This window comes from Chenopodium album, chromosome 8, assembly GCF_948465745.1.
Source record: "Chenopodium album chromosome 8, dcCheAlbu1.1, whole genome shotgun sequence".
Taxonomy (NCBI): domain Eukaryota; kingdom Viridiplantae; phylum Streptophyta; class Magnoliopsida; order Caryophyllales; family Amaranthaceae; genus Chenopodium; species Chenopodium album.
Window position 1 is genome coordinate 11975116 of NC_137841.1, and position 66680 is coordinate 12041795.

At 37.8% G+C, this 66680-nt stretch overlaps 1 protein-coding gene and 1 non-coding gene across 2 annotated transcripts; one reads left to right on the forward strand and one right to left on the reverse strand.

Annotated features, from left to right (window-relative positions):
- Nucleotides 1-47475: 47475 nt before the first annotated feature.
- Nucleotides 47476-50577, reverse strand: LOC145642737 (uncharacterized). Its single transcript, XM_081693912.1, has 4 exons — nucleotides 48872-50577; nucleotides 48335-48685; nucleotides 48010-48220; nucleotides 47476-47931 (listed from the first exon to the last, which is right to left on the reverse strand). Exons 1-4 carry the CDS (start codon nucleotides 50575-50577, stop codon nucleotides 47476-47478), a joined length of 2724 nt encoding a protein of 907 aa, XP_081550038.1.
- A 694-nt stretch (nucleotides 50578-51271) lies between these two features.
- On the forward strand, nucleotides 51272-51377 carry LOC145557005 (small nucleolar RNA R71). The gene has a single exon (XR_014092088.1). It is a non-coding gene; the product is annotated as a small nucleolar RNA R71 (small nucleolar RNA).
- Nucleotides 51378-66680: the final 15303 nt, after the last annotated feature.

Consider the following 66680-nt stretch of genomic DNA (forward strand, 5'->3'; position numbering starts at 1 on the left):
AAGGAGGTCTCCTCTAGGCCCCGTTTGAAGAGATTTTTGGTGAAGGTTCTGGGAAGTTCTCCACCCTGCAACTTAAAAGTACTAGATGAGCAATTGATCGCGCTTGATAAAAATTTAGGCTAAGGAAAAAGTATTTACCTCTATCCTCAGCTTGGCAGCCCTAGCCTCCGCCAGGTCTCTCTTGATTTGTGTAGAGGACTGTTTGGAGGTCTTTTCCTCAGCCACCATATTCAAAGCATCTTCTGCAAAAATAACACATGCATTAAAAACAAAATCATGATTAAATAAGCAGAAATACAAGCAGCATTAAACTAGCTGTAAGCTAGACTTACGTTTTGGAATCAGGGTGCTAAGCCCGCAGGCGGACAAGAACATCTCATCTTTGAACCATGCGCACATGGAAATCCAGTTATTAGGGACTTAGATCACGTCCCTGGTTGAGAGAGTCTCCGGATGGAGCTTAAAAAACTTGGTTTCCATGAGCGCATCTTAGTCATCTCCCGGTATTTTGGAAAGGGCACATTTGCAACCTAGAAGGTTGGGTTTCTTATTATACCGGCGCAGCTCCCGGTTCTCTCGATGGGTTGGGACAGACCGCAAGTCAAAATACGTCTTCCATCCGTCATATTTGACACCTTGTCCAATGTCATCTGATATGTAGGAAGGGTGGTCAGAGTGTACCACGCCCTCCAACCGCCTGGGTTGCGACTTAAATAGTGCATGTGAGAGAAGGCCTGCCAACTTGGGTTCAAGTTTAGCATCTCGTAGGCGGCAACATACCCATGAATGTTGGCCCATGAGTTTTGGGAGAGCTTCCATACTCCTAGGCCATAAGCCCCAAGTATGGCCCTCACCGCATGGTGAAGCGGGAAGCGGAGGCCTACCAGGAATGCCGCCTTGTAGCATCCAAAGTAAGCATCAGCTTTCGCCTGGTCATCCTTCCAGGAGATTGTGCATAGCTCAGGCGGCACCCGGATGGCATAATTCTTTCCTAGGGGTCGTTTCTTTACAAAGCCCTCAACACTACTTAGCATTATCTCCCTGTATTTAGCGAAGACATGAATTCTACAGGGATTGTCTTTATCTTCCAACTTATTTCTCTCCTCAACCCCGCTATCCTCAAGCGGGGAGAGGGGGGTGTCACTATCGTCCTCAGAGCTAGACCCTGAGGTGGAGTCCTTGCCGTCTTCCTTGTCACCGGCTGACTCCGAGGTGGACTCTTCCCCATCTCTGTGTGCAGGGTCAGCTTGATCAATTTCCATTTGGGAGACGGCCCCCTCACCGTCCTTACCCGCATATTAGATTGTATCGCTGGGGGTTTAGGGATCCAAGATGGGGAATACTCCCTAGAGCTTTCATTGCCCTCAGACCCCTCAACCGTGGTTACCTCACTAGACTACACTTTCAAAGTATCGTCTCTCCGACACCGTCTGGTGTTTGTCTGTTTGGTTCTAGCCATCGTTTCTTGCACAAACACATAGGTGGTTGGTTGAGGAGTATAAAAATGCTCCATGCAACTAGAGCCGACACTCCCAGTCCTAGACTCAGTCGTCCTAGGTGACCGGCTGACTACTAAACTAGGACGTGCCGTGTGTGTTGTTGATGAGTCCATTTATTGAATGAATTGAAACAAATGAAATGATTTAAAAGGGGTAAAGGGGTTACCTTACGTTTGTCTCTAAACGGGGGCAAACGGCGATCTCTGACTGAGGTTTGTTACTAAAGTTGACTTTGCTTGCTTGGGGCAAAGGCGGTTGCGAACCGGCTGATGCAGGCAGGAAAATGCTAAATGTGTTCACACACAGACGGAAGGCAAACTCTCTATCTCTCTCTAGATTTTTTACTTTATCTCTCTATAATGTTTTGGAAACGTCCAAAACTAGAGGGGTAAAGTTAGTATTTATAGAGGGGTAAATTTGAGGATAATTCTGTAATTTTCCCAAAATATGAAAAGTTAAAATTTTCACAGTAAAAAAAAAGAAAAAAAACTTTATTTACCACCTATCGTGGAGTGACATGTGTCACAGATGCCACGTGGCGCGCCACGTCACATCTGTGAGGGGCAAATGTTTTGGGTAATTTTACCCATGCCACGGGGTCCAATTAGCACTCGACAAGTGTCATACCCTGGTAGGTCCGAATTGGACCAATCTCTAATTAACACGTGTCCTTCCTAGAACTTGGAAGAAAAACGTGGCCATAAATGGCCCAAATCAAGAGAAAGTCGTAATTCGGCGCAGCCTAGAATAATTAGGTCATAGTGACTTAATCAGGGGCGCATTTTCCAATGACCCCTATAAACAGGAAGATTTCCCTCATTTTTAGGGCATCTACAATTATTACAACATACCCTATATTCTCTTACATCAGAGAATCACCTGATCTCGGAATCTGAGAATATCTCATTATTTTTCTGCACTTTCTCCCGTTCATATTCAAGTACTAACTTGGTTGTCGGAGGCGGAGCTCCCACCACCCGGAGTCTATGTTGTTTTGTAGGTACAGGCCGCGCGCAATTAGTCTTTGAGCTGTAACTCTCCCGAGGGACAAAAACACCCAAAACAGAACCCATTTTCAAGTGCTTTTTGGGACTGCCACTCTTAGTGTTCATCATCATCATATTGCGTGTTTGCTCAAAGACCTTAGCGAACGCACGAAGCCGCGAGAAGAATCGAAGAAACCTAGAGGAGCACGGGCGCGCGGAACGGTTTCTATGTTTGAGTGTTTTTTATTGCTTGAGTCTAGGTCTTTGTTTATACTTTTCTTTTATTTTATTTTTATTTTCTTTGTATAAAAATGGCATGTCTATCTTTTCCTCAATTTGACAATGAGCCTTTTTGTGAATATTTCCATAGACTTGAGGGATTTCTTGACTATAATCATTGTAGTTTTTGGGAGGCTTTTGAGATTTGTTATTTTGGTTTGAATGAGCAAACTAGGGACATAGTTGAAGGAATGCATAATGGTAGATTTAGAGCATTTTCTATTGATGATGCTTAGGAATTCTATGTTTGGTTTGCTTGGGAAGTTCATAATGGGGGTAATCATGCTTCTAATTTTGATGTGTAATGTGTTCATTCTTCTAATGCTAGCATGATTTCCCTTGATATGTCACATGATCCCATAGTTGAACCTAGAACAAATGCTTTCGATTCTATTTCCCCTTTTGTTCATGATAATGATGTGCATTCTCAAGTTAACAAATCTCATATGTTTGATTGTCCCCCCGCCCCCCCAATGTGATGTATATGCTCATGATTTTAATGTTGATTCTTCCAATCTTGGCTGTAGTTATTCTACTTTTGTTGAGCCTCAATCTCATACACCTTTTGAATCTCTTAATGTTAATTGGGAAGCTCTAATGGAGTAGAGAAGAAGGATTGTTGAAGAGATAGAATGCCAAATATCACTTTTGACGCTTACTTGTAAAAAAACCAAATCCAATGTGTGTGTTGAGAATGATGATAATGATATTCACGAGCAACCAAGAGTGTGTGAGGATCCTATTGTTGAGCATAGGAGTGAAGGAAAAGAAGTTGAGAGTGATGATGATTTTGATGATATTTTGAATCTAGACTTCTCTTCCTTTGTTGATTGTGATGAATCTCAAGTGTATGTATGTGACTCTTCTATCCATGAGTTTTTATATTGTCCATGACTCTTCTAATGGGGGTAATCATGCTAGCATTCTCACACCCTTTTTTCAAGAAGATTCAACCATATCCCTTACACTCCTATTTCCTTCCCTTCTTTTGTCAATAAGCCTATTGGGGACCCTCATGTCTATGATGATTTTAATGTCCCTCATTTGTCTATTATTGAGGAAAAGGGTGATGTTGCCACCAAAAAATATTTTGAGGAGAGTTTTCCATCTTTTTCTTCTTCTTCTTCTTCTTCTTCTTCTTCTTCTTCTTCTTCTTTTTTTTTTCTTCATATTTTGTTGAATTTTCTTTTTATTCTTCTTCTTCCTTTATTGGCATCTTTTTCCTCATAGGTGTGCACTAAGCTTGTTTCATGCCTCTTTTTGTCATTTGCACGCTTAATTTCCTATGAAATGTGTAGTAGTGCATTTGACAAGCTCTTGCGATCGTTGCAATACTATTTTACTAGAGCGGTCAAGCTTGGACCTTAAGCAAGCCTTTCTCAGGAAGTAACCCGTGTTTTATTGCTTTCATTTTCTTTTCTTTTTAGAATAGATTTTCTCTCATAGAAATGTTTGTGTGCCTTTTGCTAGGTACATGACTTGATGTAATTTGGTGCTTCGATTTGGATCAATAATCAAGGAAGTTTGATTCTTATTTTTGCTCGCATATGTAAGGCAAGGTTCGATTCTTTAGGAAATTAGCTTTGAAAGATTTAATTGGGTCATTTGCGGGTATTTACACCTATTTTGGGTATTTTTGTCCCTCGGGAGAGTTACGTCACAATGATTAGTCCGGCTTGAGCTGCAGCTGCAAAACAATGGAGACTCCGGTTGTTGGAGCTCCGCCTCCGACGATCAAGTTAGTAACTTGAAAGAGAATAAAGAGTGCGGAAATTTAGGTGGGTATCCGCTTGGATTCCAAGCTCATGTGTTTCTCTGATGAGAGAGAAAGTAGGTGTAATAAATGATTGATTGTGTCCCCAAAATAGGGAAATATCTCCCTATTTATAGGGTCGTTGGTAGGTGTGCCCCAATCTAGGTCACTTGACCTAGATTTTAGTGGGCTGCGCCAAAATACGACGCTTCTTTGAGTTTGGGTCCTTGAAGGCTGCAATTTAAGAAGTTATTTGAAGGGGACACGTGTCAGGTGGCTATTGGGCCACTTAGTCCAGCCTGAGCTTGACACGTGGCCTTCTCTTATTGGTCCACATGTCTAGGGTATTTTTACCCTAAACATTTGCCCCTCACAGGGGTCACGTGGCTGTCACGTGACGCCTGTGACACGTGTCCACCTATGAAAGGTGAACAGTAAAAACCGCTAGTAAATTTAGGGTGCTACGGGGATGCCCCCGCCCCCGTTTCACTCCTCTATAAATAGAAGTTTACCCCCCCTTCTCTTCTATCACTATTTCATTTTCTTTGACTTTCAAGGGAGAGAAAGAGAGATTTTTAAAAAGAGATTCTCTTGTTCCGTCTGCGTAAGATTCTCAAGATTTTCGTGTGCTAACTTTGCAACACCCTGTCATCGTCTGTAGCAATTTTCAGAGTTTCCAGAGTTAACGTAAGGTAACCGCCTGTACCATGTTTTAGCTTTTCTTTCTTTTGAAGTTGTATACATTCTTTTTTCCGTCTGTATACATAGCCTTTAAAAAATAAAATGAGCTCTCAATCCACACACTCGGCACTGCTTAGGACATTCAATCGGTCTCCTGGAACGGCTGAATCTAGAATAGGGGATGCCTTGTCTGGACTGTCGAAACTGTTGTGCTCATCCCCGAATTCCTCCCTCTCTGTGTATGTGTAGGACACAATGGCCAGAGTAAAACAGACGGCTAGAAAGTCTAAGAGTCGACGCGCTATGGAAGTGCCTGCCGACGAGATTGTTCCAGATAGAGAACAAGGGAATTCGGACGAGAGAAGTGGTTCTGACGATAAGGCTCCCTCTTCCTCCGGGAGCTCAAGCGTAATAGAGGTAGACGGTGAAGAGGCCGCCTTCTCTAATGGGTATGAGGAAGAGACAGGCGGTAATGAGGCCACCGAAAGATTAAGAGCCAAGGCATCTGGCTCTGATCAAGATAATTTTGCGGCTGATTGTAATCCCCCGTATTTTTAAATATGTTATATAAATGAAATTTAATTTTATTTATAATATTTTTTTGTATTTTTCCGTAATTTAATTTCAAAATATCCAAATTATTAATTTGGGTCAAAAATTATTTTGGTACAAATTATTTTATGAACCTTCATTCTATAATTTATTTCAATACAACTAAAGCTTAGTCCATTTCATTCGTTTGGCCCATTAATTTTATGAGGCCCAATCTTTCTATTTACCCTACAACGTTCGCTCCTATAAATACCCCATGAATCCCCAAAAATTTCCCACACAAAAAGGGTAGTCTTATTTTCTTTCTCCTTTGTTTTATTAATTTGTGTAATTATAATTATTGATTTATGGGTTTTAATTTTATTGTTTGAAAGTAATTTAATTAGTATCAAGTTGTATTTTGATGATTAAACTTTATAATTTCAGATTTTATAAATGTCATAATTTTTAGATTTGGTAAATTTTATAACCTAGGGTTTTTAATTATTGAAAATCATGATTTTAGGGTTTATATGAACAATTGATTTAGAGCTTTTCTAGTAATAATGTTTTGAAATTTTGGTGATTATAACTACAGATTAGTTTAACTTAATTCCATATTATTTTGAACACATAAATTCGTGTTTTAATTTTAATATTTTCGTTCGTTAATATTAATCCGTTTTAATCCTGATCGGATTATGAAATCATCCGATTTTGATGAAAAAGTAGTGTTTTCCATGTGGAAACAACGTTTTAAGAAAGACTCACCACCATTGATGGTGAGCACCACCTTTTCGTGGCCAAGTTTAGCTTCTAAATATGATTTTCGGGCAGTTTTTGATTTTAACGAAGTTTTTTTATACCTTAAAATATTATCCTTGAGTTTGATTAATAAAATTAATTATGTATAAAGTTAATTAAGCATAAATATATGTTTTATTGAAGTTTTAAGTGCTGGAAATAGTTTTTAAGTATTACTTTTGATGTTGTATAAAGAGGGTTTAATTACCCATTAAAAAGAGAGATTATTAGGGGTTTTTAAATAATTTTAAGATTTTTATTAAACTTTAAACTTGCTGTAATTTCACGTATAAGAGTGTATTTTAAGGTTTTTATGATGAAAATTTAAAGAACTATGTATAAGCCTTTAATTTTAACTAAAGAGAAGGTTTTAAAGTGATGATTGATTTGGATTTTGAAGGTTTAAAAGTAACTTAGTATTGCTGTAAATTTGATTGATTGGGTATTGATTGAGATGTTATTATTTGGTTTAGGAGAGGAGTTTATTGAAGGTGATTTGTAGTTAGTAAAGTGGTATACCAATTCGTTTGCTCAAGGTACGTACAAGTTACGAAACCTTTCTTTTAGGTGCATGTTTAAGGACGGATCGAGTACTTAGTATCATGTATAGGGATGACTGAGTTAAACTATTTGGTTATACATTGTGAATTTCGTATGACGTGCACTATTTTATATTGCAAGTATTTTTTGTGCTCTAATTATGCAAGGTGCGCTTAGAGGCAAAGGTATATGATTGGTGTAATGATTAATTTATTACTCATTCATGATTATGCAAGCAGGATGAGTAAAGGAAGAATTTAAGTCTTATAAGACGAGGTTAAGGTTTTGGGGTGCCTTATGCACTCAAGGTGTTTATACACCGAGGTAGTTAAAGGAATAAATAATAAATGTTGCTTGTCACTAATAAATCAAGAATTGAAATTGGAAAGTTGTTTTACTTGATTGAATTGATATTGGATTGATTGTATTGTTTGCATATGAGTCATCACCACGTCTAAACCTGTAAATCACGTATAGTGCAAGATGGATGAGCAATAAAACTCTGGATTGGTGCACTTCTTGAGTAATGACAATCATGGGTTGGGGTACACGGGGTATTAGTCGTGTACTTTTATCGAGGTCGTCTGATCTACGAGTCTCCTATTTCAAATATTTTTTTAAAACTAGGAGTTAGATGAGATCTCATACTAACTACGGTCACGGAGTCGCGCCCGTGGTCGTTGGATGTTTATTGAAGTTTCCGAAAGGAGGCATGGGGTTTTCTTTATTGATGTTCCAAATGGAGCATGGGTTGGACAACCTTGTCTATTGCTTAATCCAAAGAATTAAATAAAATGAGTTTGCTACTATTAAATAGTGAAGTCTTAATAAAATTGATAATTGAGTCCCGTGCTGAGTCTATAATTTAATGATGCATGATGATTGATTATTAGTAGCATGTTATGGATTTCTTATTTGTTTCACAGCTTGTATGTACTCAGCTTTGCTGATTGCGTGCTTTTGTCTGTGTCTTTCTTTGGTAATGGCCTTCGCCTTTTAATGACCCTGTGACGATCCAATTTTTACACTTGTAATATTGGGGAGCAGATTAACCACAGGTTCTTACATACACAGCATTCGCATCAGGGTTGTGGGATTTTGAGTAGAGAGTTAGTTTTTCCGCTGCTAATATCTGATATAGCCTTAACGTTTGAACACGTGGCGGTAGCACGCCAGTAATTCTCTTGGATTTTGTTTAGGGTATTTACAGGTTTTAAGAGAGAATTATTGGGGTGTTACACTGACTATCATCAGCCGGCGAAACTTCAGCCAACCCTGACCCCAAGAAGATTAGAATACTTCCGGGTGACATATCACTACTAAAGAGTGGCTTCAGGGCCTTCAAATAAAACACCCCTTTAGAAAGGGGTGGGATATTATAGTTTCGCCTGGAGACGTGGTTATGACCAGGGAGGATAACATAGAAAATGCAGACAACTATTTTATCTGCTTTGAGGCGGTAATAGAAGTCGGCCTCGGGTTTCCCCTCCATACTAGGATTAGGAAAATCCTGAAGGGGTATGATATGGGTGTTTTGCAGCTCACCCCAAATTCATGGGTGAATATTTTGAGCTACATTGCCGCCTGCGAGCTCCAGAATATTGCCCCTAGCTTTTCCGGCTTTGGTCATATGCATTATTTGAGCAAGGCTCCAGGCGGCCATGGGGAGTGGTATACCCTTACCACTTTGCCCCAGTATCTGATGACTTTGGACAAAGTGTCCAAATGCTCCGGGTGGAAGGAGAAGTTTTATTTGGTCTCCTCCTCCACTCTGAGACACAACTGGACGCTACGCTAGTACAATAAGGAGCCGATTCTCCTAGGCAGGAAATGTCCTCTCCTGACACTCTCTTCTAGGGCCCGGGAGCAAATAATGGATCCGGGTTTCTTTGAAACGACAACTGAGCCCTTCGGGATGGGACTCATATTATTTTGCCTAAAAAATGGATCCCCCATCCGGACTTCTTCAAGGATGAAAGATTCTTGTCCGCTTGCGGGTTAAGCACCATGTTTCCCAAGGGTAGATCCACTTTGCATCCGGCTTTTCTGTTGTTTTTCGTTTTTGTACTTCAACTTTTTATTATTTTTTCGCTAACTTTTTATTATCTCTTTGCAACCGAAGCCTTGAAGATAGTTGATCTAGAAAAACCCCGGCTAAGTCTGCTGCGCAACTGCGCAAAGAAAGCGCGCTCTCCCAAAGATCAGCCGTCAAGGCCAAGGAGGCCAAGAAAGGCGGGGTAAGACCGCCTAACCTGTCTTGATTACTTTAAATTTCTTTTTAGAGTTTTTTACGAACTGGTAACATTTGATTCTTTATTTGCAGGATGCCACTAAACGCGTTCCACGCTCCATCTCCAAGCTTTTTAAAAGGCAACGGGAGGAGCTGGACAAAACTCCGGCTGCCAAGGCCGTGAAGATGAACCCCTCCTTGTCAACTTCTACTGCCAATCCGAATCGTCCTACGACCAGTGGCAAATCACCTTCCGCCATGAAGATTCTGAGTGAAAGCTCAGAACGCTCAGGGAAAAAAGCGTCGGATGCCTCTACGGCATCAAAGGGTGGCAAGGCACCCAATGTTGCAGCCGGTGCAGCAACGACTGGGGAGGAGGATGCCTCTAAGCCCCATCTTCAAACCCAAGGTAAGAACAAGATTGAACTTCCTTGGTCGCTTGACTTTATGCGACTCAAGACTAAGGTTGACCCTTCGGGGGGTTCAGTCAGCAGCCGACAACGAATAAATGCCAACTACGCTGCATCCCTCTCACCAAGTACTTCTTTTGGTGCAGATCTTACATCCGACAAGCCGGATCTTCTTAGGTTTGCTAAATGAATGGTGAGGACCCTCACCCGGTCTGAGAAGAACTCCATACCTTATCTATAGGTAGTGGACTTTGACCATACTGGCTGAGGTAAACTAATCTTCAACTTGATTCTGATATTTTTCTTTTATTTTACCAAGTGTTTCATATTCCGGCTGCCCTTTCTCAAGGCATTAGAGGACGCTTATAAGGAGAACACGAAGCTTCGGGTAGACGTTGCTCGGTAGGGGGTGGAGATTGTCAACTTGCGAAACCAGCAAGCTGATGAGATCGCCAAGGAGCAAAGTCGGCTAATGGAGGAGAATGAGCGGGACAATGCGGCCCGTCTGAAGATAACCTGGGGGCTCCTGTATCCAAATATAGACTTTGAATTCTACAAACATAGGTATGACTACGCCACTGCGGTGTATGATGCCCAAGTTTTGGGAGAGGCAGCTCCGCCTCACTTCAAAGACTAGGATGCTGAGTTGGGATATGAAGTCTCAAACAATGAAGGGGAGCCGGGGGAGGACAAGCTAAATGAATGCAGCTAGCCTCAGGCGGTTGATAATCAATCAGAAGCCCTCCCAACCAGTCAAAACCAGACGGGTCAGCAGCCTCCACCTCAGCTTTGAACCAGCCTCTCCAAATTCTACGGCAGTATGCCCTTTATTTTCTTTTCTAGCTTGCAAGCCGAGTATGTTGTAATTTTACCAAGGAGTTGGGTTGACAATTTGTTTCTTTTGTTTCTGCACTAGATGTGATTCCGGTTAACAATCATTCTGGCCTTTGTGTTAGTTTTAATTTTATGAAGTATTTCGACTCAGTCAGTTTTTTATACATGTTTGCGTTTAAATTTTTTGAATTGAATTTTGCGTATATACTGTAATTCTTTGATATTTTGCCTAACTTATAAAAAGCATGCAACAGATTGTAATCCGGCTGTTCTTGCCCTTGGACGGCTGTGTCGTTGGTTTCATTTCAAATTGATTGATTGGCTTGAAAACATTTGATACTTGGAGAAGTATGAGATGTTTTTAGGCCAATCAATCACAACGGTGATTGCCTCAAACCAAGTGCACAGCCGGTCATTAAAATGGGTGCTTCAAACCTCTTACCCAAGCTGTAATATTCCGTCTGGGGTTGTTGCATAGCCATTACACAAAACTCTTTTGCCCCATTTGGGAAATTCTGTGCAATTTTGGAATAAATAATCAAAGTAAGAACTTCGGTCGAAAACCAACTGGTGCCTCAGGGCATTCGGTATTTCGGAAACTAAATCGTTCTGTAGACTATTTTGGTCAGACGGCTATGAGTTGACCAATTTGGTCGTTCAATCGTTGTCGTCTGCACAGATACGTAGAGCTTACAAAGAGTTTGCTCTCTGTGACGATTGTACCCGGAGGGGTGTCGCCGGACGCCGTTGCCCATAACGGGATAGGCGGTTTTGTAAAATAGGCAATCATCCGGCCATTGGCCTTTGGTCTTGTTCGAGAACGATTTTATAGCTGCTAAGCGTTTTTGTGCCTAGTTTATGAATCTGGCCATTGGCTGCATGTTATTTGGACGTTGAGTTCGCTACTAAGTTTCGAACTTAGTTGGCTTAGCAAATAATCCGTCTGAGCATTGCCCAGACGGAATAGTATTTATAAAGATAACAACACAATTGAAAACAAAGCCTGATTTCTCATTAATAGACTTTTTGTTTACAAAAAATTTACAATTCTCAGAAGTAGTACTTTTTTAAGTTATCTACATTCCAAATTCTAGGCAGGCGTATGTCGTCTGGGGTTTCCATGCGATAGTTGCCATCCCTAACTTCGTCATAGATCCGGTAGGGGCCTTCCCAATTGGGGTTAGCTTTACAAACTCATTGGCCCTACCGGTTGCCTCCATCTTTCGTAACACAAAGTCACCTACTTTAAAAGGGCGCTTGTGTACTTTCTTGTTGTAGGTCTCGTCATTCTTAGACGGTATATCTCATAACACAAGGCAGCATTGCCCCTGCGTTCCGAGAGGGAGTCTTATGCCAGCCGCATGACCTCCCAATTTGCCTCTTCATCATAAAGCATGACTCTGAGAGTCGGCTCGTAATGTTCAATGGTCACGACGGCTTCAGCACCGTATACCATGAGAAATGGGGTTTCACCGTTTCCCCTTTGGCGGTTGTCCGGATGGCCCATAAGACATGAATCAATTCTTCTGCCCATAAGCCACCGACCCTTTCAATTTTCTTTTTGATGTCGTCTGAGATGAGTTTATTGAAGGCTTCAACTTGGCCGTTTGCTTGGGGTCGGCCGACTGATGCAAAACAATGTGAGATCCCTTGATCTCCCAACCAAGTCTTAAGGTGAGGCGTTTCAAACTAAGGGCCATTATCAAACACCATAGACGTAGGTACCCCAAACCGGGTGATGACGTTCTTCCAAATGAAAGAGATGACATCCTTAGTCTTGATGTTCTTAACCGCCTCTGCCTCCACCCACTGGTGAAGTAATCCACAACCACCTGAATATAACGCTTTCCTCCTGGTACAAGCGTATAAGGACCCAAGATGTCCATGCCCTATTTAGCAAACGAGACTTGGCTGTGGATTGCCGTCAGATCAGTAGCCAGGCGGTGAATAAGCTTGCCAAACCTTTGGCATTTGTCATATTTCTTCACCAGTCTTTAGCATCTGCCTCAAGAGTAGGCCAAAAATAATGCCGCTTGGCTTTGACGGCTAGGGACCTGCCGCCTATATGGGAGGCACAATATCCTACATGCAATTCTTCGAGAACTCCTTTCCCCTTTTATGGGGTAACACACTTCATTAAAGATATAAGAAAAACCGCCTTGAAGAGCTCTCCATTTCTCATCTCGAAGTTTGCTGCTCGTTTCTTCATGACGGCTTCCTCCTGCGTTGAATCAAGAAGCGTTCCGTTTGTTAAATATGCCCGGATGCCATCCATATAGGTAGAGCTTCGGTCCAGGATTCCAATGGGTTCTTCATATATACTTCTTTTTTCAAGAACTTCCCAAAAGCACTACTACAAAAATGTCCTAAGGAACCACTTATTTAGCACTAGAAAAGTTAGAACACCGGTTTCTTAGATAATGAAACCATATATCATAAATATCCGGTCTCTTAGACTTGAATAAAAGAAACCACAAACTTATAAACTCCGGTGCCTTATATCAAGTTGATAATGCTGAGGGTCAAAGAGACCGTATATTTAATAGCATTGGTTTCTTTTTTTTTAGGGAAAAAAATAGAGCGCCAATTCACCCTAAAATTTCCCTCCGACATACTAAAAATTCCCTTCCCTCTAGAAAATAAAATAAGTAGATTAATTTTGAAAAAAAAAATATTCTTCAGTTTTAAAAAAAGAAAAAAAAAATTCTTCACTTCCAATTGACCAAACCGACTCTAGTACTCCATGCTACTTTTCCGCCATAGCCCAAACCAACTCTGCTACTTCTTGCTACTTTTCTGATCGCTGCTCTATTGCCGGTGATCCTAGTACTCTATTAAAGTAAATTTTATTTCTTTCATAATTCAATTCAATATTTCAAAAGTTAGGGTTTATTGCTTTCAACCGCATTCGTAATCGCCTAATCTACCACTACCACCAGTACTCGTCGAATTGCCTAATCCAGCCACCAATCCCAATTTTGTGACAGGTATTATCTTAATTAACTAATCATTATCTACTTTTTTATGCATGTTATATTAATTGATTAAAAATAATGTGAAGTTGAAGCGTTGATTGTTGTCGATATACAGGACTTAGTTTGTATGATTATTGGAAAAAAGTAACCTTTTTAGATGACAACATGTTTGGTATTCAATGGTATGATTAATTTTGTTTTTAAAAAGTGGTATTTATCTAGTGGTATTAGGAGTTATCTTGGTCTAATTGATCTTGAAGATGGAAAGTATCAGGACTGAATGCAGAGTATTAATTTGAGCTTTGCATCTTTATTGTTAATGGAGTTAACATAAAATAAACTCTTCCTCTTCGTCACCCAATAAAGCATACTCTAAATCATCCATTAGAGCAACTGCTTGGGTAAAGAAGTATTAATGATCGAAATCAATTTCAAGTGATAACCCTTAACGAGATTGCAATATCAACTATCTTTTCTCTTATTCTTCTTAATTAATCCATGAATAAAGTTGCCAACCTTTTGAGATGTGGCTATTGAAGGAAATGTGTCCTCGACTTTAGTGCAATTACTTAATATAATTATGGATCGTATTATGGATTTAGTAATTCGTTTATTTGGGTTGTCTATACGTCTTGCTAGAGAATGCTATAGAACTTTGGGTTAGTAAGTGACAAACCCGAACCCCGCCTAAACAGATCCTACAAGGTCACACATTAAGATTGGATCAATAAAGAAACTCGAAGCCCAAAGTGGGCCTTAGGGTGACCGGCCAAAAAGGGAAAGGAGAGAGAAAACCCTAACCTAATTTATAATAATATGATTATATATTAATTAGTGTGGGATAATTAAAACATACAGTATTCAGTTTTCTGAAAAACAACGTAAGTTTTCTCTCAATATTTTCTCTCTACAATTGGTTCTCAACTCCAAGAAAGGTGAAAGGTTTTTCCCGTCCAACTAGCATTGGTGGAGTGTTGATTCAATCCGGTGGACCGAATAGAGGAGTTACAATTGAGGCTCTTTATCTCCGGTAGAGAAGAAGATTGCTAAGAGGATTCACGCTTCAAAGGTTAATTCTAAACTATTATGTGATCTTTATTTGTATATGCATGAGATCCTGTTTAGGTGCGTAAGAATGTGATTCATGAAATTCCGCTTAGAGTACCTAAAACCCTACAGTGGTATCAGTTAGCCCCTTGCATATAATTTACTGATCACAATAATATGATTATTTTGATGTGTGAATTAGGCTAATTTTAATTTGATTAAGGGGAGGAATTGAATTATGGATTAAAATATATAACCTTATTAAAATATGATTTTAATTGATTGGAATTGATTAAATTGTGAATTTAATTTCTCAAATAGCCTCTAACCATATTTTTTTAAAGAACCCTAAAGCCCCAAAATTTCGAATTTAATTGATTATTTTATATAAAAAGCCCTAAATTAATTAAAATGGAGATTTTGATAAATTTTTCTGAAATTATGCATAAAGGAGTTTGTGTTTAGTTATAATTAGATCACCAAAATTAATTTTCAAAAAGTTGTGAAATTAATTTAACTCAAACAAAAAAAAAAAAAAAGGAATTAAATGAAAGCTTGAAGGAGCAGCCACGACTGGGTGGCAGAACAGCCACGGTGGCTGCTCCGGTGGTCGGAAAGGGCGTAGGGGCAGCGGCAGGTGGTCGGTGAGGGCAGGAGCAGAGCTGAACCTGCAACTGTTGCACGATTTCAGCTCTGCTCGAGCTAATGGGCGTGCTGGGCAGCAGCCTGGTGCACCGCTGTGGCTGCTACGGTGGCTGGGCTCCGGCCTGGCTGCTGCAGCGGCTGTGACGTGGATGGGCAGCAGCTCAGTCACGGCAGCCTTGTTTTTCATTTTTTAAAAAAAAATTTGATAAAAAAAAAAAAAAAAAAAAAAATCTGATTTTATATATTTTGGATAATATTGAAAAACTAATTTTAAGGGGATATTGAGCAATTCTAATTAAGGTTGTTTTGAATTGATTATAAGATAATTACATAATTTGATTTTTTAATCTAATTAAAATTAGTTGGTTAGGTTATTTTTAGTATAAAATCTTTTGAGGTTGTTAGGCTTTCAGTTTATCAAATATGATTTATATTCTAGGATTTCCTAATTAATTGATTTATCCACTTGATATAATTAAGAATATATGATATTTTAATTATTGGCAAGTATAATATGTGATATTATTATGTGGCATTTTTATATATATGCTATATTATTGCTATAAATGACTAGTATGGCCCTAGATTTAAATTATAAATACGATCTGCGTATCGTTATGTATTTTTGCAATTTAAATACGATCTGCGTATCGTTAAGTATTTTTTGTAATTTTATTTAATTAGAAATTATTTAAATTCTTAATTAATCCAAAGAAAAGCCCAGATGAGAAGGTCCATGATGATGGTGGATGGAGATCCATGAAGAGTCCAAGGAGGTGCCCATTCAGGCTTAGTTCTTAGGATTAGGGGCCATACTAGCTCATATTTAATTTTGCATTTTATTATTATTCTTAAAATGCTTATAAGTTTATTGTATGTATGTTATCAATGCGCTAGAGTTCACTAATTAATAACGACATAATAAACTTAGGTCCCGCAAATATTGAGGTTTGCTTTTCCAAATATAAACTACTTATTAACCCTTAATTAATAGTAATAGGTCATGCCTCCGCAGGGTATTGTTATTAATTTTGGGAGGTGAGGTGAAATTGCAAATTTTGCACACTTAATTTGGTTAACCTCAACAAAATCATCAAAATCGTTTTGGATTTTGAAGCAAAGGGACAGTTAAGCATGAGATGTTTTTCTGTCTAACCAAGAATTACAAATGTTGTAATTAGTAAAGAGTTTACTTACCTTGAAAATGTAATTTTAAGAAAAGGCCTCCGTCTGCTTAACGTTGCATGTTGATGGGATCTTGGAATCACTTATTCAAATAGGGACATTAAAATTGAATAGAGTGCTAAGTAACCTAGAAACTATTGCTTTTTAGGTGCTTTTATAAACATAAAATTGAACTTTGCCTTTTTCTGTCTGTAGATATCATGACTAATAACAACAACAACTCGATTTTTAGCGTCCGTCCCTTCCTTGAGAAGGATAGGCTGAACAGAGAAAACTTCCTCACTTGGGAAAGGACCCTAAGACTTCTTTTAAAGTCAGAGGGTAAAGAGGATGTCTTAGAAAACCCACTTCCAGTAGTGACTAATGAATCATCTGATGCTGATAAACGTCGTGCTAAGCAGGCTAATGATAGGTATACTCCAATCACTTGCTTCATGGTGGTGGCTATGGAATAGGACTTCCAAAGGAGGTTTGAGACCAAAGATGCTTACACCATTATGCAAGAGCTTAAGGCCATGTTTCAGAAACAAGCCACGATTGAGAGATATGAGATTAATAAAGAGATTTTGGAATGCAAGATGGAAAATGGTGAATATGTTCGCCAACATGCTTTCAAAATGATGGGTCTTTTTGAAAGCATGGAACGTCTTGGATTCCCTCATAGCCAACAGTTGGCTACTGATATCATTCTCCATTCATTGCCTGACAGCTTTAATCAGTTTAGGATGACTTTCAACATGAATGAGTCTGAAAAGACTTTGACTCAATTGCATGGGATGCTTTTCAATACTGAAAGGAATATTCCCAAAGAACCAAAGAAAGAGGTTTTGATGGTTCAAAAGGGAAAGGGTTTCAAAAAGAAGGGGGAAGGCAAGAAAAACAAAGGCAAGCAAGTTGTCAAAAATTCTGAAAAGCCTAAGCAGACCGCCAAACCAAAAGTTGCTGCGGAAAGAAAATGTTTCTACTGTGAAAAGATAGGTCACTGGAAGAGAAACTGCCCCAAGTACTTGGAGGATAAGAAGTCAGGTGCTTCTACTTCAGGCATTTATGTTATAGAAGTTAATTTGACTTCTACTTCTTTATGGGTATTTGATACTGGTTGTGATTCTCACATAGTTAATGATGTGTAGGGACTAAAAAGAAGTAGAAAACTAGCAAAAGGCGAGGTGGAGCTTCGCGTCGGAAATGGAGCAAGAGTTGTTGCACTTGCCGTAAGAAGTTATAGTCTACATTTACCGTCTGGATTAATTTTAGAACTTAATAATTGTTATTTCGTTCCGTCAATTACTAAGAACATTATTTCTGTTTCTATTTTGGATAATGAAGGTTTTTGTTTTGAGATTAAGAACAAATGTTGTTCCATTTCTTACAATAACATGTTCTATGCTAGTGCAAAATTTATTAATGGCTTATATGTACTTGATAGGACAGTACAAGTCTATAAAATAAATATAAAGAAACAAAAGTCGAATCATTTAAACCCAACATATTTATGGCATTGCCGGATGGGTCATATAAACCAAAAGCGCATCCAAAAGTTACAAAAGGATGGAATCCTCACATCATTCGATTATGAATCATTTGATGTATTTGATTCATGCTTGTTGGGGAAAATGACAAAGTCACCTTTTACTGGAAAGGGTGAAAGAGCCAATGATCTCTTGGCACTTATATATACAGATGTTTGTGGGCCTATGAGTTCAAAGGCAAGAGGTGGGTTTAGTTACTTCATCACTTTTACTGATGATTTAAGTCGATATGGGTATATCTACTTAATGAAGCATAAGTCGGAATCCTTTGAAAAGTTCAAAGAATTCCAAAATGAAGTACATAATCAACTTGGTAAAACAATAAAAGCATTACGATCCGATCGTGGTGGCAAATATTTGACCAAAGAATTCGATGATCATCTAAAGGATTGTGGAATAATTTCACGGTTGACTCCACCAGGGACGCCACAGTTAAACGGTGTGTCTGAAAGGAGGAATCGAACTTTACTGGATATGGTTCGATCGATGATGAGTCTTGCTGATCTTCCAATTTCTTTTTGGGGATATTCTCTAGAAACAGCTGCACACACACTAAATAGAAGCCCGTCAAAGGCTGTAGAAAAGACTCCATATGAGATGTGGAATGGAAAAGTTCCAAACTTATCCTTTCTTAAAATCTGGGGTTGTGAGGTCTATGTAAAACGTTTACTGTCAGACAAACTTGCACCCAAATCAGATAAATGTCTCTTTTTGGGATACCCAAAGGAGACAAGGGGTTACTACTTCTATAACCGTCACTAGAACAAAGTGTTTGTTGCTCGTGATGGTGTCTTTCTTGAAAAGGAGTTTATTTCCAGAAAGAAAAGTGGGAGAAAAATAGTTCTCGAAGAAATTCGAGATGAGCAACAAATGGATGTGGATCAAACTACGTCAGAGGCGAGGGCGCATGACTCTGCTATGACAGGTCAGGTGTCGGAGCAAGCTAATTCATTAAGCGAAACTCCTGTCGTCCCACTTGAATCTAATTCATGCGAAAATCTTCAAGATGTTGAAGAGAATATTTCTATTGATGCTCAAGCCCCACGTAGGTCGAGTAGAACAAGGATCCCAAACAAGCAGTTGGTTGATTTCTTGTTAACAGAAGACTCTGAAATATTAATTTTGGAAAATTCTGAGCCTACTACCTACAAACAAGCTTTGACGAGTCCAGACTCTGAGAAATGGCTTGAGGCCATGAAATCTGAAATGGACTCCATGTCTGAGAACAAAGTTTGGACCCTAATCGACTTGCCTGATGGAGTTAAACCTATAGGATGCAAGTGGGTGTTCAAAATAAAAACAGACAAGAATGGAAATGTCTATATCTATAAAGCAAGACTGGTTGCAAAAGGATTCAAACAAATACATGGTATAGACTATGATGAAACCTTTTCTCCAGTTGCTAAGATTAAGTCAATTCGGATACTTTTGGCGATTGCTGCACATTACAATTATGAAATTTGGCAGATGGATGTCAAAACCGCCTTCTTGAATGGGTTCTTGATGGAGGATGTGTACATGACACAACCTGAGGGTTTTGAGGATCCAGAAAATCCCAAAAGAGTTTGCAAGCTTCAGAGATCCATTTATGGATTGAAGCAAGCGTCTCGGAGCTGGAATCTTTGATTTAATGAGGCAATCAAACAGTTTGGTTTTCTCAAGAGTGAAGAAGAATCTTGTGTCTACAAGAAATTTAGTGGGAGTAGCTTAGTCTTCTTGGTTTTGTATGTAGATGACATACTACTCATAGGAAATGACATATCAATGCTTGAGTCAGTCAAGGAATGGTTGAGAAGTTGTTTTTCCATGAAAGACCTTGGAGAAGCTGAGTACATTTTTGGAATCAAAATCCATAGAGATAGGTCTCGAAGGATTCTTGGACTGAGCCAAGAGACTTATATTGATAAGGTTCTTTCAAGGTTCAATATGGAAAACTCTAAGAGAGGATTCATTCCCATGTCACATGGCATCTCGCTTAGCAAGAGTCAGTGCCCATCGGAGCCTGATGAGTTGAAGCGAATGAGTAGCATACCTTACGCCTCGGCTATAGGTTCTATCATGTATGCCATGATATGCACTCGACCGGATGTTGCATTTGCTCTGAGCTTATGCAGCAGATTCCAAGCAAATCTAGGTGAAGCACACTGGACTGCGGCTAAGAACATCCTAAAGTACTTGAGAAGGACTAAAGGAATGTTTTTGGTCTATGGAGGAGTAAATGAGTTGGTTGTTAAAGGTTATACTGATGCAAGTTTCCAGACCGACATAGATGATTACCGCTCGCAATCAGGGTACATCTTTTGTCTAAATGAAGGAGCAGTGAGCTGGAAGAGTTCAAAGCAAGGCACTGTAGCAGACTCTACGACAGAATCAGAATATTTAGCGGCGGTAGAAGCGGCTAAGGAAGTTGTTTTGATAAAGAAGTTCCTAACAGAGCTAGGGATCGTACCTAGTGTTCTAGAAGGAATTGAGTTGTTTTGTGATAATAATGGAGCTATTGCGCAAGCAAAAGAACCAAGATCAAACGACAAATCCAAGCATGTAATGAGGAAGTATTACCTCACTCGCGAGATTGTAGACAGGAATGATGTCAAGATCTGCAAAGTTCACACGGATGAGAATGTTGCTAATCCACTCACTAAACCTCTCCCTCAACCCAAGCATGAACGTCACGCTAGGGCTGTAGGGTTGAAGCAAGTGTTAGAATGGCTTTAAATTGTTTTTGTTTAGAGAAACTTGTTACAAGTTAAAGACATGATTTCATGTTTTATGTTTATATAGTATGAATTTTTCATCTTATTTAATTTTGGTTTAGTATGAAATAAAATGTCCAACATATTTATTGAATTTAATGGGCTTGTCAAATACGTGATTTGATGAATGAAACCCCATAAGTGAACTGGATTCATAAAATATTTAAGTTCCTAATCTGAGTTGTTAATTTGGACATAAATGACTCAATAAAAGGATTAGCATATAAGATTGATTGATGGTGCCGTTTCATGCGCTATGGAAACATGGAGATGTTTAGTCAATCATATGGATATGTATAGTCGATACATGATCGAACAGACCTACTTAGAAGTTCTAAAACTTCGCAAATTATATTAGCGGATTCCTTAGACATCAATGGAACACTACTCAATTCAATGATTAGTGTAACCTTGATGTTGTCAAACGTCATGTCGTAAAAGGGGACTATAAAGGCGACACTCGGGTTGTGCTAAAAGTTGAGTGGGAGTTTTGGTTGCCACAAGATTGAATAGGTCCTCCTATGTTAGATAGGATGGGTGTCTTGGCCTCTTGAAGAGTAAGAATTGAAAATGCATGGCCGTGCTCCAATGGATCATAAGATGATCATTTGTTTAGCAATTCAAACTCGGATTTCAAGAAATAATTTGAACGATGTTGGATCAGGTATAACAAAGAAGCAGTACTTTGGCTTTGCAAAACCAACACCACCTAGCCAATTGCACAATGAACTTAATTGTGTCAGGTCAAAGGTGGCAATGCTGAAAAACCAAAATAGTGTCATAATGTCTTATTTGTTATCGGGCCAAAACATAGAGGAGTTTAAGCAATTGATGGCCATCGGTATTAGTGGCCAATCTAGTGTTCCCATTGGTCAAGACAATGGCTCTGGCAATCTAATAGTACTTGTTCTCAGCAAGAAAATGCTACCCAAGTTACTAGTTCATCTGAATTTGGATCAGATACATGATTTTTTTACCAAGCTTCTACGTGGAGATGTTAATCAAGGTGGCCAAAGTGCTATATTTTCTCAAGGTAATCCTTACACTTGGTCTCAAGATTTTCAAGAAAAGGAATACAATCGGCCTCATAGTGAAGAACAAGAACATGAGCTAGAGCCTTACCAAGTTTCTTGGCCTGATACTACTAATTCTAACTCACCACAACAAGGAAATTGTAGTGTTCCTTAGCCCGATACATATGACACTCAACCTATTAGCAACCTTCCTGAGGTATGAAAAATAGCATTAGCTACTATACACCTTTTATTTTATTTAAACTAGTAAGATATATTGACCTAACATGTGTTTTGTTGTCAATTATTATGTAAATGACTAAGGGTATGCATGACTGTTGCTTAGCGATTGAAGATAACAAAGAAATCCAGATTGTTGCAATTGGGCAAGTTTACATATCAGGGTCGACATTAGTGGTAAAGAATCATTATTTTTTATTTGGCCCCTGGTACTCATCGAGTCTCTATACTTGATGACCTGGTGCCAACAGCATTACTTCCATGTCCTACTGAGCTTTTCACCTTTGTTTGTCAAGCAAAGGATACCTTTGTTCCCTGGCCGACTCATTTAATTTTCTCAAAGAAAAAGGTACACTTTTTTCTATATATGTATATTCTTTTTTGCATTACTTCGATTCTTTTTAATGTATAGAGTAAGTTTTTCTTTCTATTTGGTATTCATTGAAGCTAAAAAACATAAGTGATAAGCAAAGTCTAGAAAATTAGAAAATTAAAAGTAACATCCAACAAAAATCATTCTAATCTGATATTCAGGTTATCTGACCTGAAATTTCAGATATCTGGGTTTTTCTTTGATCTAATATCTGGTGTGGCCAAACAAATTATCTCATTGGCATAAACAAAATTCTAATCCACAAAAAGATGCTACAAGTAGCAATATCATAACTTCCTTTCTTTATCATCCTTATACATTCAAAGTAACCATTCACACCAAATGCATCTAGGTAGTACTAGGTAGGCTGAGTGAATCAAAATTTACAAAAGTGCGTAAGAGCTAATCTAAGGAAATCCACTCTTAATCTACGTTTCTATGACATCCTAAACGCAGAGCCAAAGATTAGTACATACAGTAATACAGATTATAAAGGTGGAGCTTGCTCACTTCCTTTCAACAAGTCAGTTCCCCTTCACATCAAACAACCTAAGGTAACATTACAAACCCCTGTCTTATCAATAATCCACACATTATTTGCCAATGTATGACAGCTATCTCTCACGTGCAAGTTTGGATTTGGCCTTTCTTCTTTGAAAGAAAGATCTCCTGATATATATACTAGCAAGTTTGTCATGAATAAAGCAACAAGGATTTATATATTCAGCAACACCACATGAGTTACTCGCCTTCACTCATAACCCATTCAAAGACAATGCGCCTTCCAGATCACTAATCATATCCATGCTTACCCAATCATATATCAGCTAAATGTTTGAAACTGTCACAACCCAATTATGTATTAGCATCTTTGTACTGTAATAGTTTTTCAATTCTCATCTAATTTGTTTTTTCTTTAATTTTATTTCTAGTTTACATCTAATATATTTATTTCTTGTGGTGTACAAAATTCTCTAAGGTCAATAATCAGCTTAAAGATAAGGAGAATACCCCTATATCGAGATTTCCATCGACACAAGCTTCATCTAAAAAGCCGTATAACATCACTAATAAACATCGTGCCATGGTGACCTCTGGTTTATTGGAAGCTTTTAAGAAAGAAGCTATGGGATTGAGACAGAGGAATGGGAACATAATTTTGAACATCCCGTTTAATGTTATACGGCTTTTCAGATTATGAAGATATATTTGGTTGGTGTTTTCAAATAGAGGTAGGAGCATCTCACATGTCAATTTTCATGATGTATGTTGTAAAATAATTAACCTTGTTAGTTTTTCTCAGATGTTGATCTTCATGTGGTACATACTTGAGTAATTTATATTTCGAGATTTGATATGCAAGGTACTTGAGCGAAGAGTGTCAAAAGGAGGGTATATCAGGGTTGTATGGTTTTTGCGATGTTAATTTTATTTCTCCGTTAACCCCGACAAAAGAAGGAGTTCGAACTGACTATTTATGTAATGTTCTTGGGTGCAATGGTGGCAAAAACATTAATCAAAGGGTTTTTCTACATTATAACCCTCTAACTTTCCGTTTTCTACGATGTGCCCCCCCTTTTTGAAAAATCTACATTGTAACCTCAAAATACATTTAGCTTCTAAACGGTAACCTTGCCGTTAACAAATTCCGTTAGTGGGGCCCACTCACCACTTAATAAATTTTTTTAACGATTTGCGTGTTGAAAATGGTTCTGTTAAAGGTTTTGGGGGTTATTTTTGTCCCAAAGGGTCCATATAGAGCTCAGATTTAGCAAAAAAAAACACAAATGCCTTGTATGGCATATTAAGAAATGTCTCGAAATGCATGTTTATGTATTTAATACGCAAAACGAGCATTTACGTCATTTTTTTGTCAAATCTGAGCTCAATTTGGATCCTTAAGGGTCAAAATAACCCCAAAAACCTTAAAAGAAACCATTTCCAACACGCAAATCGATAAAAAAATATTATTAAGTGGTGAGTGGGCCCCACTAACGGAATTCGTTAACGGCAATATAACGGCAAGGTTACCGTATAGAAGCTAAATGTATTTTGAGGTTACAATGTAGATTTCTCAAAAAGGGGGGCACATCGTAGAAAACGGAAAGTTAGAGGGTTATAATGTAGAAAAATCCTTAATAAAATATTCTTTGCTCCATTCCATGATCAGCAAGTTGTGACACACACACACATATATATATATATATATATATATATATATATATATATATATATATATATATATATATATATATATATATATATATTACACACACACATGTATACATATATATACGTATATATATACATCATTGGATATGCTAATGTATATTGTTTGTAGTCTGCATTGGAGGTTAGCTGTCATAAGTCCGTGGCGTGGAGCTGTATTTTGGCTTGATCAAGTCGGGGCCGAAAATGAAATTCCTCAATTTGCTCGACAGACCATTAATGCGTATGTGCATGTCATTATTTGATTAAAACACATTTTATAATTATAATCAATCGCTATTTAATTTTTTGTGAAAATTTTGTAGTGGAATGGTGAGCTTTAGCGTTATTGGTCGAAAGGATATCAAGAAAATGAAAAAAAGAACCCCGAAGTTTTGTGGCTTAAACTACAGTATGTGATACACATCTTCAAATTTTTGATTCATTGTGATTTATATTTTTGAACAAATTATTTATATTGAATTATGAAACAGTGTCCACATCAATATCAAGACACCAAAAATTGTGGATATTATGTATGCCGCTACATACAAGAGATAATAAAATGGAGTCAACAAGTATCCAGAAAAGGTAACTTTTATAAAATACAGTGCTTTTGTCTATACAAAATTCCATAAGGTTGATTAAAAAAGTTCTCAACCCAATACCTGAAAGTTATTCTTTATGCAAATATATAACCCGACATTACTCAAATTTAACGTGCCATATCTGATTCATGTCAGTACTATTGTACGCTTTTTTGTTTTTTGTTATGAAGGAGTGCATTAACTAGTATCAGCAGTTACAAAATTAAATTATTACAAACTATGGGAGGGGCTGATAAATAGGATGTTTGATACAAATTATAGCAATTAACTTGTGCTTCTTTGGCCAAAAGTTCATCTAGCTTGTGGTGCTCCTTTTCCTTCAAAAGTTACTCGTTGTTTGTAAGCAGGTTCTTGCATTGTATGGCATAGAAAGTTAGTTAATTGTAGTTGTCTCCTTGTTGAATTTCTTAAAATGCCATCTTGATCTGAAGTTTGTTATATGGATGCACTTATGACAGTTCATGATTTCTATCCATTCAAGTGCTAATTTCACTAAAGTGATCCCCGCATTTAAGGGGCTTGTTGCATGCCCTTTTCATTGACTACCTATAATTCTATAGGTATTACACATGGTTTTGATATATATAATTTCTTTTGTAGTACTTTTCCCAAGCTCCCGCTACTTATCATCAAGAAACGATAGACGAAATACGAGACACTTTGGTTACGTATGTTTTTAATGGCTGATGATCATGAATGATTATCGCACATATTTAAACATTGTATATATATTTTGGGATATAAGGATTTTTGCTTATGGAGGCCAATGAATAGAGTTTAGACTTTGGAGAATTTTAGATTATGTTTTATTTTTATTTTTTTTATTAGAAAATGGATAGTGATGTTTAGTGAATTATTGTCTTATAAATCAGCTTTCTTTTCTTTCTTTTTTTATTTATTTTTTATTTTTTTAGATACATAATGTACAGTGTATAATTAAATATATTTATTGAAGTATTAAATTATTGAGCCCAATTTGATATTGTTGTGGTTATTTAATATATGGTACTAAAGGTCTACAAGTGCATATATATAGCAGGTTGAAGCAATTTTATTAGTTATCAATTTGGACAGCATCACCCCAGCCAACGTATAGTACTGTATTAATACGTAATACATATTTTAATAAAAAAATACAGAACAAAATTAATTTGATGTATAAATATTATGGTTTCTGAAATTACTATGTATATGAAAACAAAGAACCAAAGAAACCGGATTTTCAACATTGTTGGTTTCTTATATAAATCCTAGACACCACATTTTATTCATCTACGGTGCCTAAACTATATCTAAGAAACCGAATATCCAAAATATATGGTTCCTTTCCCTCAACAATAATAAGATTTCAAATCTGGCTAAGAAACCAATTATATGTGATAAATGGTTTCCTTGATTAATCTAAGAAACTAGACAAATTTTGTGATCTCTTAGGCTAAGAGACCTACTACCTAGGCAGCATAACTTTTCTGGTTTCTTTGTCATATTTTGTACGGTTTCTTATGCTAATTTTGTAGTAGTGAAGATTGACCGAGGAGTATCATAGCAGGCGGAAGATGCCAGTTTGGACAATTCATCCGCCTGATTGTTATCTGACCTGAGCACTTGACTCAGACGAAATTCTTCAAGTGCCCCAGCCTCCTTTTTGACTGCCTGAAGATATTTGATCATAGCCGGGTGAGTTGCCTCATATTTTCCCTCATACTAGCTTACGACCAACTGTGAATCAGAGTAGGCGTCAATTTTTGTTGCCCCTGCCGCCTTACACATGCAATTTCGGCTAGCACGACTTTGTATTCCGCCTCATTATTCGAGGCCTGAAACTTAAACCACAGTGCATATTCGAATCTGTCCCACTCATGGTACTCATATATAATCCCTGCACCACAGTCGTTCTTTGTCGAGCTCCCGTCTACATACACTTTCCAAACCTGATCAATATTATCCGAAGGAACCGGTCGTGTCATTTCAACAATGAAGTCGGCAAACACCTGACCCTTCACTCCGTTTCTGGGTTCAAAAGTGATTTCAAGACTTTGCATTTCAACATTCTGCTGGATGACTCCAAGGTAGACATTGGCCGCTTGAGGGGCTGATCGTTGTAAACTACAATCGGATGTGCCAGAAAATAAGGCTTCAGCTACTTGAGTTCCATATACAAAGCAAGGCCAAAATTTTCAACCATGGGGTAACGGAGATAAGCATTTTTTAGCACATGGCTAATGAAATAGACCGGGAGCTGGATGCCGTCTCTCTCAGCAAGGAGAACAGCACTGAGGGCATTATCTGCGACGACTAGGTACATGTATAATGTCTCTTTGGGCAGAGGGATAACAAGCATTGGCAAAGAGTGCAAGTGTTCTTTCAGCTTTTGAAAGGTCGCCTCAGCATCATCCCCCCATTCAAATCTAGTCTTCTTCCTGATTACTTGAAAGAAATAAAGGCATTTGTCACCTAACCGACTGAGGAACCTCTCAATGCCGCCAGGCAACCGATTAGTCTCTATACTTCCTTAACAGTGTGGGGTGACATCATGTCAATCACCGCCTTTATATTCTCAGGGTTAGCCTCTATCCCTCTTTGATTAATCAGGAATCCAAGAAACTTCCCAGACTCAACACCAAAGACGCATTTTTGGGATTTAACATAACCTTATGTCGCGTGAGGGTGATGAAGGTTTCTCGGAGATCAGCCAGGTGATCCGTCTGTTGCTTGGATTTGTCTATCATGTCATCAATGTACGCCTCCACATTCCTCCCAATTTGATTAATGAAGAGCGTATTAATCATATGTTGGAATGTAGCCGGCGCATTCTTCAAGCCAAACGGCATCACAGTATAACATAATAACCCCTGATCAGTGACGAAGGCCGTATTCTCTTGATCTTTTTTCCACAGGGGTATCTGATGGAAGCCAGAGTAGGCATCCATAAAACTCATCAAGGCATGACTGGCTGTAGAGTCGACTAGACTGTCGATATTTGGGAGCGGATAACTATCCTTTGGACATTCCTTGTAGAGGTCTTTGTAATCAACACACATACGCCAGGTACCATTCGGCTTCTTTACAAGCACAACATTCGCCACCCAATAGGGAAAATTACATGGCCGAATGAACCCAGCATCCAGCAGCTTTTTTACTTCGGCAGCTGTCGCCGGACTTCTTTCCTCGCCCAATTCAAGAAAAATCTCTTTTCGTAGCGATTATTTCCTAGCGATTGTACATTCGCTACAGTTTGCAAGTATGTTTGTGAAATAATTAAGGATGTCGTATCATTTTTTCAATCTCCATGGTTTTCCCATATAAAATCGATACGGAAAACATAATAATACATATCAACACTATTTTTACACATTTATATAATTTTGAGAAATCGTATCATTTACAATCGCCACTAAATCCTAAAAATCGATACGAAAAACCTTTTCAACACTAGATATATAAATATTGTTTGACAAAGAATACATAAAATATGTCATAGCTTATTGGTGAAACATTTAATATGTGAGTTTGAGGTTGCATGTTCGAATCTTGTAAAGATCATACGCATGGTTTTTTTTTTTGAAGAAAATGAGTTAAACATTTATAGCGATTGTAATCGCTACAATAATCACCACGATTGGATGTAGTTTTTCGTATCGATTATTGAGGTCAACCCCAGCGATATTGAAAACCACTACTAAAGGCTAAGGCAACGGGGGATATTGTATCGAATGACCATTCGTTGGGAAAGCATTTTGTTGCAATTACAATCGATACTAAAGGTTAAAATAATCGCTACGAAAAGGTTATTTTCTTGTAGTGGCCGTGATTTCTTTTCTTTTGCCGGATGGGCTTCTTTTTTTGATCCACGGCGAGTTTGCGGATAGCGAGATCCGGGTTGACACCTGACATCTTTTCCACTTCAAAGGCAAAAATGTCTTTGAATTCTTTCAGCAATAGATGCAGATCTGCACCCAGCTTAGCATAAGTAGTCGTCCCAACCTTAACAGTATGCTCTGGACGGCTGTCATCCAGAGGTATATCAATATGTTTACTAGCCGGCTAGGGACGGAGCTCATCTGACCGTTCCCCGGTCAATGATTGCTATTTTTTCTCTTTCTTCACCTCCACCAACTGATGAGCCTTTCTTTTCTTTTCGGCTGCTGGTGGGGCTGGGCTGGCATCCTTGACATTGTCAAGGTCTATTGGTTCCTACCCTTGGCCGTCTAGGGCCACAGTATCGTTGACGGCTGAGAGGTAGCACTCTCGAGCCATCTTCTGGTACCCGTTCAAGGAACCAACTATAGGGAATATTTCAAGCATTATCCCTAGCTTGAACCCCACTGTAATCATACACTAAAGTACAGTGGCGTCCAAAGGGAAAGAAGATAGAGCAAAAGAGTCACCCACAAGTTTTAGGAACTTGTAAACCGTTCATAGGGTGAAGGTTACACCCCTTAACGATCCAAGAGATCGTCAACTCCAATAGGTCTTGAACCATGACTGGTAGTTCGGGGATGAAGGTACAAATCCAACCTAAAAGAGATTGAACCTGCCCTAATAGTAGGCCTCTACTTTATTCTGATCGTATTCATGTGCGCTTTCTGACTAACATGCAATCAACAGATTTACCCTAAACCTATTTATCTATGTTGGTTGAATATTAATGCATAAATAAACTATTATTAGCGATCACTTGAATTATAATCAAATTAACCCTAAATAAGATTATTAATTATCTTATTAAGCGTGATTACAAGTACCAATTCCCTTTAAACATGCATAAAAGGTGTGATCAAGCAATAACAATAAATATAATCAAGCAACATAATAACAAAAATAACAATAATAATATATAATTATAAATCAAAACAAAAAAAATCATGAATCATGTTAAAGAATAATAATAATAGCAATATCCTAGGCATGATACTAACATGATTAATAACAAATCCTAGCATGTCACTAAGCAATAAAAATCAAATCTTTAACCCTAACATGATACTAACAACCATGAATATTAGGAAGAACATAAAAGACATCATACTTTTAATCATACTTGATATTAAAGTTACCCTAGACATGATACTAGGAATTTAAATAATAATCTAAGCATGATTTCTACATAATAAAACCAATAACAACCATTAAAGTACTTACTTGGATGTCTTGTACCTCTTTCTAATAACAAAATACACACGTTAGTAACTTCAAGGAAAATAATAAATCAAATAATTAAATTAAATAATTGAAATAAAGATTTGGGACCAAACCATCAGAAATTAAAACCTTTCACGTCTAGGGCGAAGGCAACTTCGAATATGGCTAGGTGTATCTAAGTCTTGCGAATGCAGAATTTTGTATTTAAGAGAAGGCTAGTTTAGAAAAGAGAGAGAGAGAATAATCAAGGGAAATAATCAAGAGAATCTTGATGACAGTTGGTGATTAAAAAAGGGAGATATGACCTCTATTTATACAGAAAAAAAAGAGAGTTGAAAAATAAAGAAAAGAATCCGAATTCAAAGCGAGATAGAACTCGATGGACAGCAGTTTTTGCGGATTTTGTTTTTATCATATTTTTTGATGCAGAAGTCAAAATAAGGCATATAATATGTCTTTGGAAAGCTCTTGAAGTATAATTTCCAACCCAATAAGAATCAGATTAAAATATTTTGTAGAAAAAAAGTTATGGCAAAAATAGTGGGACGGTGTCAGTTTTGGATAGAGTTTCATATCTTATTCATATCTTTTTCGTTATAGCTCGGAATTAATAATTTAATATATCATTGGAAAGATAATTTCAAGATCTATCCAACCATATAAAATTTGGATAAATATTTTAAGGAACGAAAATAAAATCTTACTGTCTTTGAACATCTTTAAATTCGAATAAAATTAGGATTTAAGAAAAGGAAAGTTTTAAAAAAGTAAAGTTTTTATTTAACTCAAATTGTTTAATCTTATCTTTTCAAAAGGATAATTAATATCTTTTAGAAACTTATAGAAGCTTCTAATTAACCCTAATTAGTTTAGGAATAGGATTAAACCTTTGGACCCTCCACATGATCATTGGGTCGTAGGTAAAATCCGGTTTGGGCCCAGTTTAGTATTTTGGCCATAACTTTCTCATTATTCATCGGAATTGGGCTTATAATATATCGTTGGAAAGATCTTTTCAAGCCCTATCCAACTACACTATTATTGGAACCATATCATGGACCAAAATAAACTAGAATGCACGTTTTTCAAAAATAGGGTAAGAAAAGAAATATTTTCAAAAACTGAAAGAAAAGATATTTTAATAAAAACATCATCATCACTAGCCTTTTCACACTTTATCTTTGTTCGATACACAAATGATATGAAAGGTACTCATCACTGGGTTTGGTTTTGGGGAGACACAAATGGGTGTCTACAGAAGCCCCCACTTTGACTAAGTTTGGAGAAATGCAAGTTTCGAAAACGAAAGTCAAAGTAGCAATAGGGACGGAGAATGATTCAGAATGTTCTGCAATCCTAAATCACTCTTGTAACGCCGATACCTGCAAAATAGCGTTAGTTAAATAGATAAAAGAGTTAAGAAGCGCGTATCTTGCACCATCGAGCAAACGTCTCTGAGGGTAACCGATTGGTTGTGACGATCTTCCGCAAGCTAGAGAATACCGCCTGAAGACTGCTACGCCTGTAACTGCCTCCAATTTCCGCTGTGATAGTCTTCGAAAAGATCAGTGCTTGTTGATACTTAATGATGCTTTGCCAGTACGTCGGCACTTTGCTGCTTGTGAACCAGTATGTCGGTGCTTTTGCTGTGATGACAATCCTCTTTTCTTTGGGAATAGTTGCCAACATAACTCTTGTATGATGTATGACAATCCGATTTAGGGAAAGTTGTCAATGCTTCATAACAATCCATCCTTGGAAATGTTGCCACGATGAAGCGACAATCCGTATCTCGAAAAATTTGCCAAAATCCATTTTTTGGGAAACCTTGCCAATGCTTCGTAACAATCTGTCATAAGAATTTTGCTACGATCGACAATCCACATCTAGGAATATAACTCTTGAAAGCGATCCACCTTGGAAATTTGCCAACGCTATGCGACAATCCTTTTAGGAAAATATTGCCACAATTGACAATCCTTGACTTGGAACATTTGCCAAAAAAGAGTCGATCGACAATCCACTTCGGGAAAATTAGCCACTTGCTGAAATGAATGACAATCCACGTTGAGGAACTTTTGCCGAAATTTATGATGAGTAGAGACCTACGACAATCCTTTGGGAAATTTTTCCATAGGGAACTGGGTGTAGGACAATCCAATCTCGGAAAACTTGCCAGCGATGACAATCCGAACTTGGAAAAATTGCCAAACAGAGAAGGAGCATGACAATCCACGCTTGGAAACTTTACCAGAGATGACAATCCAATCTTGGAAAAATTGTCGTTTGAAGAAAATGCACGACAATCCATATTTGGAAATATTGTTAGTTGGGGATGACAATCCAATTTTTGGAAAAATTGTCGTTTAAGAAGAATGCACGACAATCCATATTTGGAAATATTGTCGTTTTAGAAGAATGCGCGACAATCCGTATTTGGAAATATTGTCGTTAAAGAAGAATGCGCGACAATTCATATTTGGAAATATTGTCGTTTAAGTGCTTTCTTTTAAATCGATACGTTGGTGCTTGTAATGAGCTAGTGTTTTAGGCGCTTAAGCTAAGTGAGACGATTTTTTGTCAGGTCAATCACTTACTACGATTGTAATCGATCCAACTACTAATCATGTCAAATTGCTTATAGGGCTAACTGGCGTACCAAGGAACCCAAAATTGCTCTATGAAGTCGAAATAACCGTTCTGAGAGGCTTTGAGCTCTGTCGCTGCTGAAATATCTCTAGCGTCAAGAATTGGCTCTATCTCCAGACGATGGGATCTAGCTCCAGGCGCTGAAATCTGTTGCCAGACGCTAGATGTTGTTGCCAGACGACAGCTTTGTCGTCTGGTGCTGGAGTCGGGTTTTCCCTACTCTGCTCTTGCTGCCGCTGTTGCTTGGTTTTGCTCCGAACTTTGAGCTTGGTCGTTTCCTTTCAACCATATCCGCTCAAATCTCTTGTAAATTAAAGCTCTTCATCTCTAATTTACTAATCTATGTAACTCCTCTTATCTTAGAGGGATCTCCTGTGTCATGTTCGCGGTTTTTTTTCGAAAAAAAATCCGGGAATGTCCTTGCTTGCTGGGATGCACCTGCATTTATTTTTGACTATAGGACTTTGCTTATCTTTCTTTAGGGTTGACCTAAGACTTAGTGTTGACTCAATGTGATAACACGACATGACTCAATGTGTACATGACTCGTGTGTGCATTGTAATGTGATCGTGTGACTCTAAAATGCAAAAAAGCAAAAATTTTACGTCATTTTTGTGGAGGGTACCGACTTTCTCCCGAAAAAGAAAGCCGCGAAAAAGAATCGAAGTTATTGAAGGTGCATGTTGAATGAGCTTATTCGTTAACGTTGTCTCTCACGGTATAAGGATTGTAACATCTTAGACTATCCTAGTTGACTCGATAAAGAAAGTATTTAGGTAACTTAGGCGCGGAGGCTAAGCACTACATACTTCGATGCAATGATGATTATGATTGATGAGTGATTTTGATATGACAATACATGCTTCAACGTTGTGTTAAGATTTCATGAGAAAGGGTTCCTAAGGGAAAGTATATATGGTCATGTATCTGTGCAGTGTGTGAAAGTGAACTAAAGTTAGGTCGCAAGGGTTAAGTGTGTGGAAAGATATTATTTTTTAAAAGAGTCAAATGGTGGTGACTCTTAGGCTAGGTAAGCTAATGATGTAGGGATCAAGCCCCCAAGTCTAGCTCTAAATGAATAGGGATGAGCACAGGGGATCCATTGATATGATCATGGTGTGAGTGTGTGAATGTGAATATGAATGCAATTTTATTACGGCCACACCTCGATGTGAGGTTGCCTACGTATCTGTTAGGAATCAGGCCGAACGTAGCTCTAGCCGAACCTCACACAAGTGTGTATACCTCAAAAAGGTTTTTTTAAGGGTTGTAACGTGGTTAGGCTAAAGGTTATAGAAGAAGGGGATAAAGGCTCAAGACCCTAGATAAGCCCCCAAGGTGTGCAACCTTGCTTTTGAATCTTTATATTTTTATGCTTGAGTTCCTACTCTATTTTAGCTCTCTTTTATCTTTTCCTTTAGCGTCTATTTTATTTTTATAAGTGTGGGCAATCCCGATCATGCGGTCTATCACTCAATTGGCATTCATGTTTCTCAGGCACGGTACCGAGCACTCGATAAGAGACGCAATCTGAGACGTGTTCATATCAAAGACATGTTCATGTCAAAGACATTGGAACACTTGCCCTTTTGTACACTTTTCGTTTTTTTTTTTTTTGCTTATTTTTTGCTATTTTATCTTTTGAAGTCACTCAAGCTTTTTTTTTTAAAAAAATGCACAAGTTACACACCATCCCATCCCAAGGTTAGGTATATAAGGGTTGAAAAAATGAAGGGTCTATCGTTAGACGAGGCTCAAAGTGGTTTACCAAAAAAGGATTGCATATTTGAAGGGTGAAAGGTAATATGATGTGGCTACAAGGGGTGCTTCAAATCATTGGTATACCTTGTGCTTAATTCGACATGGATTTTTTTTTTTTTTTTTTAATGTAATGAAATGATCATATGTAAGAAAATAAATGCTCATTTTATTTAAAAAGTGAAGGGTAAAAACGAAGTTTAAGAAATAAATTTAAGGAGGACGAAGGGTGCCTATTCTAGACTTATTGGGGAAAGGGTTTGAAAAAAAAGAAGAAGAAAGCATGAATCTTGGTGAGAAGCTTGCCTTGTGCATTTGTTTCATCATTACCCTCATTTTTTTTTTGTCAATCACATCACTCAAACTCGATTCAACATGCATGGCTGGAAGAATATAGGAAGAATTAAGGTTGTGATATGGAGAAAGCATGTAGAGAATGGAAAGATGATGTAGATGGAGAGATCGATATGAAAAAATAGGAATAGAATGTACCCCCAACTAAAATGACGGAAAACGACTCATGCATGAACCTAATACATGGTCATGGTGACATATACAAAGTGTGTACTAAGACTAGTGAGTGTAGTGACATGTTAAGACTCGTGTCATGACCATGTGGTTAGACTCAAGCAAAGACTAAGTTAAGACTTCACGTATATGCATTAAACTGGACAGGCTGTGGTATTTTAGTCATAACTTTTGATCTGTGACTCTGATTGGGATGAAACCAACGCCAAATTAAAGATAAAACTTGGGGCTACAGATCCATAGGTTTTAGGATGCGTATTTCTTCCTAGAACTCCGGCTATAACCAAAACAAGTCGACGCTTGTGTAGTATACGGGAATAAAAATCCGGGTTGACTTGAAGGAACTATGACTCGATTTTAGACATATTTATTAGCTCAAATTAATTAAAAAATTTCTTTAGTCATTAATCAGTTTATTTAGTCTTAACACAAGTCAAACAAACGGTTAGGAAAAATCACATAGAGTATGCACAACAGATAATGCACAATTAGTCAATTAGGCACAATATGATGCAATGAGTTTGCAACCTAACCATGGCTTTAGTTCTCTAAAGTTCGGGATATAGGTTAGTCAATAGAGGGTCCATGGTTAATTGTCCGGATGCACCGCGCAGAAGCCTAACCGTGAAGGGTTGGCGCGAGTGGATGGGACACCGCGAGTTTAGAAAAACTCGCTTCTATGGTTTGGTGAATTCAACATTCTCGGATGTACCCATTGTTGCTCAGAGCGTTCAATCAGGTAGATGGAGCATGAGTTCCCAGAGGGTTATGTCCATATGTAGAACACATATGGGTTTTAGAAAAGTGAGAAAAAACTCAATCAGGAAATAGGATCGAGCAAACAGTGCTAAAAATTGGTCGAAATTAGAACGCATATTTCTGGCTCGGTATTGGAAGAACTTGGCGCCAGAAAACAGAGGCCAGCGCCACAATTTGGCTTTAGCGCCTGGCGACAGTAGCTGTTGCCTGGCGCTAAAGTCAAATAATTGGCGCTAGACTTTGTTCTCTGACACTAGTTCCTACATGCCTCAGCAGCTTTCTGTGCTCGATAAAATTTTCCAGTTTTGCGCAGCATTATTTCGATTCTAGTTGTGAAAGATATTCCTCAAATTTCCTACGTGTAAAAATCCTATGTTTTAACTCATTACAAATGGTCTTTCCAATGAGATATTTTTTATGCATATAACAATAATGTTAATCAAAATTACGCGCATGAAATACTTAGAACTTTTCGAGTTTCATCCACTCATTCTAAATCATTGCCGAAATAAATTAAAGAATTAAAAAAGAAATCCTCCTCAGTGGAGTCGCCAAAAAACTGTAGGGAATATTTCAAGAATTATCCCTAGCTTGAACCCCACTGTGATCATACACTAAAATACGGTGGCGTCCAAAGGGAAAGAAGATAGAGCAAAAGAGTCGCCCACAAGTTTTAGGAACTTGTAAACCGTTCAAAGGTTGAAGGTTACACCCCTTAACGATCCAAGAGATCGTCAACTCCAATAGGTCTTGAACCATGACTGGTAGTTCGGGGATGAAGGTACAAATCCAACCTAAAAGAGATTGAACCTGCCCTAATAATAGGCCTCTACTTTATTCTGATCGTATTCATGTGCGCTTTCTGACTAACATGCAATCAATAGATTTACCCTAAACCTGTTTATCTATGTTGGTTGAATATTAATGCATAAATAAACTATTATTGGCGATCACTTGAATTATAATCAAATTAACCCTAAATAAGATTATTAATTATCTTATTAAGCGTGATTACAAGTACCAATTCCCTTTAAACATGCATAAAAGGTGTGATCAAGCAATAACAATAAATATAATCAAGCAACATAATTACAAAAATAACAATAATAATATATAATCATAAATCAAAACAAAAATAATCATGAATCATGTTAAAGCATAATAATAATAGCAAGATCCTAGGCATGATCCTAACAAGATTAATAACAAACCCTAGCATGTCACTAAGCAATAAAAATCAAATCTTTAACGCTAACATGATACTAACAACCTTGAATATTAGGAAGAACATAAAAGGCATCATACTTTTAATCATATTTGATATTAAAGTTACCCTAGATATGATACTAGGAATTTAAATAACAATCTAAGCATGATTTCTACATAATAAAACCAATAAAAACCATTAAATTACTTACATGGATGCCTCGTACCTCTTTCTAATAACAAAATAAACACGTTAGTAACTTCAAGTAAAATAATAAATCAAATAATTAAATTAAATAATTGAAATAAAGATTTGGGACCAAACCCTCAAAAATTAAAACCTTTCACGTCTAGGGCGAAGGCAACTTCGAATATGGATAGGTGTATCTAAATCTTGCGAATGCGGCATTTTGTATTTGAGAGAAGGCTAGTTTAGAAAAGGGAGAGAGAGTGAGAGAGAGTAATCAAGAGAATCTTGATGAGAGTTGGTGATTAAAAAAAAAGGGAGATATGACCTCTATTTATAGAGAAAAAAGAGAGTCGAAAAATAAAGAAAAGAATCCGAATTCGAATCGAGATAGAACTCGATGGACAGCAGTTTTTGCGGATTTTGTTTTTATCATATCTTTTGAACCATAAATAAGGCATATAATATGTCGTTGGAAAGCTCTTGAAGTATAATTTCCAACCCAATCAGAATCAGATAAAAATATTTTGTAGATAAAAAGTTATGGCAAAAATAGTGGGATGGTTTCAGTTTTGGATAGAGTTTCATATCTTATTCATATCTTTTTCGTTATATCTCGGAATTAATATTATAATATATCATTGGAAAGATAATTTCAAGATCTATCCAACAATATAAAATTTGGATAAATATTATGAGGCACAAAAATAAAATCTTACTGTGTTTGAACATCTTTAAATTCAAATAAAATTAGGATTTAAGAAAAGGAAAGTTTTAAAAAAAGTAAAGTTTTTATTTAACTCAAATTCTTTAATCTTATCTTTCCAAAAAGGATAATTAAGATCTTTTAGAAACTTATAGAAGCTTCTAATTAACCCTAATTAGTTTAGGAATAGGATTAAACCTTTGGACCCTCTACATGATCATTGGGTCGTAGGTAAAATCCGGTTTGGGCCCAGTTTAGTATTTTGGCCATAACTTCCTCATTATTCATCAGAATTGGGCATATAATATATCGTTGGAAAGGTTTTTTCAAGCCCCATCCAACTACACTATTATTGGACCCATATCATGGATCAAAATAAACTATAATGCACGTTTTTCAAATATAGGGTAAGAAAAGAAATATTTTCAAAAACAGAAAGAAAAGATATTTTAATAAAAACATCCTCATCACTAGACTTTTCACACTTTCGCTTTGTTCGATACTCAAATGATATGAAAGGTACTCATCACTGGGTTTGGTTTTGGGGAGACACAAATGGGTGTCTACACCAACAGAGCCATCATCCTTCTCATACTTAATCAGCATGAGAGAAGGGATGATTACATCCTTGGCTTCGTTGAGGGTTGGACTGCCTTAAATGATGTTATAGGCGGTTAGTTCCTCAACGACCAAGACCAACCAAGGGGTGGGTAATTGGATAGGTAGTCCTTTTCCTTTTTCACCCAGTCCTTTTCCTTTTTCACCCAGTCAGATAGGTAAGTCGATCCTACCGACTGGGTAAACCATCCCACCCCCAAAACCAACCAAGGGGTGGGTAACCAGATGCATGCTGCTGAATTTGTATTTTAGCTTTTGTAGGCACCGGAGACTAATGATGTCTGACGAGCTGCCGGTGTCAATAAGGATTCGCCCAACCAGCTGGTTGGCGACTATACATTCAATGACAAGTGTGTCGTCATGCGGACGGCGGATGGTGCCCCTGTCCTTCTCAGTAATCAGAACATCTAGGAAGGAGGAGCTAGCTGTCGCCTGCTCATCATCATCATCATTGTCCATCTTTCGAAGATGGCTCTTGGTGCCCCGGATGGTAGGGCCACCGCATGAGAACCCACCTGCTATAGTGTAGACCAGTTCTTTGTCGGTTTCCGAGCTACTAGCAGGCTGGGGTGTCTTAGAGGAATGCCCCATGTACTTCTTATTAGTCCCATTGGACATAGAATGGTAGGACTTTAACATCCCTTTGTCATTCAGATAGTCTAACGCTTGCTGAAGGCTGAAGCAGTCGTTGGTGTCATGGCCAACTTCCTCATGGTATTGGAAAAATTTATTTTTGTTCTTGATTGAATGGAACTTTTCATTGGATTCGGCTTCTCTAGAGACAGTCGGTCCTTGATCTCCATGAGGATGGAGTTGCAGTCCTTATTAAACTCGTACTTGGGGACGTACGGTTTAAATTCTTTCTTTTTCTTCTAGGATGGCTGGTTTGAATTACTCACCGCCCAGACTTCTTTTCTCTTCTTGCTCACTTCTTTTTACTTCGCTGGCTGAGTAGGATGGCTTTCTTTTTGTCTGTCAGACTTCATGGAGTCCGACTGGCTACCAGGCGAGCAGAGGTCGGTTGCTTGAATATAGCTTTCCCCCTCCCTCAAGACCGCCTGTAAGGTAAATGCCCCTTTTCTAACAAAGTTGAACTTAAAGGTCAACCCGTCTCTCAGACCCTTAAAGAAGTCTGTAAAGGCAACTTTGTCAGACAGTCTCTGAATCTGATTTCTGGTCAGATTGAACCGCCTGACGTAATAGCGTAATCCTTCTCTCTCTCCCTGCTTAATGGTGCTCAAGTCAAGACTTGTTTTCTTCGCAGGGATGTTCATTGAGAAGTTGGAAGCAAACAAGAAGGCAAGCTTCTTGAAACTATCGATGGAACCGGCTGGCAGGTTGCTTAACCATTGTTAGGCAATGCCCTTCAATGTAGCCGGAAAACATCGACACCAATTGACATCATCCAACCCCTATAAATACATGAAGTTGGTATAAGCCATGAAGTGATCTTCCGGGTTAGAGGTACCATCATAAGTACCTACCAACACATTTTTAACCTTGGCCGGCTTTGTCGCCTCGGTTATTTCCCGGTGAACGCAGAAGGTTGTTCACCCATGTGGAGCAGGCGAAGCTACCAGTCCAATGGTTGGACATTGATGTATGCCGCCTGACCTCTAAAGAAGGCCGACTGCATGAAATGAGGAGAGTACAGGATGTAAACCATAGGCGGTACGTACAGTGCATTCGTAATCATCCGAGGCCCTGAATGGACGGTATTACCGCCTGTATGGCTCTCATGCAAGGATTGCACATTCCCTGCAGATACATTCTTAAAGATGTCTAGGAAGCTTGAAGTGGAAGCTGACTCAGAGAACTGTTAATTCCTCTTACGGGTGATAATCTCCCGGGCATCAAGAGTTTATTTTTTGTTTCCTACCGGTTGTTCACTCCGGCAGGTATTGTTGGTATTCCTCTTAGGTAGAAGAATATTGGACCAGTCAATGGTCCCGGTGATGAATAAAAAGTTATACTGCAAGTGCACGGTGTCTGTTGTTAGCAGAGATTTAGCAAATACGGGTCGAATCCCACAGGGAGACAGGTTCTATTAGTTTTTGCCCAATTATATGAACTATTTCTATAAACGAATAATGATTCGATGATTAATTAACTAAAGAATGACAATAATGAAAATAAGGTTGTTCTCAGACAAATTAAAGTCTAGGGCATACGTTCGGTCCACCATGCTTATACCAATCCAAGAAATGCAAACAATCCATTAATAAACAAACTAGGTCGAATAATTAAAGCACTTGTTAATCCTACGGCCGGGAATTAACGCTTACGAATTTACATATGTAGTTCGGTCGCTACCATAATTAAATTCGCCAATCGTAATTAAGCCTCTAAAAATATGATCTTTCAATTCTAATTTTTATTATCTAAATAATTAACTCATGATATTGGCCAATTACATGAATTAAACAATAAAGCACAAATCAATTGGAATTATTCAAACCCTAATTCATAAATTTATAAATAAATAAGCACAAATAATCATGGTATAAACATGGCTTCCCTCACTTAACCCTAGAAAACGACTACTCACTCATAATTGAGATAAACAAAACAAAAGAGATAAATAAACTTGAATTCATAATTAATAAAATAAATAAAGAACGAAAAGAATAATTGAAATACCTCGATGATTGAATTAATGAAGAATGAAAAGCTAGGGTTACACAATGGAGAGAAAGAAAACTAAGAAGCGTTTAATCTAGAAAAATAAAGCATAAAAAAGGAAAATAGAATCCTCCCAAGTATTTATATTCAAACCTAATCCTAAATAAAATAAAATAGATAAAAAAAAATAATGAAATAAAAGTAACAAAGGTCATCTTTTAATTGGTCGAGAGAATTACGATCGACGGAAAATAAGTTTCCCGCGCGCCAGACCCATCGCCCGATGGATGGCCGATGGTCGAGTGATCAAGGGCTGCGACGACAACCATCGGCCAATGGATTTCCATCGGGCTAGGCAGATTTGAAGGGTCGTTTGTGCGGCTAAACCATCGCCCGATGGCTGGGCGCTTGCTGGCAGATTTGCAGGACCAATTTCGGAAGGCTCTAATTCTCAATATTGGAATTGTATGAAGGCGTGCGACCTATCATTGGAAAGATCTTCAAGTCTAGTTTCCAACCCAACTCAAATCACCTCAATCCGATCTGTAGAACTCGAGATATGGCTAAAACAACGCACAAAGGTCCTTTTTGATACTTTGCAAGCCTTCGTTTTCCTTTGTTCCTAACCCAAATTCAATTCCGAAAAGTGCATATCGATCCTTGTGGATGCTATTTTCAATTCTCATGCATATAATCCTTAGAGACGACATCCACGAGCATAAATCCTCTGGTATATGAACTCGATCCATCTATTTCCATTCAAATATCATTCGAATCATCTCCAAATACTTCGAAAGTGTCCAAATGACTACGAAATCACCTGAAACATTAAGAAATGCACAAACGGAGCATAATAGAGCGATATAGAATGACTTATGCAGATATGACCCTAAAATTGACCAAAAAGACTAAGAAAAAGGTATAAAAACTAACATAAACGTGCCTAAGAACCCTATATAAATATAACTCATCAAATTCCCCCAAGCTAAACCGTTGCTTGTCCCTAAGCAACACTTGACTCAAGACGGAGAAATAAGATAAACAAGACTTCCAGGGAACCAGAATAAGATCGACTCGACTCTCGAGCAAACTATCAAATCAAAGTTAGCGAAACTGAAATCTGGCTCGGATACATATAGAACCACGTAGCACTCATAGTCCTGCAATTAACTCACCGATCTAGAGGCCACAAACAGTCTCTTTCCAAGCTAGTCTTCGCCGATTTCCTGTAGATGTGCTGAAGTCGAGCACGAGAGGTGCCTTACCAGCTTAGGGTTATAACATACACTCAACCTATACCATGTCGACTCGAAATGCAACAATTACTCTTTAACTTTGACTCAAAACTCAGTTCACTTAATCATAACTTATGCACGAAGATCAAAAGGTCCTTATGAGGGCTGTAATGGGGCTAGGGTGAGAGGTAGGATTAACATTTTGGGAGATGTGAGAGTTGAAGCAGCTGGGAGAGTGGTAATAATAGTTTATAATAACAACACAACCAAATGCATGACGAAGATAACCTCGTTTAGCATCTAGGCTCTCCATACACCATAAAATCAAGACAAAAATCACTATACACCAAAGTAATTTGATTTTCTCTTCTTCCCTTCCTTCTTCAACCCTTATTTATTTATTTTATTTATTCTTTTTTTTCTTTTTTTTTTTTATTTTTTTATTTTTTTTATTCGAAATACCTTGAGCTTCCATTCAAAATCTCCTTTATTGCGCCACGAAGCAAATATTTAGCCAAATGAAGATTCACAAATCACAAGATGGACCACTCCCCCAAGCTAGGCTCGGGAATAGTAACCAATTGAGGCCAAAGGCTTGTAATATGGCTAATTCAATGAAGGGTGAAGCTCAACATGGGTAACAATTAAGGAGCAAATGTACAAAAATAACTTCTGGAGGCTCAAATTGAGAAAAAGAAAGACCTTTATCATTTCAATCATGCACTCATCACAACCAAATTACTACGAGTCTCAAGGCAAAATCAAGATCAGAGTTGCACCAGGAACTATCACACATACAAAAATTTAGACTGTTATAAATGTGACAGTCAATCAATCGGGTTTTGAAAACTCACATGGCTTGGGGTCTACAAAAATATCGACTAGCTAGACTCAAAAAGAGAAAAACATCTTTCCACAAACCAATTAGTCGCAGGCTACATTGCTACGCAGTTATCAACGTATAAAGCACACCGACTAAATTTCAAAATCATAACTATGATGAGCAGAAGCTAAAGAGAGTCTAATCTAATCCGCACGCAGTTCAGAGTCAAACAAATGGAAAATAGGCACAAGAATGCATTATTCGAAAACACAACTAAACTAAGAAAGCAATACATTTTTTTCGTTGCACGTAAACTCCCATCCCTAATAGATGGTACAAACCATGCAACACCTACAGAAAGCAATAAAACTACACTATGAAAGCATTAAACGATAGATATCCCTCCCCCAAGCTAGAATGAAACACAGTGTCCTCACTGTGGCAGAATAAAATACAAGAGAGAGAGAGAGACGAGAAAGAAAAGCTCACTCAGCAGGAACCTCGTCGACAGAAGAGGTGTCGACTGTAGTGCCAGTAGATGTAGCAGTGGTGCCAGAAGCTACTATCTACTGACGTAGAGAAACAACCTCCGAATTCAAGGCATGAAACCGTTGCTCCAAATTGTCGAAATGATCAATAACCTCCTGAGCAAACGTACCAATGTTATCCATGAACTGCTTGAACATCTCTATAGTGAATAAATCGCTGCTAGACCCCTCAAAACTGACACTATGACGGAAAAGGGTGGGATGGAATAGTCCCACGAGAAGGAGTATGAGAGATTTGTGAATTGTCACCAACCAAAGGCGGAGGGGCCGAAGAAGAACCTTGCTTTGTAGAATACACACCTATGAGGATGATTGTTTTGATGTTGGGGGTAGGCGGAAACAAAAGGGCATCTGGAGTTCCCATTCGAGTCGCAAGAGTGGGCAAAACAGCATAAGGAGTTGGATGTGAGTCCTTTTCCTCTCCCTTAACCTGCCATACAAACAAACCAATCTTTGGTAACAACAACCATCCATATTGTTCCATGCTCACAGTATCAAGGAGTGCATATGAGTTCAACTTCTTAAAGTAAGACAAATCGATCCCCAGATGCGTAGCAAAGATGGTTACAAAGCTTCCCATAGTGATAGGCCATTTCGGCTTGTTTCTCTCCACAAGAAATGTAGCAATGAGGAATTTCCCGAAATCCAATTGACCCATTCTATCTCGATCACCATGTAAGAACCACCAAAGCATCTTGAAATCACTTATAGAAATTTGTCCCATCTCTGTCTTTGGAAAGAACACTTGTAGAAGCAAGCGATGCAGAATACGAGGCACAGGGTTCACAATTGAAAAAGACTTAGTAAGACCAACTTTCCAATCATTTTGACCTGTGAGTTCTCTCCAAAACATTTTTTGGTGAAATTGTAATCCATTCTTGTCACCCCAAAACAAACCAAACTCCGATGGGCCAATAGTTCCATCACAAGGCCACTCGAAAATTTCATTAACCTCCTTTGGTGACATTGAATGTGCCATTCCATCAAGAGAAAAAGATATGCCACCATTATTAGACACTACTAAAGAAGTAAGAAACTCAATAACCAAATCCGGATAAACCTCTTCCTTCAAATTTAGAACTTTTGACCAACCACACCTTCGACCTATTTCTTGCAAACAATTATCAACCCCAAGCTTCTTACTATCGTCTTGTGAATAACAAAGTGTTGGTTTGATTTTTCGGTCTTGAAGTGAGAAACCAAGGCCTTCTTTGCTCAAACTTGAGGAAGGGTGAGAGGTAGAATGTGGATTGGTATGAGAAGTGTTTGGAGAGGATTTATGTGGTAGTTTGGGATGCTTCTTTGAAGGTGAGGCTCTTGCTTTTCGAGGTGGGTTTCTCTTTGTGGGAGTGGATCTTAGTGGTGCAAGTGGAGAAGGAGTGGACTTTGGGTGAGAACTAGTGGTTTTTGTGGTTCGCATGATGCAATGTCACAATCGAATAGCAATAAGCACAAAATACTCCAACCAACACTAGTAATCAAAAGTAGAATCAATTCCAATCAACCACCAACCAAATATCAATGTTTAATCAAAATTAATCACCACAAATTCAATCAACAAGCCAATATTAATATACAAGAGGCAAAATTTTCAATTTTTATATGAATGTAAACTATTCAAGAAGAGAAGTTGGATGAAAAATTGAAAATAATACTTATGCTTTATGAAATTAAAACAATATTGTTGTTGGTTACCTCAAATCAAATACCAATTAAATTGCAATTTCAACCAATTCTCCCAATTGAAAAAGAAAATCAAAAGCCCTAACCTTTAGAAAAATTAGGGTTCTTCTCTTTTTTTTTCTTTTTTCGTGGAGGGAGGCGGACTGGTGGCTCGGAGGGCCGTCGGTGGGGCGCCGGTGATGCAGGTGGCGGTGCGCGGCTGTGGGGTGGCGGAGAGGTGGAGAGAGAAGGGGCTGGAGTGTCTTGGGATTCGTGCAGGCTGAAAGCTTCTTTTCTTTTTTTTTTTTTTGTTTTTTTTTTTTTGGGGAATGCGTGTAGCTGCCTGGGCGCCAGAACCAGCGGCCGCTGGAATTCTAGCGGCCCAGGCAAAACGTTGGGCTGCTGGTGGGGGCTCGGCCCAGCGGGCGCTGGCCTGCCGCTGGCTGTGCGGGCTGGTGCCTGCTGCTGGCTGCCTCTGCTTCCTCCTTTTTTTTTATGTTTATATATATATAAATGAAAATAAAAAAAATAAAAAATTAAACCTTCACTAAAAATAACCAAAAAACAAAGTTAAAAGAGTTAGTGAAGTAAAACAAAAAAAAAAAGAAAAAAAGAAATTAACACTGAAAAAAAAAAAAAAAAAAACTAGAAGAATAGCATAAATAAATAAATAAATGAATAGAAAAGAAAATAGAAATAGAGAAAATAAAGAAAAATTAAAAACAAAAAAAGAAGAGAAACTAAAAAGAAAAGGAAAAACAAAACTAAAAAAAAAAATCAAAATAAAGAAGAGTTAGGAAATCGGGTTGCCTTCCGATAAGCGCTCATTTAGAGTCGTGAGCTCGACTTCTTACCTTAGTATCAAGCATCAATTGATGTATCGGAGAGATAAATCGTCTCCAATTTGCCGATGAAAGCACCCTCGGTATATAGCTTTAAACGTTGTCCATGTACCTTGAATTTCGTGCCGTTTTCGCTAGCAACCTCTATGGCTCCATATGCTTTGACATCGGTGACTGTGAAAGGTATGGACCATCTAGACTTAAGTTTTCCAGGAAAAAGTCGAAGTCTTGAGTTATAGAGCAACACCTTGTCACCATTATTGAACTCTCGTTTTTGGATCATCTTATCGTGAAACTTCTTCGTTTGTTCCTTGTAGAGCCTATGATTTTCGTAAGCATCGAGCCGAATCTCATCTAGCTCGTTCAATTGAAAAAGTCTCTCTTCACCGGCCTTCTCTAGATCCAAATTAATCTCCTTGACGGCCCATTGTGAAAGGTATTCCATTTCGACCGGTAAATGACATGCTTTGCCATACACCAACCGATACGGAGTTGTCCCTAACGGAGTCTTGTAAGCCGTTCGCAATGCCCACAATGTATCATCCAACTTCAATGACCAATATTTGCGGGATTTGTTGACAACCTTTTCAAGGATTCTTTTGATTTGTCGATTAGATACCTCGACTTGGCCGCTCGTTTGAGGATGATAGGCCAAGCCAACCTTGTGAGTAACTCCATTATTCTTAAGAAGAGCCTTGAAAGTTCGTTGATGGAAATGAGAACCACCGTCACTAATAACAACTCTTGGGACTCCGAAGCGCGGAAAGATGATCTTTTTGAATAACTTCATAACAACCTTTGAGTCATTAGTTGGTGACGCAATAGCTTCAATCCACTTAGTAACATAGTCGTCGGCAACCAAAATGTACCAATTCCCGCAGGAAGAGGGAAATGGTCCCATAAAATCAATGCCCCAGACATCAAAAGGCTCGACCTCAAGAATCCAATTTTGTGGCATCTCTTGCCTCTTTGATATATTTCCCGTTCTTTGACACTCATCACATGCATTGCAAAAAGCACGAGCATCCTTGAATAATGAGGGCCAATAGAAACCACATTGAAGCACTCAGTGGGCAGTTGTAGTAGAACCAAGATGTCCACTAGAAGGTAGATTATGGCAATGATGAAGGATACCATGGGTATCCCAATCCTCTACACATCTCTGAAACATTCCATCAGCGCACTTTCGATACAAATGAGGGTCATCCCAAAAGTACCGCTTGGCATCATGGTAGAACTTCTTGCGTTGTTGGTAAGTCAAATCTGGAGGATGTGAACCACCTACACAAAAATTAGCAGAGTCAGCATACCATGGAGATACAGAAGAAACAGAGAATAAATGATCATCGGGGAAAGAGTCATTTATAAGGCTATCTGAAGTAGACTGAAATCTTAATCGAGAGAGGTGATCCGCAATAACGTTCTCGGCACCCTTTTTATCTCGAATCTCTAAATCGAACTCTTGAAGGAGCAAAATCCATCGAATGAGCCTCGGTTTAGCCTCTTTCTTTGCTAGGAGATACTTCAGAGCGGCATGGTCAATGTGGACAATTACTTTCGAACCAATGAGGTAAGTTCAAAACTTGTCAAGAGCATACACAATAGCTAGGAGCTCTTTCTCAGTGGTGGTATAATTCATCTGAGCCTCATCCAAGGTTTTACTAGCATAGTAAATGGCATGCAAAACCTTTTTCTTTCGTTGTCCAAGCACGGCTCCCACAGCATAGTCACTCGCATCACACATGATCTCGAATGGCAAATCCCAATCTGGAGGTTGTATGATAGGAGCAGTTATCAATGCCTCCTTAATCCTGTTAAAAGACTACATACAAGCATCAGTAAACTCAAATGTGGCATCCTTAAGCAATAATTGAGTGAGGGGTTTTGCTATTTTTGAAAAATCTTTTATAAATCGGCGATAAAACCCTGCATGACCAAGAAAACTTCTCACTCCCTTGACATTCACGGGAGGGGGAAGTTTCTCAATCACCTCAATTTTTGCCTTGTCAACTTTGATGCCACGGTCAGAAATAAGATGACCAAGTACCACTCCTTCATTGACCATGAAGTGGCACTTTTCCCAATTCAAGACCAAATTGACATCTGTACAACGTTTAAGCACCTTAGAAAGATTATGCAAGCACATATCAAAGTCAGAACCATAAACACTGAAATCATCCATAAATACCTCCATGATGTTCTCAATGAAATCAGAGAAAATGGCCATCATACACCTTTGAAACGTCGCAGGGGCGTTACACAACCCAAATGGCATTCTACGATAAGCAAATGTACCATAGGGGCATGTGAACGTTGTCTTCGCTTGATCTTCTGGATGAATGGGAATCTGAAAGACTGAATATCCATCCAAATAACAGAAAAAACTATGTTTTGCTAATCTTTCAAGCATTTGATTTATAAAAGGTAAGGGGAAGTGATCTTTCAAGGTGGATGTATTCAACCTGCGATAATCGATACACATACGCCAACCTGTGACAACACGAGTAGGAATTAGTTCATTCTTATCATTTTTAACAACATTTGTCCCCCCTTTCTTAGGAACGTTTTGTACCGGGCTCACCCACTTAGAATCTGAGATGGGGTAGATGATGCCCGCGTCAAGAAGTTTCATTACCTCTTTCTTCACCACCTCTTGCATATTAGGATTCAATCGGCGTTGTGGTTGGATGCAAGGGCGATGATTCTCTTCCAAATTGATTCTATGCATACAAAAATTAGGACTTCTCCCTGTAAGATCATCAATGCTATACCCGATTGCCTTTTTATGCATGTGAAGCACAGTCAAAAGCTTAGAAACTTGGCTATTATCGAGTTCAGCACTAACAATTACAGGGCATTCCTCATTATCATCAAGAAATGCATATTTAAGATGAGGAGGCAAAGGTTTTAACTCTACCTTTTTTACTTGTGACTCAGAAATAGAACAAATAGTTTCCATTACCTCAAACCCCTCAGTGTTAGGGGCATCCAAGTCACGAATCAAGGAATCAATCTCTGCATCTCCTTCTCCTTCAGAGACCTCCAGAGTGAGAAAAGCTTCTAATGGATCATTAGCTAACTCACGAGGCGTATCATCTCTCACAATCTCATCAAGCACATCAATCCTGTAACAAGTATTCTCAAGCATAGGCGACTTCATCGCATTGGTTAGATTAAAAGTCACTGTATCATCACCAACAGACAAAGTAAGGGATCCAGACTTGACATCAATAACAGCACCTGCAGTACACAAGAAAGGTCTACCTAAAATGATCAGGATATTATTATCCTCCTCCATATCCAAAACTACAAAGTCAACAGGGATGAAAAATTTCCCAACCCGAACGGGTACATCCTCTAAAACACCTAAAGGGTATTTTATAGAACGATCCGCCATTTGCAAAGTGATCTGTGTGCATTTTAAAGCTCCCATATTCAACCTGTTACAAACAGAAAGAGGCATAACAGACACACTAGCACCTAAGTCACATAAAGCTTTATCAATGAATAATGCACCTACATGACATGGGATGGAAAAACTACCAGGGTCCTTAAGCTTAGGTGGGGATTTATTTTGCAATATAGCACTACACTCTGCAGTTAGAGCGACTGTTTCTACACCACCAAAGTCTTTCTTCTTAGTAATCATTTCCTTTAAAAACTTTGCATACATTGGAACTTGAGAGACTAAATCAGTAAAAGGAACAGTTACCTCAAGGTTCTTGACCATACTCAAGAACTTACCAAATTGTTGATCAACCTTGTTCTTTTGCATCCGATGTGGGAATGGTAGCTTTGGCTCGACAGGTGGAGGCTCGGAACCTTTCTTTTTCTCTTTCTCATCATCACTTTCTTTAGCTTTCCCATGTTTTGAGGTGGGAACATCATCCAAGGCCTTCTCTGCAACCTTACTCTTATCCTTCTCAAGATTTGCATCATCAATAGGCATTTGGGGCCATTCATAGCTAACACCACTACGAGTAGTGATAGCATTGGCGGTCTCCTTAGGGATAGGTTGTCCTGGTAAGTGGCCAGGTTGCCTTTGGATATTGGTACCTGCGACTTGCGCGATTTGGTTCTCCAAATGCTTTGTCGTATTTTTCAACTCCTTAATGCTATCTTCAGTGTTTTGCTTCATGGATGTCATCATTCTTATGAGGTCAGACATATTAGGCTCTTGAGTGCTAGCATTTCCATGAGTAGGTTGTTAAGGTGGTCTATTGAAACCCGGAGGAGGATGATGAGAGGCCCCTTGTTGATGTTTTAGAGGCCTTGCAACATATTGCTGAGGTTGAGGGTTCTGAGGCTGTGACCACTGTTGCTGAGGTTGTGCCCATTGTTGCTGAGGTTGAGGATTTTGAACATTATTGATTTTGTATGAAAGTTAGGGATGATTCCTCCAACCTGGATTAAATGTGTTAGAATATGGATCATTTGGTTGCCTTTGTTGAAAGGCATTCACCTGCTCCATCTGATTGGTGTCTTGAGAATTCTAAGCACATTGATATCCAAAATGACCCTGTATACCACACAATTCACAAAAAAAATTAGTTTGCGAAGGTTGAGAAGACATAGCATTAACAGATAAAAGAGAAGATTCTTGAGCGGCCTGCAATGCTTAAATCTTTGCAGTTAATTGAGCCATTTGAGATGTCATGAGTGAATAGGCTTCAACTTCCATCTTCCCTTTCTTTGGTCGCGTTCTTGGAGATGAGAAGTGGTTGGCTGCAAGATTTGCAAGAAAATCATACCCTTCCTCGATTGTCTTGTCAAGGAAAACACCACCTGCAGCAGAATCAACAATACATTTAGTCTCGGGTTCTAGTCCGTTATAGAAAATACGAACAAGATTCCACTTCTCAAAATTGTGATGCGGGCATGATCGTTGAAGATCTAAGAATCTATCCCATGCTTCCCTAAGAGATTCCCCCGACTCTTGAGAAAATGTTGATATTTGATGTCGAATCTTTTCAGTTTTTTCAGGGGGAAAATATTCTTTGAGGAATGCTTGAGAAATCTTGCTCCACTCCGTCTCCTCGACAGTGTTCAACCACTTTTGAGCTCTATTGCGAAGGGAAAATCCGAACAACATCACCTTCAATTGATCTTGAGTGACTCCTTTGTGATGAATAGTGGAGCATAATTGTTGAAATCGCTGCAAGTGATAAATCGGCTCGTCAGTAGGATGGCCACTAAATTGATTTTGTTGGACCATACTGAGCAATGCGGGTTTGATCTCGAAGTTCTCTGCAGTGATTGCTGGCATTTTAATACCCGTTGGAATGCCATCTTGGGATGGTACTCCGTAAGAATTAAGAGACCTATTATCAGTCATCTCTTTGCGTGTGTCAGACTGTGTTGTAGAGCTCTTCTGTGAGTGGGTCTTTTTCTGCTTCCCTTTCCCTTGTTTTTTGAGTTGCCTAAGGGTCTTGTCCAAGTCCGGATCCGTAGGGATCAAATCACCTGTTCGTTTTGACCTGGGCATAAACAAAAAGAAAAGAAAGCAATGAGAATGTCCCAATTGAAACTAGAAGTTCCAATGGGACAATAAAAACAGTTCAACAATCAAACTAAAACTAATAGAATCTAGTCGTCTCCCCGGTAACGGCGCCAAAAACTTGGTGAATAAAAAGTTATACCGCAAGTGCACGGTGTCTGTTGTTAGCAGAGATTTAGCAAATACGGGTCGAATCCCACAGGGAGACAGGTTCTATTAGTTTTTGCCCAATTATATGAACTATTTCTATAAACGAATAATGATTCGATGAGTAATTAACTAAAGAATGACAATAATGAAAATAAGGTTGTTCTCAGACAAATTAAAGTCTAGGGCATACGTTCGGTCCACCATGCTTATACCAATCCAAGAAATGCAAACAATCCATTAATAAACAAACTAGGTCGAATAATTAAAGCACTTGTTAATCCTACGGCCGGGAATTAACGCTTACGAATTAACATATGTAGTTCGGTCGCTAACATAATCAAATTCGCCAATTGTAATTAAGCCTATAAAAATATGATCTTTCAATTCTAATTTTTATTAGCTAAATAATTAACTCATGATATTGGCCAATTACATGAATTAAACAATAAAGAACAAATCAATTGGAATTATTCAAACCCTAATTCATAAATTTATAAATAAATAAGCACAAATAATCATGGTATAAACATGGCTTCCCTGACTTAACCCTAGAAAACGACTACTCACTCATAATTGAGATAAACAAAACAAAAGAGATAAATAAACTTGAATTCATAATTAATAAAATAAATAAAGAACGAAAAGAATAATTAAAATACCTCGATGATTGAATTAATGAAGAATGAAAAGCTAGGGTTCAACAATGGAGAGAAAGAAAACTAAGAAGCGTTTAATCTAGAAAAATAAAGCATAAAAAAGGAAAATAGAATCCTCCCAAGTATTTATATTCAAACCTAATCCTAAATAAAATAAAATAGATAAAATAAAAATAATGAAATAAAAGTAACAAAGGTCATCTTTTAATTGGTCGAGAGAATTACGATCGGCGGAAAATAAGTTTCCCGCGCGCCAGACCCATCGCCCGATGGATGGCCGATGGTCGAGTGATCAAGGGCTGCGACGACAACCATCGGCCAATGGATTTCCATCGGGCTAGGCAGATTCGAAGGGTCGTTTGTGCGGCTAAACCATCGCCCGATGGCTGGGCGCTTGCTGGCAGATTTGCAGGACCGATTTCGGAAGGCTGTAATTCTCAATCTAGGAATTTTATGAAGGCGTGCGACCTATCATTGGAAAGCTCTTCAAGTCTAGTTTCCAACCCAACTCGAATCACCTCAACCCGATCTGTAGAACTCGAGATATGGATAAAACAATGCACAAAGGACCTTTTTGATACTTTGCAAGCCTTCGTTTTCCTTTGTTCCGAACCCAAATTCAATTCCGAAAAGTGCATATCGATCCTTGTGGATGCTATTTTCAATTCGCATGCATATAATCCTTAGAGACGACATCCAAGAGCATAAATCCCCCGGTAAATGAACTCGATCCATCTATTTCCATTCAAATATCATTCGAATCATCTCCAAATACTTCGAAAGCGTCCAAATGACTACGAAATCACCTGAAACATTAAGAAATACACAAACGGAGCGTAATAGAGCAATATAGAATGACTTATGCAGATATGACCCTAAAATCGACCAAAAAGACTAAGAAAAAGGTATAAAAACTAACATAAACGTGCCTAAGAACCCTATATAAATATAATTCATCACCCGGATGCCTTCTCCTTTAGATGCGGAGTTGGCTGCCTATCTTTGACTGGCTTCCTCTTCTCCAGAGGAGTCTTCCTTGCCAACTGACCCTTGCTTGGGTCAGCCAGGCTCTTGGTGATCAGATCCTTAATTTCACCCTTGAAACTAGTCATGAATTTCATTAGTTCGTCTTGGGTGACTGGGGCGGATGCGCTTGGTTATGGATTTCCTCTTCCAACTATCCAGGAGGTCGACTTGTACCCGCCTAGCTTGCACCCCGCTCTAGAGTCTCCCTAGGCCATATGCGCTTGGTTATCAGAGAGCCATCATTGGCTATATATGTTTCGACCTGAGGATCATCCTCCTCTTGGTCAGTAAAGACCTCCGGTTGGTCTACCTGACGCTCAGAAGGTGGTACATACTCTTGAACCATCCTTAATGTACTGTCCCCACAGACGGCGCCAAATGTTTTGGTATTATTGTCCCTCGGTAGAATTATGTCACAAAGATTGGTCCGGCTCGAGCTGCACCTGCAAAACAACGGAGACTCCGGTTGTTGGAGCTCCACCTCTGACGATCAAGTAAGTAACTTGCAAGAGAATAAAGAGTGTGGAAATTTAGGTGGGTATCTACTTGGATTCCAAGCTCATGTGTTTCTCTAATGAGAGAGAAAGTAGGTGTAATAAATGATTGATTGTGTCCCCAAAATGGTGAAATATCTCCCTATTTATAGGGTCGTTGGTAGGTGTGCCCCAATCTAGGTCACTTGACCTAGATTTCAGTGAGCTGTGCCGAATTACGGCGCTTCTTGGGATTTAGGCCCTTGAAGGCAGCAATTTAAGAAGTTATCTGAAGGGGACACGTGTCAGGTGGCTATTGGGCCACTTGGGCCAGCCTGAGCTTGACACGTGGCCTTCTCTTATTGGTCCACATGTCTAGGGTATTTTTACCCTAAACAACACCCACCCATTATTCGGTAATATCCTTCCTTGCTCTTTCTGAAGTGGTTGATGCCTTGTTGGATATATGTTGGTTTGTTGGATTGATCTCCTTGTTTTCCCCTCCCATGGTTTCTATGATTTATGTTTTAGTGTATTGTCTCATTCAAGATTGGGGGACGGTATTCTATCATGTTTGATGGGATGTTAATTCATAAATGCTATGCACCTTTGTATATGCTTTTCCATGTTCTATATCTAGAAAAACTCCAAAAAGATTTTTGTTTCTATCAAGGCAAATATGCAATGTATCTTTGTTTTGTTCTTGACATAATACTTTTGGACTTGTATAGTTGAATGCTTTTCTTCTTAAATGGTAACGGTGTGCACGGTTTGAGAGTATGTTTGGTTGATTCTAGGATAGAGTATGCTAAGGTAGTCGTTTAGGACTATTTAGACCTTGAAGCCGGATTCTATTAGTTTTTGAAAATTTGCAATTGCTCCCTTTTGGTGAATTTGTAGCTAATAGCGAGTTTTTGCTACAACCATGTGAGGTTTCATTGTTTTCAAGCCTTCTACATATCTTGCATGAGCGGCATGGATCCTTGACTATTGCGGACCTTATCTTGAATCTTGACTCATAATTCTCAAACACGAGACCGAACCATCTAGGGAGGACAAAGGCATCTTTTTGGGGTGTTAATTTTTCTTTTTCTAGGTTAATCTTCTTTATTTCTAGTTATTGGGTTTACATTTGCCTTCTTGCTAACCATTTGAGCCTTTTCCCTTTTTTTCAAGCTAAGCCACATCTTTAGAACTTTGAGCCTTTTGTTTCTTTTTGTTCCATTTTTTGTTTTTATGAAGCAAATCATCATGTTCTTGGAGTTTGTGGTATATTAGTTTGGATATTAGTTCCTTTTGTAAACAAGCTTGTGTTTTGTGTATATTTTGTGAATAATGGCAACTGTATGATGGAAAAAGCGGTCAAAAGTTTTAAAAGGCAAGGACATAATAAATGCAAAGTTGTAAGAGTCTTCCATAGTCAAAAGAGGCAAGGACAATCACTTTGAAAAAAAAACAACAAAAAAAGTGAAAATGAGAAAATTAAAAAATATTTTAATGTGAATTATTCTCCCTTTCTAAGCATTGAGAACAATACTTCATTTAAGCTTGGGGGAGAAGCATTTACGCTTCTTGTATATATGTTTGTGAGTATAGCTTTGATTAAGCTTGTGGGTGTTAGTTTGTTTTTGTTTGGTGACTACTTGATTGTGATTCTAAGAAGGCACCTTCTTTACTTCACTATTAGGGACACCACCAATTTTGTAAATTTTAGCCTACCCTCACCCTTTTTGCCCTTACATTACAACAATTGGGAAAGACCTTTTGACCTACAGGTTGAGTCACATATCGAGGGAGGGCATTATGAGTTAAAGCCTAAGGAAAGGGGATGCAAAGTAAAGATGTTGAGAAACCTCAAATCTATTGTTTTTCCGGTTCCTTCGAGGAACTATAGAGACCTTCACTAAAAGTAGATTTGATGCCAATTGGGAGAATGTGCTAAAATGTTATGATGAAAGTGAATTGTGTTTCATTAGTTCTCTATGCTTAGCATATCCTATGTTTCAATCAACCTTAGATATCTTGGAACGTGCACTCCCTTACATGTTTAGAAAGATTTGCATTCATTTATGCTTGTACATTTGGAAAAGTCCTTTCATGAACATTTGTTTGCTTTTCTTGTATTTCGGTTTCTTCTTCATGCGTTGCCTTGTTTTTATTATTACGAGAGTTATAGGTTAATCTCTTAGGAAACCTTTACTAGAGCATCACTCGTCCTCTCGGGCGATAGGGTTTAAATGGCTTGTCTTTAGTTGCTAAAATTGACCGTGATTCCTACGAAAGTGAGTTAGTGTATATTCTTGTCTCTTCTCTTCTTTTTGTTGTATGAATAAGCTCATCATTTCTCCCTTGGTTTTGTTTTGCTCGAGGACGAGCAAAAGGTAAGCTTGGGGGTATTTGATGGGTGTTATAAATGGCACCCATTTGATGAGAATTTAGGTTGTATTCTTCCTCTTTTCATATCTTTCATGCTTAATAAATGCCTAGTTTTATGCATTTGGTCTTGGCTTTACCTTTCCTCTCTTATTTTGTAGTTTTGGTGCATTTTGTCGGTTTTTCTACTCTTTTCTCCTTTATTTGCTCTATTTTTGTGGTTGTAGGCATTGTACGAGGTCCGGGTCTTGATATTGGTGATTTACTAAGGAGGAAGATGCTTTTGGAGTGTAGGGAATATTTCAAGCATTACCCCAAACTTGAATCCCACTGTGATCATACATTAAAGCATGGTGGCGTCCAAAGGGAAGAAATCTAGAGCAAAAGAGTCGCCAACAAGTGTTAGGAACTTGTAAACCGTTCACATGGTGAAGTTTACACCCCTTAACGATCCAAAAGATCGTTAACTCCAATAGGTCTGGAACCTTGACTGGAAAGTTCGAGGATTAAGGTACAAATCCAATCTAAAAGAGAAAGAACCTGCCCTAATAATAGGCCTCTACTTTATTCTTCTCATATTCAGGTGAACTTTCTGACTAACATGCAATCAATAAGTTTACCCTCACTACTACAAAGTTGGGCTTAAGTAACATCCATTGGTAACACTATACAAATTTCATGATTGTTTGATTTTTAAGTAACACTTATGTAACATTGTGGTATTAGGTAACATTTTTTGTAACACTTTAATGTTAGATAACACTTTATAGTAACACTTTAATATTAGGTAGCACTTGGTTGTAACACTTCAATATATACTAGGTAGAACTTGGTTGTAAAACATAATTTGATAATTTTTATTTTATTAAAAGAACCTCACGGTTTTACAAGTCATAACTTGCTCTCTTCCTCCCTCGTATTTATCGATTTCTCCATTAAGCTTTCACTTTCTCTTAAATTTGCACCTCGACACCTCCTTTTCACTGCTACCCCCTTCTTATTCTCGGTGCTCCTCTGTAGCCCTCGTCCACCGCAGCCTCCTTCGCAACCTATGCTCTAACCCAATCAGTCCTAGTTGAAGAGATAGCGATGATTGCCACCTCCAAAGACAGCGATTGGCCCCACCTGGCTTCCATTTTCACTGTCTTCCACCTTAAAGTTTGGGTCAGGGTTAGTTTTATTCCCCCTCCCTTCCATTATCAGTAGGAATTTAAGTTAGTTAAATTTATCTTAATTTGATGTTGAATTTGCCTATTAACATGTTTAATTTCACTATCATCATACTGAATTTTGCATAAATCCTAATTGCTTAAAGTATTTTGATGAATTTGGGATTTTTGTTTTTTCTTTTTTTGCGATTATTGCTGATTTGATTTACCTTGTAATTTGATCTTTGTTGACTAATCTAACCAATTTAAATTTAAAATTTTCTTTTCTTAATTTAATCCTCATAAGCCAGTTATAATCGGAGGAATGGTATTTGATATTCAAGCTACTGCATGTCGCTATTCTTGCTACTGCCAAAACCACCACTCCTAGGATTGCTATTTTTTTTTAATATTAAGCTATAATCATGGAATCGGGTTAGTTATATTTGTTTGAGTTGATTCACATTGTAGCTTCAATTTTGTAAGGCTTTGATGATGTTAGTTGAATTAAGTGATTGCTGAATATCCACATTGATTTATTGAATTTTAATTCTAGAAAATAGAGAAGAATTTCTGATATAATTTCATAAATTATAGACTTATGACTTTTTTGTTATCATTGAAATATGTCAATTCTCTATCTGATATAAATGGAGTAATGAGATTTTTGCAAACAAGGTTTTTCCTTAGAATCACATTTCATTTTATAGGACATTGATGAATGAAACTTAATGCAAGCAAATCCATATTAGTTAGTTACAAGAGTGGATTAGGCAAGACAGAGGCTGCAAATATGATTATGCAATAGCTTATCTTTTTGGTTGGTTCATCGTGCCCTTACTTACAGTGGATTGTTAAGAAATAAATTTTGGAGGTAAGAGTTCAAATGTGGATAATTGTTCTGTCTTCATGCCATTAATGTGTAATCACCTCTCACAGTTGAATTCGTAAAAAAAACTTTTATGATCAAGGAAAGTAGAAAATAGCATTTAGTTTAACTAATTCAAACAAAGATGACTCCATACTTAAATTACCCCACACCCCCTCCCTTTGAATATAGAGAGCATCACTTACTTGTTTGTTGTATATATGTTTATGACAGGAAAGTACTTCTAGAAATTGTGAATTTTATAGTCTAATTATAGTTCCATGCTTGTCCAGTTGTCCTTGTGTGAGGGATCTTTTACCTTATAACTCCAAATTGATTGTATAGTGGCTGCATACATACCTTGAATTGTACTTATTCTTTATATTTTGAGCTTTATGAATCATGCTTTTCATTCTAGAATTTCCCATTGTTTGCTTTTTTCTTTTGGTCAAGGGTTTGGATGGACTATGGGCTAGTGAGAATGTTTGAAACGGTGAGTAAAAGAAGTTGATTATATTTTCCAAGTTATAATTTTGTGAGTCTTAAGATGATTATTTGGCTAATTTTTTGCAATTCACTCTTTTTTTTTTCTTCTGGATTTTGCATGATTTTATATTTGGATTTAAAGTGTTAGATAAGTTTAGCTTCTACTTCAGTCAGAAAACTCTGTTTTAATACTCTATTTATCTCTTTCTCCTAGCTACATTATCAATTACTTCTAGTCAAGCTCTCGGTTGTACAAGCTAAGGACTGGCAAATTAGCACGATAGTCTACTTTACTGTGAAGTGGTACTTATAAGAGTTATGCAATGACTAAAGTTTGAATGAGTATTTAAGATATGCATTAATTTAGTGCTCGCAAGGCATGTGATTTATCTAAATCTCACTATATTAGTGTGTCTTTCTAGTTCATCTTAGTTATAAGAGCCGCATTTTAGTTTTGTCCATATAATCATCATGTGTAATAGTACTCTAGATAGTAGCTAAATCATATAGGATCACTGTGATTTGCTAATTGTTAGAGTTATTGTGGACCCATGAGTCAATAGGTGTCACTATGTTAGTGATGCGTTAGGCATTTATCTTGAACTCGTTGCCATCTATAATTAGTATTCCACTAATCATTAAAATCTTCTCATGCTAAACACATAGACACTTTTATGGCATGGTATAAAACAAAAGAGTGCATCTAAGCCAAAACCACGTAGACTGCAAAATATTTCAGCTCTTTTATGTAATGTTCACCTGAGCTGAGAGCCTTAGGGTGTGCGAGCATGTGAAAAGAAATGAGCATCTCAATAATGTCGGCTGAACTAAGAGCCTGAGGGTCGTGTCCTGCTCAAAAGTACATTTCATTTACTACTAGACTATCAGTTTATACTTTTTTAAATTCTAATTATATTTACTACTTCTCATCCATGTATGAGCAGGGGAGTGAGATACCATGAGTTAGAGCATTGTAAGTTCAAAAATGATGGAAATAAATACTTTCGTTATGCTATAGGGCCCAAAAAAACATGCTTGCATGTATGTAGATGCCAATGTTACTGTTATTGCTGCTACTGGTACTAACGTCTAATGCTGTTATTGATGCTTGCTGCTACTTATGTTTGTTGCTACTACTACCTGTTGGCCTTGTACTGCTGATTAATGTTATTGTAAGTTGCTGCTAGCTGTTGTTACTTCTAGGCAAACAAAAAATTGGTGTTTATGGATTCTTTTTAAATAAATTATGAAATTTTATCAATTCAAATTATTGTCTACTGTATGTGTTAATTTCACATTCATATTTGTTGTACATGTTAATATTATTTTTATATTTAAGATAAAAAAAAGTTACATATTAATAATAAATGTTACCTATTAATTAATAAGGTGTAACATTATTTTGTAAAAAGTGATACATAATCTCAAATAAAGTGCTACAATATATTAAAAAAAATGAGTGAAAAATGTTACCTAATAATCAATAAGCTGTTACATTTGATCGAAAAATGATACATAATGTCAGATAAAGTGTTACTATATGATTGAAAAATGTTACCTAATAATCAATAAGCTGTTACATTTGTTCGAAAAATGATACATAATGTCAGATAAAGTTTTACAATATGATTGAAAAATGTTACCAAAGGCAAGTAAGTGTTACCTAAGAAATAAAAAGTAACACTTTAAAAATGATACTAATAATATAAAAAGTGTTACATAAGAGGGTTTATAGTATCACTTTTGAAAGTGTTACCATGCAACACCAAAAGTATTACATAAGACCTAAGGTAACATGGGCAGAAATATCACCCAATAAAGTGTTACTTATTGTCTATAATAGCACTTTTACTACTTTATGTAACACATTTTAGGTGTTACTTAAGATTAGTTTTGTAATAGTGCCTATTTAATCTATGTTGGTTGAATGTTAATGCACAAACAAAACTATTATTGGCGATCACTTATATTATAATCAAATTAACCCTAAACAAGATTATTAATTAATATCTTATTATGAGTGATTACAAGTACAAATTCCCTTTAAACATGCATAAAATGCGTGATCAAACAATAACAATAACAATAATATATATCATGAAACATAATAATAATAATCATAATCCAAATCATAATAATCATAATTAAAATAATCATGTTAAAGCATAATAATAGCAAGATCCTAGGCATGACACTAACAAGATTAATAACAAACCCTAGCATGTCACTAAACATTAAAAATCAAAGCTTTAATCCTAACATGATACTAACATGATATTAAGAAAAACAGTAGGAAGCATCATAGAAATGATAATTGATATAAGGAACTTATTGTTGTCACCCTAAACATCATACTAAGAAAAGCATCATAACATGATACTAGGAAAAACATCCCAAACATGATTTCTATATCATAATATCAATTAAGCAATTAAAGCACTTACTTGGATGCCTTGTACCTCTTTATAATAACAAAGTACACACGTTAGTAACTTCAAGGAAAATATAAAACAAATAATTAAATTAAATAATTGAAATAGAGATTTGGGAAAAAACCCTCAGAAAATATCAACCTTTCACGTCTAGCGAGAAGGCAACTTCGAACTTGACTAGGTGTATCTAGTGCTAATGTATGAGGAAATGTGTTTGTAAAAGGCTAGGCTTATAAAGAAGGTGAGAGATAGAATAAGCTTCAGCTTAGAGAGAGAAGAAAATTAGAGAATTTTGGTTGAGAGTTGATGCTTAAAAACGGAGGTCTAAGGACGCTATTTATAACAAAAATCAGTCTGGATTTGATAAAAAAGAATCTGAGTTCGAAGAGAAATAAAACTAGACGATGTCACCGCAATAGCCCCTGTCGCCGCGAGAAAGAGTGCAGCACCGCGTCACAGAGTCTATCGCCACGTGACAGGCTTGTCGTCCGGCGCTGCAAGACAGTTTTTGCTGATTTTGTTTTTATCATATCTTTTTATCCAGAAGTCCAAATAAGGCATATAATATGTTGTTGGAAACCTCATGAGTTCTACTTTTTAACCCTATTGTAAAGAGATTAAAATATTTAGTAGATAAAAATATATGGCCGAAATAGTTGAAGGGTTTCAGTTTTGGATAGAGTTTCATATTTCATTCATATCTTTTTCGTTATAGCCCGGAATTAATATTATAATATATCATTGGAAAGATAATTTCAAGATCTATCCAACCATATAATATTTGGATAAATATTATGAGGAAAAAAAATAATACCTGACTGTCTTTGAACATCTTTAAATTCGAATAGAATTAGGATTAAAAAAAAAGGAAAGTTTTATTCATTTTTAAACTCTTTGATCTTATGTTTTCAAAAAGGATAATCAAGACCTTTTAGAAACTTATAGAAGCTTTTAATTAATCCTAATTAGTTTACGAGTAGAATTATACCTTTGGACCCTCCACATGATCATTGGGTCGTAGGTAAAAACCGGTTTGGGCCCAGTTTAGTATTTTTGCCATAACTTCCTCATTATTCATCGGAATTGGGCTTATAATATATCGTTGGAAAGGTCTTTTCAAACCCCATCCAACTGCACTATTATTGGACCCATATAATGGACCAAACTAAACTGGAATGCACGTTTTTCATAAATAGGGTAACAAAAGAAATATTTTCAAAAACAGAAAGAAAAGATATTTTAATAAAAAAAACATCCTTATCACTAGAATTTTTACACTTTCTCTTTTTTCAATAATCAATGACATGAAAAGTATTCATTACTGGGTTTGGTTTTGGGGAGACACAAATGTGTGTCTGCAGAAGCCTCCACTTTGACTGAGTTTGGAGAAACTTATGTTTCGAAAACAAAAGTCAAAGTATCAATAGGGACGGAGAATGATTCAGAATGTTCTGTGATCCTAAATCATTCTTGTAATGTCGATACCTGCAAACTAGCGTTAGTTAAAATAGATAAAAGAGTTAAGAAACATGTATCTTGCACCGTCTAGCACACGTCTCTGATAGTAACCGATTTGTCGCATTTGATGTTGTGACAACCTTCCACAAGCTTGGGAACGCCATCTTGTTATTTTGATGTTGTGGTCGTGCTTTGCCGTTGTTGATGTTCACTTGTCTTTGAACAAAAGAGCTTCTTTTGTTTATTATGTTCACGCATCTCTGAACAAAAGATCTTTGAATGATATGCCCACGCGTCTCTGAGCGAAAGAGCTTTTTGATATCTCTACGCGTCTCTGAACAAAGAGCTTTGAATGATATGCCCACGCGTCTCTGATCAAAAGAGCTTTTTGAGGGATGTTTACTCGTCTCTGAACAAAAGAGCTTTGATGATATGTCCACACGTCTTTTAACAAAGGAGTTGCTGATGAAATGTCCACGTGTCTCTAAACAAAGAGCTTGATGATATGTCCACGCGTCTCTAAACAATATAGCTTGCTGATATGTCCACGCGTCTCTGAACAATAGAGCTTTGATGATATGTCCACGCGTCTTTGAACAAAAGAGCTTAAAAGGATTGTCCCTGCGTCTCTGACCAATAGAGCTTTGATGATATGTCCACGCGTCTCTGAACAAAAGAGTGTGATAGGACTGTCCACACGTCTCTGAATAATAGAGCTTTGATACTTGAATGTTTGTTGTGATCATTCGGTTGGCTACGAACAGGTGCTTTGCTGAATCATTGTATCCTATAAAAATCAAAAGATTGACAAAAGACTTTGCTGGTGATTTTCTTAGGGTTGACCTAAGGCTTGATGTTTTTTTCTTAGGGTTGACCTAAGGTGATTGACTGTCTTGAGGTTGACTTAAGGTGACTGACTGACTTGAGGTTGACCCAAGGTAAATTGACACGTGTGACTCATAACTCGTGTGTGCATTGTATTGTGATGTGCTTGACTCAAAATGCAAAAAAGCAAAAAAATTTCGTCATTTTTGTGGAGGGTACAGACTTTCTCCCAAAAAAGAAAGACGCGAAAAAGAATCGAAGTGTTTGATGGTGCATGTTGAATAAGCTTAGTCAAATGTTGTGCAAGGATTAATTCATCCAAGGTTATCTCAATTGTTGACTCCATGATGAAAGTATTTGGGTAACTTAGACATGGAGGTTAAGCACTTCGTACTTTGTGATGCAATGATGAATGATGAGTGATTTTTTTATGACGAAGGTTGTATGATTCAATGTTGTGTTAATATTTCATAAAAAAGGGTTCCTTAGGGAAGAACTATTTGATCATGTATCTGTGTAGTGTGTGAAAGTGACACTAAGGTTAGGCCGCAAGAGCTAAGCATGTGGGAAAATATTTTTTCAAGAAGAATCAAATGATGGTGACTATTTAGGCTAGGTAAATTAATAATGTAGGGATCAAGCCCCCAAGTCTAGCTCTAAGTGGATAGGGATGAGCTAGGAGATTCCTAGATATGATCAATTATGAATGTAAATATGAATGTATTTTTATTACGGTCGCACCTCGATGTGAGGTTGCCTACGTATTTGTTCGGAATCAGGCCGAACATAGCTCTAGCCGAACCTTGCACAAGTGTGTGCATACCACAAAGAGGTCTTTTAAGGGTTGTAACGTGGTTAGGCTAAAGGTTTGAAGAAGAAGGAGATAAAGGCTCAAGACCCTCGATAAGCCCCCAAGGTGTGCAACCTTGCATTTGAATCTCTTTTTTAGCTCTCTTTTTCTTAAGCATTTATTTTATTTTATAAGTGTGGGCAATCCCGATCATGCGGTCTATTACTGACAAGGGAATAAACGCGTCGTCAATTGTCTATCCCTAGATCAAATACAATTTATACAACCTAAACAAACCTAATACGAGTATAAGGCAAGCATAGGGGTCGAACCACAGAGAACGGTAAACACCACCAAATGTTATCGACAATTAAGCTAGTCTGGAATAGGAGATAAATAAACTAAAGTCTAAAGATGCTAAAACAAGAAATAAAACATTAAGGCACCAAGGGAAATGGGTAGGTGAAGTTGACGCTTGACCATACAATAACAAAGTAGCATATCAATGGTAAACTAAACATGCATGAATACCGAAGTAAAGGGTCCAATCTAGCCGCTTCCGGGGTCAATTGGCTTCTCCTAACATAGCCTCTATGTTTCCACATTAGAACCATATACTAGGAGGTACTATTAAATAACAATCGATAGTAATGAATCTCAACTAAGTCAACTTCCGTTACTTGTTAGTAAAGACTCATCTTTGATCAACTAACAATGTGCACTTGCAAGAAAGACCAAAGAATATCAAGCATGCAAAGACTTTAATCACCATTAACATAACCCCAACATTAAAAGCATGAACAATTAGCAACTACACCATCCCCACACCCTTGGCTAGGTGACTACTCACAAATCATGTTGAAAACAATATCAATCATCAAATCAATAAGCATCAACATGATTAATAAGCAAAGAAGAAAAATAAAAGCAAATAAGCAAAATAAAAAAAAAATAAAAAAAAAAAAAAAACAAAGGTAAAGAGAAAGAGTAAGAGATTGCTCATTAATTGAAGATGAAGGTCTACAAAGGATTGAACAAGCTCCTTCTTCAAGATCCAAGTTCATTAATGAAGAAAACCACACTCTCTCTCTCTCTACCAATGAAGACTAATCCTAACCTAACCTAAAACTATTTAGAGAGAAGAATAGATAGTTCTTCCATATCCAATTACCCCAAAAAATGGGTATTTTTACTAACTTAATAAAACTAGGAAAAAAATAGAAAAAGAAAATAAAATAAAATAAATTAAAAGGAAAACTAAAAAAAATCAGAAACTAAAATAAAAATAAAATAAAATAAAGAAAAATAAGAAAAGGGAAAAGAAAAAGGAATAAAAAAAATAAAATAAAAAGAAAAGTAAAAACAAAACAAATCCCCCACCCACAAAACAATCAGACGCCCTCTTCTCTTCTTCTCCTTCACATTGGTTGCTTGAGGTTTGAACTCCATTGAAGCGCATCTTCATCACCACCGTTCATCAACCATCATCATCAAATCGAGGCCTTTCGATCCTCATTAAAAACCATGTGCGAGTCTCGTGAAATGGTTCGATCGAACCGATGGCTGGTTCGACCGAACTACGGGGTTGGTTCGGTCGAACCATGGGTATGTTCGACCACTCCTCTTCGAATAACAAAACCCCCAAATTCTCTGACTCGACGTTCGGCCGAACACTCATTGGTTTGCTCGAACTTGATTAGTTCGCTAATTGTTCTGATTTTTGGGTCGATTGGTTGCTTAATTGGTGGTGGTTGTTGACGGTGGTGCAGGTGCGCTGATTGTGGTGGAAGGAGGAGGTGTTGTGAATTTGATCAGGGGATAGGAATGCGTGGCTGGTTTGGGCAATTGCGGGTTGGTGGTGGTGCGGCTGCTGTTACGGCTGGAGGTATGGTTGTTGCGGCAGCTGTGCGGTGGTGTGAGGGGTTGCAGGCTGGTTTGGTGGTGAGTGGTGTTGTGTGGCTACTGTGTGGTGTAAATTGGTGGGCTGCTGGTGTGTGTGGTGTTTGCGATGGTAAGGCTGGACTGGTGGTGAATGGTGTTGTGTGGCTGGTTTGGGTGCTGTGAGGGGCTGCTGTGGTCAGGTGGTGTG

What these genes read in the sequence shown, in the direction of transcription:
- LOC145642737 (XM_081693912.1), bottom strand. Translation starts at nt 50,577, where the DNA reads ATGTCTGACCTCATAAGAATGATGACATCCATGAAGCAAAACACTGAA. An exon ending in ATGTGTATCGATTATCGCAG is followed by an intron (nt 48,686 to 48,871) that starts GTTGAATACATC and finishes TGCTTATCGTAG; the next exon opens with AATGCCATTTGGGTTGTGTA. An exon ending in AGAAAGAGCTCCTAGCTATT is followed by an intron (nt 47,932 to 48,009) that starts GTGTATGCTCTT and finishes GCCGCTCTGAAG; the next exon opens with TATCTCCTAGCAAAGAAAGA.